Source organism: Ranitomeya variabilis, chromosome 8 (genome assembly GCF_051348905.1).
Source record: "Ranitomeya variabilis isolate aRanVar5 chromosome 8, aRanVar5.hap1, whole genome shotgun sequence".
NCBI classification, from domain to species: domain Eukaryota; kingdom Metazoa; phylum Chordata; class Amphibia; order Anura; family Dendrobatidae; genus Ranitomeya; species Ranitomeya variabilis.
Genome location: NC_135239.1, coordinates 177785223 through 177846170, shown reverse-complemented (window position 1 = coordinate 177846170; position 60948 = coordinate 177785223). Strand labels below are relative to the sequence as shown.

General features: G+C 44.8%; 1 protein-coding gene across 2 annotated transcripts; it reads right to left on the bottom strand.

Moving 5' to 3' along the window:
- Window positions 1-242: 242 nt before the first annotated feature.
- TAMM41 (TAM41 mitochondrial translocator assembly and maintenance homolog) lies at window positions 243-35066 on the bottom strand. 2 transcript variants are annotated; one of them, XM_077276591.1, is made up of 9 exons: window positions 34981-35066; window positions 33388-33638; window positions 28906-29085; window positions 23503-23595; window positions 20834-20984; window positions 18849-18994; window positions 15090-15255; window positions 7059-7121; window positions 243-377 (listed from the first exon to the last, which is right to left on the bottom strand). In XM_077276591.1, exons 2-9 carry the CDS (start codon window positions 33523-33525, stop codon window positions 310-312), a joined length of 1005 nt encoding a protein of 334 aa, XP_077132706.1. In that variant the 5' UTR covers window positions 33526-33638; window positions 34981-35066; the 3' UTR covers window positions 243-309. The 2 variants fall into 2 exon arrangements, with proteins under 2 accessions (XP_077132706.1, XP_077132707.1); XM_077276592.1 differs by lacking the exon at window positions 34981-35066 and adding an exon at window positions 34451-34566.
- Between the last annotated feature and the right edge of the window lie 25882 nt (window positions 35067-60948).

Sequence of the window (60948 nt, the reverse complement as noted above, 5' to 3'; positions counted from 1 at the left end):
ATTTTCTTGCCAACACTTTTTTTTTCTTCCAGGAAAATCAGCTGCAAATCCTCAACGTGTGCACATAACCTTACAAGAATTACCACTAGAACAGAATCACATACATAGAAAATAAAAAAATATTTTGGCGGTGAGTGTTTAAAGGGTCTAATCTGGTAACTGGACACAAAGCGCCATAATAGAAAACTGAATTATCTGAATGTGATAAATAAAATCGGCATCAGGTTCCAATGTTTTGGGTTTTTTTTCTTATTATTTAATAGATATAAAGCCAAATATATAAATAATGAAATACAACAAATAATAATATTACTGGCGCAGACTCCGTATCATTTTGTAGAGCTTCTTTGCACTATAGGAAACGGTTTTCTTTACTCCTAAAAATAGTAAAAAAAAAAAAAAAAAAAAAAAAACAGAATTAACGGCAACTGTTCACAATGACTGTAATCTATTCAGAAAAATAACATGGGATGACAATATTAGCAGGGTTATGGTGAAGCAGAGCAAAAACATTCATTGGACCCTTGACCGGAGATCATGTTGGAACAGAACCACATCTTCTAGGCCCGAGGTGACGTCACCGTTGCGGCACAAGATGTAGTCAGAAGAGGCGCTGGGGACGCCAGCGGGCAGGAAAAGGTTCACAGGGCTCTGGTCTAGCAGCCACGGACTAATAGAAGGTCTTGAATTGTGGACTTTGCTCATTCAAGTCTATGGGTCCGTGAAACAAACTGGACCGTACTCAAATGACATCTGAGTGGAGTTCGATTTTCACAGAATGGACAAACTATTTTTTTTTTCATTCTCCACATCTGAGAAAAATGGATCCCACTCTGATCAGTGTCGAATTGGCATAATCGGACAGTTTTGTCAAATGGGAAGACAATGGTCGTGTGACCATAGCCTAAAAAATAATAAATTCTGCCATTAAGTGTACGTGCTCAAGACAATTTTTTTTTCAAGCGGGTCCGCTTCAAATCCTGGAAGAAAAAGTGCTAAACACCCGAAAGAATGAACATATGCATTTCTGCGTACATGTGACTTGTTCGGGCTTTTGAGAGACTTAACCGCTTCAGGTTTGACCTGACCATTCTTCAGGCATTTTCCGCTCTATAAACACTCTGTATTTTATAATGCAAGTCAATGGGATGACGTTTTTTTCTCGAAAAACAGCCAGCGGTTTCTGCATTGTTTTGAAGTAATGAAAAAAGTCCAGAAAATGCTGGTAAAAAATATGCTAAAGACACTCAAAGAAAAAAAAAACTAAAGAAACACTAGCAGACAAAAACATTGAAAAAGGACTTAGGAAATGGCTGAAAATACAAAAATAAATAAATAAATAAAACAAAAACCACCAAGGTTCCTGAAGCGGTTTCCACTTGAAAACCTTGTCGGATTCACTGGTCAGGAAGAGACATTCTTCGGCCACGTTGAGTATTTGGTCAGTATTTTCCAAGAGTATTTGTAAGCCAAAATCAGGAATGGGTGATAAATACAGAAGTGGTGATCTGTTTCTATTATACTTTTCCTGTTTTTGCTCCACTCCTTATTTTGGCTTACAAATACTGAGCAAATACTGAACGTGTGCACGTTGCCTTATGGTCCCCATACACATTTGATAAAAAGGTAGAGAAACCCACTTTTTTGGTGGGATGAGCAAACTTTGTAGTGACCTCCTGACTCCCCCACCCCGGCAGATAATGTTGGGGAACAGAAGGATCGGACAGTTGGAATTTCAACAGCCGTCGATTCTTTTGTATGGAGTTGATGTAAGTCGCTGCCGTAGGAGTTTGTTGGCGGTTCTCTTCTACAGAACACTGGAGCTTCTGCCAGACCGGAGAGTTCCTGTGTATGGGGGGTGATAAGTGGGGAGGAATCGGCCGAATGATGGTTTAGCCATCTAAACTGTACGGCCAGCCGTAGGGTGTGATCACACATTGCAAACGGAGTCCAGACAACATTTATTATCCTTATTATGCAACTACTAAATAAAGATATTCTGATTAACACGACCGTAACAAAACAAAGATTTGTCCCAATCGTCGTAAAAGTATCTCTTTGTCCACTGCCAATCGGCACAGATCAGTCACAGTCTGGAGATGTCCTGGGGCATGTTTAATGACTATTCGCAGCAGACAGAAGACTCGCACCATTGTCTTCACTTCTCAACTAAATTGTGTCTGAGAACTCAACTGGCATCTACCCAAAGTCCCCACAGAGCAAAACATCGCACTCCTCTGTAAACACTAATGATGCAACTTTTTTCTTTTGCCATTTTGTATTTGTTCTCCACCCATTACACCTCAACAATAAAAATGTGTGTAATTGGCAAAAATAAAAATTATTTGCATAATTTATGAATTTTTCTTCAGCCAAATGATTTATGGGGCAGACTAAGGGTACTGTCACACAGTGGCACTTTGATCGCTCCGACGGCAATATCCGTGACGTTGCAGCGTCGCTTGATTATCGCTCCAGCGTCGTAGACTGCGGTCACACTTTGCAATGCACGGCGCTGGAGCGATAATTTCATGACGTAGTTGCGATGTAGAAGTCATACGGGACATTGGGAATATCGTGCACACCTTTGTTACACGCTGCGATCATGCCCCCACAGCGGGACACTTGACGACGAAATAAAGTTTCAAACGATCTGCTACGACGTACGATTCTCAGCGGGGTCCCTGATCGCAGTAGCGTGTCAGACACAGCGATATCGTAACTATATCGCTGGAACGTCACAGATCGTGCCGTTGTAGCGACCAAAGTGCCACTGTGAGACGGTACCCTAAATGGAAATGGGGCCTACACATTACAGATTAGCTACAATGGAAATCTGCAAGAAAAATACTAGGCTGAAGGGGAATCAGTCAGAATGACTTCCCCAAACGGTTTACAGTGGCATGTAAAAGTATGTGCACCCCCGGCCAAAATTACTGTGATTGTGAACAGTTAATCAAGTTTAAGATGAAATGATCTCGAAAACGCTTAAAGTTACAGATGACACATGTCCTTTGTATTTTAGGCAAAAAAAGATAGATGATAAATAGATAGATAGATAGATAGGATAGATATGATAGATAAATATAGATACTGTATAGATAGATAATAGATAGATAAATAATAGATGGATAGATCTCTATCTATATGTACTTATTTTGTGTGCCTATAATATAAAAGAAATATGTGATCTTTCACTTTAGCCCGTTTAGAGATTTCATCTTCAACTGGCTTAACTATTCACAATAACAGTAATTTTGACCAGGGGTGCACAAACTTTTACATGCTACTGTATAAGGTCATGTTGATCTCTGAATGATGTTGCCATCCATACATTTACTGATCTAATCTGTTGCTCCCTTACATATACTGTACATTATAACTGCAATAGTTTCAGTAAGTGTGGCTTAAGTGCTCCAGGCGTGGTCGAAGCACTTCCCAAGTGTCTGCCTCCCGGGCTCTGTGACGCGGCCCCACCTTCTGCTGCTGACCTGACAGCTGTGTATTGAGGTCATTGAGCTGTCAGTCAGGCAGAGAGGAATGTGGGGCGTATGAGGCGGTTGTGCAGTTTCTAAATAAGAACCACGCGTCTCACCGTGGCACGTGATCGCCCTGCAAACTGCACATGAAAAATGAGCCAGCCAATGTTCCTACAGGGAGGAAGGGTGACTTTAGTTCTTGTAAGATATGACCATAAAATAAGCAGCACATTGTCCTTCATTTACTATTCCCCGCAGTGGATGATTTTATGACTCATTACTTTCAGTAGACAGAGACCTTTGTCTGCAGTAAAATGCACAAAGAAAAAATCCATGTAATTAGTAAAGCCCATCACTGCTGACATTTCCAGATTTTAGGGGAAGGGTAAAACTTTTCCAAATGTAATAATACTTTTCATGTTCTTAAAGGGGATGGCCGCATTCAGGAAAGTGATCCAGACACTCTGCAAAATAGCAGGTACTCGCCTTCCCTGGGTCCAGTGCCGTCATCTGCTGCTGCGGTCTCAGGGTTTTGGCTGCAGCGATTACATCACGTCAGCAGCTTATATCACCGCTGCAGCCAATCAATGATCCCAATGGCTGTGCCGAGATAGACGGCCACTGAGCTCAGTGATTGGCTGCAGCGGTGTCACACGTTGATAAGGCCCTTGTCCCTGGAGGATATTCCTAGACACCAAGCACTATACGACGTATGCAACTTAGGGCCAACTAGAGTGGAGTTGATTTGCTTTATCCTGGTCCACAGCCACCGGACCAGAACCCTACAAACCTTCACCTACCAGCCAGCATTCCCAGTGCTTCTTCTGACTGGTAGATCTGGTGCAAAGAGCAATACTGGCGATCACGCTCAGGAAGCCACAGGTAGTAGGAGATTCACAGGACTCTGCTCAACTGGCCATGGGCAGCCAACTAGACAGCTGGACCAGGGTCCTGGGAACATTTTTACTCAACTTAGAGACCTTTACTACAAAAAAAAAATTGTAGTGTAAAGCTGAAATAGTTTCCCCAAAGCCTCCTCGAGGGTTAAGTAAAGAGACAGTCTAAACCCTTCAGGAAGCTTTGGGGAAACTGTCTCTTCACTGTCTCCTAAGACTTCAGGCATTTTGTTATATAATAAGAGCCAGTCCCCTCCAAGGCTATGACACAGACATGTTAAAATAGGTTTTTGAAACTTTTCTATACATTTCCAGTAGGAATAACAGGAGCGGCACAATGCAATGTTCTAAGCAAAGATGCTTTCAGATTGTTATAGGAAATATGAGTGTTTTCTAAAAGAAATGTGGCAGGGCTCTTTTATGAAAAGGGTTTTCGTATTCAGAAAACCTTTCTTGACTGCCTGCAGTTTGTTTTAAAAATGAACAAAACTGTGCTTTAATCCTTCTCCACAGGTCCACTGCTGAATTTTCACCGCTGCTCTCGGTGTCCATTTTTGTCTGCAGCTCTTACATCACATCGAGAGCGCTGCAGCCAAAAACGGAGCTTAGTGGCTTGTGTCATCAACTCGGGCATAGACGTTGAGCTCAGTTGTCAGTAGCTCTGTCGATGTAATGTCAGCCCTGCAGACAATAAGAGACACAGGGTGCAGAAGTGATGACTGAGCTGGACCTGGAGAGGGTTAGTAAAGCACACTTTTATTTATTTTTTTTAAAACAAACTGCAGCTGGTGAAGAGGGATTTTCTGAATCTCAAAAACCCCCTCAAAGATGCGCCCAATCCACAGGCAGTCAGGTGTTGTCACATTGCTTAGGCTGCTTTCACACATCAGTTTTTTGCCATCAGTCACAATCCGTCGAATTGTGAAAAAAACGGATCCGTCGCAGATTATGAAAAACCTGATGCGAAGGTTCAGTTTTCTAGAAGAATCGGACTAGCTGATACAGCTAATTGGATCCTAAAAAAATTAGAGCACGTTCAGTTAAAAAAAACAGAATCCGAGCGCCGGATTCCGTGATTTAACGGATCCGACACCATAGGCTTCCATTCTAGCAAACGACGGACGGCGACGGATCTGTCCGTTTTTTCGACGGACACAAAAAAAATGTTACTATGTCAGTTTTCTCCGGCCGCCGGATAAACAATTCGACAGATCCGGAGAAAAACTGATGAAACGTGAGACCATCCGTCGCTAATACAAGTATGAGGAAAAAACGGATCTGGCGGCAACTTTTGCAGGATCCGTTATTTTTTTTTTTCACAATTCGACGCATTATGACTGATGGCAAAAAACTGATGCGTGAGAGCAGCCTTAGTGTATGAGTTGATTTAGTCAATTATAAATTTCATAGTGCTATTAACCTGCGTATTAACCAGGGAGAGGCCTCTTACCAGCCTTACCCGCCCGCTCCCTTCAGAAGCCACAGCTACAGGGAAACAGAAGCGGGACAACTTTTGTTTCATGCCCCCAAGTTAGGGGTTTGGGGGATTCCTTGAAATTTAGGTTATCAATATAAGATCATTGGGGGTCCGGCTACTCCAGGGCAAATTGAAGGAGCCACAGAGCTGTGGAAGAGGCTCCGCTCCGTTGCTTGTGATATAGTGGCCATGGATGGTACTGAAAGCTCTCTATCATGTAAATGGATGGGAGAGCTTGTAGTACCATTTGTGACCTCTAAACAATGTGTGGCGCTGTGTCACTTCCGTTGAGCTAAGGCTCCTTCGATCAGCTGATCGGTGTCACTGCAGAGAGTCAGACCCTCACTGATTTGATACCTAACCAATCCTGAGCATAGGTTATCAATATCAACTCCTTAAAACATTGCTGTTCTTGTACATCCTGATAATGCATCGTGACGTACATGTATAGCACGGGCACATGAGCTGTGCCTGCCCCATCTGCTGACTGTAAAATACTGGAGCTAGCTCTGATCCCGGCCGCTTAACCCCCCCGATGCCTTGGTCAACAGCAAACACAGCACTGAAGGAGAACGGCAGAGGGAAACCGCTCTTCAGTCAGCTTATCGCTCCCAAAACCACCTGGCTGGGTTATTTTGACAACAATAGAAATTTGGTACACTGTAATAGTGCTAACCCGCAAAATAAAGTTAAAGGGGTATTCCATTCTCCTATCCCAATATGTAGTGGGTGTAATAATAATAAAATTAGCAAATACCTCCAATGTAGTATAGTTCTGCTGATAACCTATGTTGCTTACCCCATGTGCAGGGCGTTGCAGTAGCTTAGGTATCCATGGTTACAACCACTGGCAACTAACCGTCTCTCTATGAGTGGTCGTAACCATAGATACTTAAGATACTGCCATGCCCTGCACATGAGGTAAGCAACAGTGAATCTGAAGAACTATACTACATTTTTATTTGCAGGTATTTGCTAATATTCTTGTTATTAAACCTACTACATATTGGGATAGGATCTTGGAGACAGGAATAGCCCTTTAATGTAATTTGTGCAGCATCTGGATAGTATAAAATGTAGACCGGTAAAATCAGAATTGCATTTTTTCCCTTCATCTCCATAATGAGTTACTAAACTTCCTATATGATCCTGCTTCAGGTATAGAATAGTTTGTGACGTGCGGAGGACTCGTTACGGAGCTCTTACCAGCCGTGACTATTCCTTTAGCGCTTTGACTCAAACTGGAAGATTTCACTATGCCAGATATAGCTGTGGAGAGATGGAAAGCAGACGTTACTGCGTCATCCCCGGAGCAATGGGTGACAGTAAAGGGAAGGCACGGTCACAATACTAGTTACTAAAATTCCCTAGAAATAACATTCTGAAAGGGGCACTCCCATCTTTAGCATTTACAGCCCAGAATAAGTGGGACCTGGACCGACGAGGAGCAGACAAGGAGGACTAAGTGCCGGAATGGGCAATTATGGTTCACTGGACCTCCATTCTCTACACCTGGCTTATGCAAATGCCATAAATGTGTGAATACCACTTTAAAAAGGAGTCTGCTGGAGATAAGTTATCACCTATTCAAAGGATAAGCGATAACTTATTGATCGGTGGGGCTCCGTCTGCTGGGACCACCACCAATCGGCAGAACGGGGAACTTTCATCCCTGTTAAAATGGAGCGCCAGTGCCCATGCCCGACCGCCACTTCTTCCATTCATTCATCCCTATAGTGACGCCCTTGGCTTGTTCTGGCAGCCCCATAGGAATGAATGGAGAGGCGGTCAGGTGTATGATCGATCGTGGTGATGGAAAATACAGTTTTGCCAATGGGTGCAGGTCCTAGTGATCGAACCCCCAATTGATCAGTAAGCTATCACAGATCCAGAAGAAAGGGGATGACTTCTTGACATCGGAGAAGCCCTTTAAACTCTCAGCGCTCATTCCGAAGACTTACCGTTTGGGTATTACTTATGGACTGTACTGTCGGCTTCACTAACGTGGAAGAGCATATAGTCGAGGGCTAGTTTAGCTTCACACTGTGACCTGTGGGATCATTCAGCACGCTGGGCCCCTCTTCTGTCAATATTTCAGGTTGGGAAAGTATGGGCCCCCGGGGCGAACAAAAGACAGCTCTGAAAGTCTTGTCAAGAGGAAGGGGCTTTATAGAATGGACTGATGAAATGAATGCCCCTAGGACAGAGAAGGAGGCTGGCCTATTCTTCTGTCGTAGACATGATGGAAGAGCAGATTTACAACCAGCAGCAGCAGATATAAAAATGTAAGGGATCTCATACAATGGGGGACTCTAAAAATTTTAGGGGAGGCTAGCTAACAATCAGATGAGGGTTATATTAGTTAGACATGAGGGGAAGTGTTCTTTAAAAAGCTTTTCTGAGAAAGGCCAACTTGTAAAAACAAAAAAAAAAAAAATAAAAAAGGCGCATTGCTCAAAAATTTATATGCAAACCGAGTATTCACTTAGAGCAAAAAGATGGCGCTACACTGGTCTATCGTCCACTTTGGTAATCCGTGAGAGCCGGATCTCGACAGTGCGAACTGTTGTGAATTTACCTTTTGGCTCCCTCTAGTGGCTACTAGTGATTTGACTCTGGGTATGTCATTCATCCCTTGTATGCTCACCTGGGTCGTTAGGTCAGGGGTGTTGCTATATAAGCTCCCTAGACCTTCAGTTCAATGCCTGGCAACGTTGATATCAGAGCTAATCTGTAGTGCTCTTGTCTACTGATCCTGGTTCCTGCTTGATTAAGCTAAGTCTGCTTCCTTGCTTTTTGCTATTTGTTTTGGTTTGCATTTTAGTCCAGCTTGTATATAATCTGTTTCCTGACCTTGCTGGAAGCTCTAGGGTGGCTGGTGTTCTCCCCCCGGGCCGTTAGACGGTTCGGGGGTTCTTGAATCTCCAGCGTGGATTTTGATAGGGTTTTTGTTGACCATATAAGTTATCTTACTACATTCTGCTATTAGTAAGTGGGCCTCTCTTTGCTAAAACCTAGTTCATCTCTGTGTTTGTCATTTCCTCTTACCTCACCGTTATTATTTGTGGGGGGCTACTATCCTACTTTTGGGGTCTATTCTCTGGAGGCAAGAGAGGTCTTTGTTTTCCTCTTCTAGGGGTAGTTAGTCCTCCGGCTGGCGCGAGACATCTAGCGACCAACGTAGGCATGTTCCCCGGCTACTGCTAGTGTTGGCGTTAGGAGTAGATATATGGTCAACCCAGTTACCACTGCCCTATGAGCTGGGTTTTTGTACGTCGCAGACTTACTTGTTTCTCTGAGACCCTCGCCATTGGGGTCATAAGTTTGCCAGGCCAGTATTAAATGTTAAATGCATTGCAGAAGCGGAATTATAAGAAAGAAAGTTCTGAGTTTTTTTTTTCTCTCTCTCTTTTTTTTCTTTTCCCCTTTACCTTTGAGTGGCTTGTGTTTGCTGCAGACATGAATGTCCAGACCTTGATTACAAGTGTGGACCAGCTTGCTGCTCGTGTGCACGGCATACAAGATTATGTTATCAGAAGTCCTATGTCAGAACCTAAGATACCGATTCCTGAACCGTTTTCCGGAGACCGATTTAAATTTAGAAATTTCAGGAATAATTGTAAATTGTTTTTGTCCCTGAAACCCTGTTCATCTGGAGACTCCGCTCAGCAAGTAAAAATTGTTATTTCTTTTTTACGGGGCGACCCTCAGGATTGGGCCTTCTCGCTGGCGCCAGGAGATCCGGCATTGGCTGACATTGATGCGTTTTTTCTGGCGCTCGGTTTGCTTTATGAGGAACCCAATCTTGAGATTCAGGCAGAAAAGGCCTTGCTGGCTATGTCTCAGGGCCAGGACGAGGCTGAAGTGTATTGCCAAAAATTTCGGAAATGGTCCGTGCTGACCCAGTGGAACGAGTGTGCATTGGCTGCTAATTTTAGAAATGGCCTTTCTGAAGCCATTAAGAATGTGATGGTGGGTTTTCCCATTCCCACAGGTCTGAATGATTCTATGGCCCTGGCTATTCAAATCGACCGGCGGTTGCGGGAGCGCAAAACCGCTAATTCCCTCATGGTGTTATCTGAACAGGCACCTGACTTAATGCAATGTGATAGAATCCTGACTAGAAATGAGCGGAAAATTCATAGACGCCAGAATGGCTTGTGTTACTACTGTGGTGATTCTACACATGTTATCTCAGCATGCTCTAAACGTCTTACTAAGGTTGTTAGTCCGGTCGCCATTGGTAATTTGCAACCTAAATTTATTCTATCTGTAACTTTGATTTGCTCAGTCATCGTATCCTGTCATGGCGTTTGTGGACTCAGGTGCTGCCCTGAGCCTTATGGATCTGTCATTTGCCAAGCGCTGCGGATTTGTTCTTGAGCCATTGGAAAATCCTATCCCTCTTAGGGGTATTGATTCTACGCCATTGGCAAAAAATAAACCGCAGTTTTGGACACAGGTTACCATGTGCATGACTCCCGAACATCGGGAGGTAATACGTTTTCTTGTTCTGCATAAAATGCATGATTTGGTTGTTTTGGGTTTGCCATGGTTACAGACCCATAATCCAGTCTTGGACTGGAAGGCTATGTCAGTGTCAAGTTGGGGCTGCCATGGAATTCATGGAGATTCCCTGCCCTTGTCTATTGCTACTTCTACGCCTTCGGAAGTTCCGGCGTATTTGTCTGATTATCAGGATGTCTTCAGCGAGTCTAAGTCCAGTGCACTGCCTCCTCATAGGGAATGTGACTGTGCAATAGATTTGATTCCTGGCAGTAAGTTTCCTAAGGGGAGACTGTTTAATCTGTCGGTACCTGAACATACCGCGATGCGTTCATATATCAAGGAGTCTCTTGAGAAGGGGCATATCCGTCCTTCTTCTTCCCCTCTTGGTGCGGGATTCTTTTTTGTGGCCAAAAAGGACGGATCTTTGAGGCCTTGTATTGACTATCGGCTTTTAAATAAGATCACTGTCAAATTTCAGTATCCTTTGCCGTTGTTGTCAGATTTGTTTGCCCGGATTAAAGGTGCCAAGTGGTTCACCAAGATAGACCTTCGTGGTGCGTACAACCTTGTGCGCATTAGGCAGGGCGATGAATGGAAAACCGCATTCAATACGCCCGAAGGTCATTTTGAGTACTTGGTGATGCCATTCGGTCTCTCTAATGCACCTTCAGTTTTTCAGTCCTTTATGCATGACATTTTCCGGAAGTATCTGGATAAATTTTTGATCATTTATCTGGATGATATTCTGGTTTTTTCTGATGATTGGGACTCGCATGTGGAGCAGGTCAGGATGGTTTTTGAGATTCTGCGTGAAAATTCTTTGTTTGTAAAAGGCTCAAAGTGTCTCTTTGGTGTACAGAAGGTTCCCTTTTTGGGGTTCATTTTTTCCCCTTCTGCTGTGGAGATGGATCCAGTCAAGGTCCGAGCTATTCATGATTGGACTCAACCCTCGTCAGTTAAGAGTCTTCAGAAGTTCTTGGGCTTCGCTAACTTCTACCGTCGTTTTATCGCAAATTTCTCTAGCGTTGTTAAACCGCTGACGGATATGACCAAGAAAGGTTCTGATGTAGCTAACTGGGCTCCTGCTGCCGTGGAGGCTTTCCAGGAGTTAAAACGCCGGTTTACTTCGACGCCAGTTTTGTGTCAGCCTGACATCTCACTTCCCTTTCAGGTTGAGGTGGATGCTTCGGAGATTGGGGCAGGGGCCGTTTTGTCGCAGAGAGGCCCTGGTTGCTCTACTATGAGACCTTGTGCCTTTTTCTCTAGGAAGTTTTCACCGGCAGAGCGAAATTATGATGTGGGCAATCGGGAGTTGTTGGCCATGAAGTGGGCATTTGAGGAGTGGCGTCATTGGCTCGAGGGTGCTAAGCATCGTGTTGGTGGTCTTGACTGATCACAAAAATCTGATGTATCTCGAGTCTGCTAAACGCCTGAATCCTAGACAGGCCCGCTGGTCATTGTTTTTCTCCCGTTTTGACTTTGTGGTCTCGTATTTACCAGGTTCTAAGAATGTGAAGGCCGATGCTCTGTCTAGGAGCTTTGTGCCTGATGCTCCTGGAGTCGCTGAACCTGTGGGTATTCTTAAGGAAGGAGTTATCGTGTCTGCTATTTCTCCAGATCTGCGACGTGTGTTGCAGAGATTTCAGGCTGGTAGGCCTGACTCTTGTCCACCTGACAGATTGTTTGTGCCTGCTAGATGGACCAGCAGAGTCATTTCCGAGGTTCATTCCTCGGTGTTGGCAGGGCACCCGGGAATTTTTGGCACCAGAGATCTGGTGGCTAGGTCCTTTTGGTGGCCTTCCTTGTCAAGGGATGTGCGGTCATTTGTACAGTCCTGTGGTACTTGTGCTCGAGCTAAGCCTTGCTGCTCTCGTGCCAGCGGGTTGCTCTTGCCCTTGCCTGTCCCGAAGAGACCTTGGACACACATCTCTATGGATTTCATTTCTGATCTTCCGGTGTCTCAGGGCATGTCTGTCATCTGGGTGATATGTGATCGCTTCTCCAAGATGGTCCATTTGGTTCCTTTGCCTAAACTGCCCTCCTCTTCTGATCTGGTTCCTGTGTTCTTCCAGAACGTGGTTCGTTTGCACGGCATTCCTGAGAATATTGTGTCGGACAGAGGATCCCAGTTTGTTTCCAGGTTCTGGCGATCCTTTTGTGGTAGGATGGGCATTGAGTTGTCGTTTTCATCCGCTTTCCATCCCCAGACTAACGGACAAACGGAGCGAACTAATCAGACTCTGGAGGCTTATTTGAGGTGTTTTGTCTCTTCTGATCAGGATGATTGGGTGACCTTCTTGCCGTTGGCTGAATTTGCCCTTAATAATCGGGCTAGTTCCGCCACCTTGGTTTCGCCATTTTTCTGCAACTCTGGTTTCCATCCTCGTTTTTCCTCGGGACATGTGGAGCCTTCTGACTGTCCTGGGGTGGATTCCGTGGTGGATAGGTTGCAGCGGATCTGGGGGCATGTGGTGGACAACTTGAAGTTGTCACAGGAGAAGGCTCAGCGTTTTGCCAACCGCCGCCGCGGTGTGGGTCCCCGACTTCGCGTTGGGGATTTGGTATGGCTGTCTTCTCGATTTGTTCCTATGAAGGTCTCCTCTCCCAAATTTAAGCCTCGCTTCATTGGTCCTTACAAGATATTGGAAATCATTAATCCTGTATCCTTTCGCCTGGATCTTCCGGTGTCGTTTGCCATCCACAACATATTTCATAGGTCCTTGTTGCGGCGGTACGTTGTGCCTGTGGTTCCTTCTGCTGAGCCTCCTGCTCCGGTGTTGGTTGAGGGCGAGTTGGAGTACGTGGTGGAGAAGATCTTGGATTCTCGTCTCTCCAGGCGGAGGCTTCAGTACCTGGTCAAGTGGAAGGGCTATGGTCAGGAGGATAATTCCTGGGTGGTCGCCTCTGATGTGCATGCAGCCGATTTAGTTCGTGCCTTTCACGCCGCTCATCCTGATCGCCCTGGTGGTCTTGATGAGGGTTCGGTGACCCCTCACTAAGGGGGGGGGTACTGTTGTGAATTTACCTTTTGGCTCCCTCTAGTGGCTACTAGTGATTTGACTCTGGGTATGTCATTCATCCCTTGTATGCTCACCTGGGTCGTTAGGTCTGGGGTGTTGCTATATAAGCTCCCTGGACCTTCAGTTCAATGCCTGGCAACGTTGATATCAGAGCTAATCTGTAGTGCTCTTGTCTACTGATCCTGGTTCCTGCTTGATTAAGCTAAGTCTGCTTCCTTGCTTTTTGCTATTTGTTTTGGTTTGCATTTTAGTCCAGCTTGTATATAATCTGTTTCCTGACCTTGCTGGAAGCTCTAGGGTGGCTGGTGTTCTCCCCCCGGGCCGTTAGACGGTTCGGGGGTTCTTGAATCTCCAGCGTGGATTTTGATAGGGTTTTTGTTGACCATATAAGTTATCTTACTACATTCTGCTATTAGTAAGTGGGCCTCTCTTTGCTAAAACCTAGTTCATCTCTGTGTTTGTCATTTCCTCTTACCTCACCGTTATTATTTGTGGGGGGCTACTATCCTACTTTTGGGGTCTATTCTCTGGAGGCAAGAGAGGTCTTTGTTTTCCTCTTCTAGGGGTAGTTAGTCCTCCGGCTGGCGCGAGACATCTAGCGACCAACGTAGGCATGTTCCCCGGCTACTGCTAGTGTTGGCGTTAGGAGTAGATATATGGTCAACCCAGTTACCACTGCCCTATGAGCTGGATTTTTGTACGTCGCAGACTTACTTGTTTCTCTGAGACCCTCGCCATTGGGGTCATAACAGCGAACCTCCTCTGCCAGTACTCGAATGCCGGCGTCCTAGACGTCACCACCCAGGGTGCCAGCACCTGAGACCAGGTCAGGGTGGTGTGAATATTTTTGATTATCTCCAAATTTAGCTTTTAGCATTGGGTGAAAACCTCAGCAAGTCTGTGGCATTATCAGCATTTAACATATGTGCTTCCCCAAATAAAGCATAATATTATATGGTTATCCTTAATAATAAGATATCGGGTAATCTGATAGATCAAGTAAAATCGCTCCTGTATTGTAGAAAGCATTACATAATAGTGATCAGCGAGCGTGCTGGGATAAGGTGTTATCTGAGCATGCTCGGGTGCTAATCGAGCATCTTCGGAGTGCTTGAATAATAATATGTTCACGTCCTCGCGGCTGCATGTCTCATGGCTGTTTGACAGCTGCAACACACCATAGTAATATGATACAGGAGACAAGCCCTTAGTAAATACTATATTCTCACATGTAAAATGAAACAAAAAATATATATAAAATTCCAGATCTTTCCTGCACGGACCCTGTTCCAGCGGCGTCAAGTCTCCTGGTGCTCGCTTCATACTGTTGTGCCACTGGAGCACTGCTGCCAGTCAGTGACCATCAATGGCCTGCAGCTCACACTTGGACGTCAGAGTTTGGTCTACAGGAAGTGTAAGTGAAGCAGCCCATTAGTGGATGCTGATTGGCTGCAGCGCTCACTTGGCGCTACAATGTCACGCGAGCACACGCGCCAACATAGCGGAAATGGCACCAATGCTATAGGTGTGTACCGGTTTGCCTTCATTTAAAACTAGGGAATAAAGCATTTAAAAAGGAGCTGTCCGAGTAGTGGACGACCCCTTTAAGAAGTCAATCAGTACAGAAGCAGGGTACTGTTGAGCAAAGTGTGTATACAGCCCATTAGTGGCAGAGCAGCAGGATCGCCAGTCACCAGGAAGCCCTCACCTTGCTGGACCACATGCCCACAGTCCGGGTCCTGGGCTACTTGCAGTAACACCTCTTCCACATCTCTATTCCTTCCCGGCTGGTCCATAAGAACCGTTATATTCTGCTGTAAATGCTTTGGCAAACTCATCAGCTGCAGAAACTGACCCTCTGGGCTCTTATCCACCTACAGAGAAAAGGACGAGAGGATTTCACCATGCACTGAACACTGGATTGTCACTGGCGATTCTAACAAAGTGAGAAGTGTGTAATCAAATGTAATGTATTATGTATCCGATCACATGATGTCTGTCACCTATGCTCCATGTATGAACCACGAGAACTCCTAGAGTATGAGCTACACACATCTGCGGGCCCCTAGTCCCAATATCACATCCGTGGGCCCCTAGTCCCAATATCACATCCGTGGGCCCCTAGTCCCAATATCACATCCAAGGGACCCTTGTCCCCATACATGTCCACGGGCCCCTAGTCTCAATATCACATCCGTGGGCCCCTAGTCCCAATATCACATCCAAGGGACCCTTGTCCCCATACATGTCCACGGGCCCCTAGTCTCAATATCACATCCGTGGGCCCCTAGTCCCAATATCACATCCAAGGGACCCTTGTCCCCATACATGTCCACGGGCCCCTAGTCCCAATATCACATCCAAGGGCCCCTTGTCCCAATACCCGTACGCGAGCCCCTAGTCCCAATATCACATCCAAGGGCCCCTAATCACAATATCACATCCGTGGGCCCCTAGTCCAAATATCACATCCGCGGATGTCAAACATTCAGGACACTGAGTCAACTAATGTCCCAATTATATGAGTAACTGTTCATCTTCTTATAAGGAAAAAAACTCAACTGTCTCCCTTAAAGGGGTTGTCGTTAGGATAGGTAATCAAGTTCTGATCGGTGGGGATGCGACACCCGGCACTCCCGCCAATCAGCTGTTTCCGGTGTCTAATCAATAGGGGGTGTACGCGCGCAGTACATGACTATCATTCCGTCAACAGAGCTGTGCCGCTCCCACCACTGTCGAAACCAGAAACAGCTGATCGGCGGAGGTGCATGGTGTCGCACCTCCACCAGACACTGATGACCTAGCCTAAACAGAGGCCATCAGTGTTAAAGTCCCAACAACTCCTTTAAAGGGACACTGTCACCTGAATTTGGAGGGAACAATCTTTAGCCATAGGGGCGGGGTTTTCAGGTGTTTGATTCACCCTTTCCTTACCCGCTGGCTGCATGCTGGCTGCAATATTGGACTGAAGTTCATTCTCTGTCCTCCGTAGTACATGCCTGCACAAGGCAATCTTGCCTTGCGCAGGCGTGTACTATGGAGGACAGAGAGTGAACTTCAATCCCATATTGCAGCCAGCATGCAGCCAGCGGGTAAGGAAAGGGTGAATCAAACACCCGAAAACCCCGCCCCTATAGCTAAAGATTGTTCCCTCCAAATTCAGGTGACAGTGTCCCTTTAAAGAAAACTGGTCATCACATTCATGCTGACAGAGTCATGGGCCAATTAATCAGTCTGGCTGTGTGATTGCTGCTAGGTATGGTTTTCTCTGCAAAGATGCTGTGTTTCAGAGTAAACATACTTCGAAAAGCTGGTTGGCGACTATGTCTTGGATGACTACTCTGATCTGATGCTGGTGCCCCGGCAGGTTTTTCCCTCTCCAGTTGACAGACAGGTCTCTGCCTGTGTGCGTACATTCAGAGGGATTGGGGCAGGGAGAGACTGCCGGAGATCTGGTTACTGAAGTTACGCAGTCCTAGGCTGGCAAGTTTACTCTAAGGCTATGTGCACACGTTGCAGAATGGGGTGCAGAATTTTCTGCACAAAATCCACATCTCCTGGCAGAAACCGCAGGTGCAGATTTGCAGCGGATTTTGTGCGTTTTTTATGTGGATTTTGTGCGGATTTTCTGCGCGGTTTTTACCACTGCGGATTTCTATAATGGAAGGGTGCAGAAACGCTGCAGATCCGCACAAAAGAAGTGACATGCACGTCTTTTAAATCCGCAGCGTTTCCACACAGCTTTTTTTTTCCCATTGATTTACATTAAACTGTAAATCACAGTGCGGATCTGCAGCCTTTCTGGCAGAAAAATCTGCTGCGGATCCGCACTAAATCCGCATCGTGTGCACATAGCCTAAAAAGACGCGGCATTTGTTTCAGAGTAAAAAAAAAACACACGTCTGCAACCAGGTGGCCAGAGGTTCGGGCAGCATGAATCCAATGACAGGTTCCCTTTAATGTGATAGGGGGCACATTTCCTCCATTTGGTAAGCGGTGATAACTAGGGGTGTGGGTGTACGGTCTACATCTGGTGTGGGTGTACGGAATGGACACAGGACCTTGCTCCGATCTAGGCTCTTTCTAAAGTTAATCTCAGACAGCGGTATAAAAATAGGGAACGGCATCCAAGCAGAAGCCACCTGGAGAATGGTCAGGTCATTTATTAGAGCCGCTTGGTGGCTTTGGAAACCTGAAGCGCTTAAAAGAAGTTTAAAAAGAAGTCGTTTTTACATTTCTATGCATTATGTTAAAACAATTTAATGGCGTTTCTTTACCCCTTCTGAAAAATAATATTAGCTCACGCAGGAGCTGTTTGATGTGTACAGTATTTTCTGGATATTTACCGTATTTTTCTCACTATAAGACACACTTGTTCCCCCAAAAAATTGCAAGGAAAATGGGAAGTGCGCCTTATAGTCCGAACGCAGGCTTACCAGGGGGGTTGCAGCAGTGGTGTAGCAGCATGCCATCCTCGGGGTACTGGCGGTGGCAGAGGTGTAACAATGCTGATGCTCGGTGTTGGCGGTACAGAGTGCATTGTTGTAGTTTCCCTGCGGCCATCTTCCTGAAGCCGTGGGTCGCCGGAGACGGTGCATGCGCGGATTGAGACCTTGGCGTTTCATTTTCCTGAGGCTGTGGGCTTGAGTTCTCGACGGCCCTCTGCTTCAGAAAAATGGCCGCCGAAGGCCGCACGTACGCAGATTGAGATCTCGGCTGCCATTTTCCTAAAGCCAAGGGCCGCCGAGATCTCAATCTGCTCACACGCGGCCTCAGGAAGATAGCCACCGAGAAACCAGTGATGCACTCTGCTTTGCTCGCCGTGGACACCGGGCTGCGGCATCGCCACATTTCTGCCGCCGACATCCTGAGCAAGTAATAATGTGAAGATGCTGCAGTGTCTGGTAAATGACTCCAGGGCCTGCTACTTGCTACCTGCTCTGCCTCACTGCCGAAACCAGACCCGCAGCATTGCACCGCTGGGATACCCTGGGACTGCAGCATTGCACAACTTCTGCCACCACAGGCTTCCTGAGGAAGGGACCATGCCTCCTGTGACCCCGCTCTACCAAAGCCAGCCTTCAGGCAAAATACCTTAAATTCGGACAATAAGACGGACCCCTCATCTTATAAAAATCTTTTTTTCTGCTATTTTCCACCTCAAAATTTGGGGTGCGTCTTATGGTCCGGTGCATCTTATAGTCCGAAAAATGCGGTAAATGGCGCCGTCAGTAATTGACAGCGGCATTTAAACTGTCAGCTGGTCGCTGTTGTTACAAACAGGAGGCATGTGACCGGTGTAAAGCGGGCTCACCCACGGTTGTGATGCACAGTTACACCAAGGTGTATGAAGGAAGTTAAAATAAGAATATATTAGAGAACCGTAGATATTGAACATTCACCAATATCAATAATAATGAAGCAGATGTTACTTTCACAATGTGGCAAACACCCTGGTCCCTTTTACCTCTATTTTGCCCTGTGATTGCTTATACACGGCCTGAGGACACTCCAGTAAGATGTTACTGTACAGCTTCTGGAAATGGCCGAGGTTTGGCCTGACAATATTTGTCACTTTTGCTTTATCTTCACCGATTACCATCCTGAAGTCGCCTAAAGATAAGGAAGAAGAGGAATAAGAAAAAAGAGGGTTAAAGTCAATCTACTTTTTTTTTTACCTTCGTAATAAATGTATGTGCAAAACGTGGGACCATCGCTAGGAACAATCAGTGCTGCTCTCATTCCAAATGGAAATAAGAAAACAAAATTAATTGCGGCAAACGTAAATCAGTAATTAAAAAATAAAATCATGACAGCATTTTTTTTTATTTAAGTTTATTAAAGTTTATTTTTCTTCCTTAATTGAATCTTTTTTTTATGTTCTCGTGAAAGAAAGGCAAATCCCACAGTCTGCCCATCACTGAATTAGGAGGTGTTCACACAGTCTTTTTTCAGAGCATTTCTCCAACTCTAAGTAAAAAAAACAAAACAAAAAAAAACAAAACTCATGGATACCCCTCCTCACATGTAAAGCGCCATGGAATAAATGGCGCTATAACAATAAATAATAATAATTCTGAACTCTTCATGCTTTTTGAAAAAAAAAAAAAAAAAAACAGCAAAGCAAAAAGCCCAGTATGAAATGAACAAACAAATCTCTTTTTGCACCTATTTTTGGGGTAAAAAATTAAATCAGAACTTAAAAAAAATAAGTTTGTGCTGCCATTTTCTGAGACCTGTAACTTTTGTTTAATTTTTGGAGCGGTGTGAGTTCTTTTTGTGTGTGTTGCTGTTTTTTAGTTTTTAACAGTGCCAATGTTGGGTTTGGGTGGAAATTTTTGATCACTTTTTTTTTTTTTTTTTTTTACTATACTTTTTTTGGGTGAGGTGCAACAACTTTAACACAGCAATTCTGGCCTTTCAATATGGGAGATCACCTATAAAGGATATGGATACCTTTGGGAAGGGTATAAAGGGAGTGGGTTAATGATCAATAAAAATTTAGCAATTTTGTTGCTGGATGAGTCAACTAAGAATCCATCAGTAAGCTCGTTATGACAGAGAGTTTGTAACTAGTGATGAGCGAACGTGCTTGAATAAGGTGTTATCTGAGCATGCTCACATGCAAATAAAGTATCTTCAGCAAGCTTAAAAAATATGTTTGAGTTCTCACGGCTGTTAGGAAAATCCTGCATGTGTTGCGGCTGTTGAGCAAACTGGCAATCCCTGCATGTGTTGCGGCTGTCGAACAGCCATGAGACATGCAGCCGCGGGAAATCAAACATATTATTGGAGCACACTGAAGAGAGTTAGTTAGCACCCGAGCATGCTCAGATAACACCTTATTCGAGCACGTTCGCTCATCACTACTTGTAACGCTTATCCATCTCATCTCAGCTGATTTATTATCACAGACCACCTAAAAAGGAGAGATATACTTTCTTGTGGTCATATATCTGTAAAGAGGAGCTCCTCAAAAAAATCACTGATGAATTCTTAGTTGACTCATTCAAATCCTTTAAAATGTCACTGCACATTCACAAATTATTATTTCCCTTCCTCAAGTGTTTTTTTTCTTCTTTTTTTTTGCACAGGTTTTGAAGCTTTTTTTTCCCCATGAAGCTTTTTTTTGTACAGTTTTTCAAAATCTAAAAAAAGGAGAAAAAAAAGTTCCAAAATCTGAACACTTGAACAGCAAAGTTAATGAAAAATTCAAAATTAACAGGAGAAGTATTTTTTAGCAGATCTGATCAATAAAAAATGAAAACATACATATAAAAAATAACAACCACAAAAGGTTTATGACAGCCCCAAAGAAAATGAATGGAGCAGTGATGAAACGTGCGCACTATGTTTCATCCAAACGGGGACAAGTGTGACCCATTGTGGCAAGCGGCGGCTTTCTCACGGGTCGGATCCCCACCTGTATCCCACCATATAAGAAGGGCTCACCAGAATATGAGAGTCCAGCGATCTGCAGGTAGAGATCTTCTTCAGAAAAGCTTTCGGGTAACATGAGGAATGAAGCAATGACAGCGCTCTTCACGTTGGCGGTCAGCGCCGTCTGGAGCCTCCCGTTCTCTTTTTGCACCAGAATTTTCACCTGTAAAACTTTTTTTTTATTTTATTTTGCACTGGATGAATGCCCCGACAACCAATCACCACTGTGTATAACACATAAAATAAATGCAGGGGTAATTCGTATATATATATATATATATATATATATATATATATATATATATATATATATATATATATATATATATATATATATATATATATATATATATATATATATATACACATATATAAATATATATATACACATATATAAATAAATGACATGTATAAAGGCTTATATAACCTCTGATTTAATATTAAGATTTTACACCAGGGAGACACATTTATATCCGATTCCATGCTGGAGCCGTCAGTTGACACGTTCATCCCTGAGGCGACCGCTGCTATGTAGATAGAATAATTGAGCTAATAAGAATGAAGATGTAAAGCCGATCACTAACCGTAATAAATGTGCTAAAGCAACCAACAATGGAAAAGTAACGTGCTGCCATCTAGTGGAGAACGCAAGAACTGTCAGTTCACGGTAATAAAAGACATTATAGAAAAACACAGCGCAGAATCTTTAGCAGAATGGAGGGCATGGGTAGGGTGGTAGACAGACGATTGAGGAGATGTAGGGTGGTGCTGAACCGTGGAGAGCTTTATGGGTGAGAATGATGAGTTTATATTGAACTATATATCGGATGGGTAACCAGTGCAATGACTGGATCAGGGTAGAGGCATCGGTGTAGGGGTTGGAAAGGAATATGATCCTGGCTTCTGCCTTCAGGACGGAGTGTAGAGTGGAAAGTTTAGTAAGAGGAGACCGATTAGTAGAGAATTACAATAGTCCATACTAGAATGAATAAGGGAAACAGTAAGATTTTTTTCAAGTCAAAGGTAAGGAAAGGTTGAATTTTAGAGATGTTTTTGAGGTGTAGATAACATGAGCGAGAGATCGGATGTGGGGGGTGAAGGGAATCAAATATGACACCAAGACTGCGAGCATTTTGCTGGTTAGTAATGGTGGAACCACCCATGGAAATGGCAAAATGGGGCATAGGTAGCTTAGTGGATGGAGGAAAACCGAGTTCAGTTCTGGACAGATTCAGTTTTATATCGAGGGAGGACATGATGTTAGAGACAGCGGAAAGACAATGACTGGTATTTTGTAGTAATGCAGGCGTGATGTCAGGAGTAGAGGTAGATGGTTTGTCCATTAAGGGTGGTATATAAGGAGAAGAGGAGGGGGCCTAGGACTGATCCTTAAGGAACCCTGACAGTAAGGGGAAGAGGAGACGAGCCAGGAAAAGATACAGTGAAGGAGCACAGGCAGAGAGGTAGGAGGAGAACCAGGAGAGAACGGTGTCCTTGAGGCCTATATAGCGGAGCATAGTGAGGAGGAGCTGGATCCACAGTGTCAAATGCGGCAGAGAGTTCCAGGAGAATCAGCAGGGAACAGGGACCATTAGATTTAGCTGTTAGTAGATCATTAGAGACTTTAGAGAGGGCGGTTCCAGTAGAGTGTAATGGGCAGAAAACAGATTGTAAAGGACCAAGAAAAGAGTGATCTGAGAGATAGCGGATTAGACGTGAATGGACCAAGCGTTCCAGGAGTTTAGAGATGAAAGGGAGATTAAAGAAAAAAAAAAAAAAAATAGCAAAATCTTTGCCCACCCACTATAATGTCAAAAACATGGTCAAGAACATCCTGAGAAAAAAAAAAAAAAAAAAAGAGTGGGGTGGTTCCTGAAATGTGACAAGTCCTGAGGCACGATCGCTCCCCAGCTATGAAGGCTCCCTTCTGATTCCTTGATCATGCAGTTAATATACCAGATTGTTACACCTTTGCCTTTTTTTTTTGGCACGTCCTCCATTAAATTTTGTATTCCCTATAGACCTAGTGTGTGATTTTCTATTTTGCCATCGCCCGTGTATTGTGCTTGTCCTATAATCTGACATGGATTTCTAATGCTGAATTGGCATCACATCTGATATGTGCTCATCAGGTTGCAGAAAATGGTGCAAATTCTTGCTCTTTTATAGTACAGGGGTGAAATCTGCCGAAAAACAACATACAAGACACATACGGATTTCTTTCTGCTACGTTTGCACAAACAGCAGTTTAAAGGGGTTTTCCTCCAGACAGTAGTCATCCTCCCCGAATCCAGTGTTGACTCCCCACCGCTGCTCAGTTTTCTGCAGCACTGGCGCCACGACTATAGCTGCAGCCAATCACTGAGCTCAGCCGATGTGGATGACATGAGCCGGTAAGCTCAGCGACTGCCAGCAGCGGTGATATGCGCTGTAGTTGTGATGTCACTGCTGAACCCAAAACACAGACCGAAGCAGCAGTGAGGAGCAGGTGCTGGACTCGAGAAGGGTGACTACTATCTCTTTTCTTATTTTACATTACAGGGAACGTTTGAGGGGCAACTTTTCCAAAAGAAGAAACCCCCTTAAATACTAGAGGTGTTAAACAGCCATATTTTACTCCAATGAACTCTATATAAAACTGCTGCTTTTATTTCATGGTGTAGCGGTCAGTGGTAACTTACGGGCTTGTGTAAGCGGCCGGCAATGTACAGCGTTCTCCAATGCAGCAAATCTTCAACCAGAGTATCGGTGCTGACAATCCCGTACTTTATTACCTGGCAGAGAGAGGTGTCAGAACAATTATATTATATAATGGCAGAGTGGATGGATCACGTCTTCACAAATGGGAAATAAAATTCGGAAAATCCGTACTGTGCTGGACAATTAGTCCCATCCCACTGATAACAAGTAAGGGCCATAATCCACAGTAATCCATTAGTGCGGCAAATTTGTTTAATAATTCTGCTTCACATTCTAGAGGAACAAAAAAATGACTCAGTCAATGTTATGGGGTGCACTTATTTTCTTTCTCATCTTTACAGACAGCGCCAACTAGCGCAGATGTGGTCCTTTTCGGACACCATAACATCATCCACTTACCCAGAAATGTTTTACCTTGGATATGAAGGAGGGGAGCTACTCATACCTGAATAATTACCATTTTTTTAAATTTTTCCATTGGTTTAATCCAATAAATAGGTCGGCTCTGTGTGCCGTCATGATGTTGCACATATACACATCCAGACAATGATTGACGCTGTTACCCAAAGTTGGGTGTAAATACTTTACTGGGTCAGGACTGTTTTTATATATAAATACCGTATATACTCGAGTATAAGCCGAGATTTTCAGCCCAAATTTTTGAGGTGAAAGTGCCCCTCTCGGCTTATACTCGAGTCACGGTCGGCGGGTGAGGGGGAGAGAGCGTGTCGCTTACTTACCTAGTCCCGGCGCTCCTGGCGCTCCCCCTGCCTGTCACACTGTCTTCGGGTGCCGCAGCTCTTCCCCTGTTCAGCGGTCACGTGGGACCGCTCATTAGAGAAATGAATATGGACTCCACTCCCATTGGGGTGGAGCCGCAAATTCATTTCAATAATCAGCGGTGCCAGTGACCGCTGACAGAGGAAGAGCTGCGGCACCCGAAGACAGTGTGACAGGCAGGGGGAGCGCCAGGAGCGCCGGGACTAGGCGAGTATTTTATATTCACCTGTCCACGTTCCAACCGCCGGGCGCCGCTCCGTCTTCCCGTCCTCTGGCTCTGACTGTTCAGGTCAGAGGGCGCGATGACGCATATAGTGTGCGCGCCGCCCTCTGCCTGATCAGTCAGTGCAGAGGGACGGGACGCTGAGGAGCTGCAAGCAAGTGAGGTGAGTATGTGTTTTTTTTTTTTATTGCAGCAGCAGCTTTATATATGGCACAGATTTATATGGCACATCTATGGGGCAACGGTGCAGAGCATTATATATGGGGCATCTATGGGACCATAATGAATGGTGCAGAGCATTGGCACAGCTTTATAAGGAGCATCTATGGGGCCATAATGAACGGTGCAGAGCATTCTATAAGGCACAGCTATATATGGAGCATCTATGGGGCAATAATCAACGGTATGGAGCATTATATATGGCACAGTGTTATGATCCTTAGTGGTTGAGGATCACAAATTACTCCAGCAAGGTGACTAAACATAGGACAAGCTCTAGGGAGGTGGAAAACTGGACTGACCGCAAAACTGAACCTATCCAACCACACTAGAGGCAGCCGGTGAACGTGTCTAAAATCCTAGACGTCTCGAGCCAGCCTGAGGAACTAACAACCCCTAGAGAGAAAGAAAGACCTCTTGCCTCCAGAGAAATAATCCCCAAAAGATATAGAAGCCCCCAACAGATAACGGTGAGGTAAGAGGAAGGCACATACACAGGGGTGAAAACAGATTCAGCAAAAGAGGCCCACTGATACTAGATAGCAGAAAATAGAAAAGGGGTCTGTGCGGTAAGTAAAAAACCCTTACAAAATATCCACACTGAGATTTCAAGAACCCCCACACCAACTAACGGTGTGAGGGGAGAAACTCAGTCCCCTAGAGCAACCAGCAAGTAAGAAATCACATTTTAACAAGCTGGACAAAAAACATGATGAACGCTGATAATCAGAAACTGAACAAACAAAAACTTAGCTTGTCTTGGAGAGACTGGGAGCAAGGTAGTCACCAGGAATCTGAAGAGCACTGAATACATTGATAGCAGGCAAGGAACTGAGTATCCAGGTGAGCTAAATAGGGAACCAACCAAGGATAACGAACCAGGTGATGAAGCCAACCTGCAGAAAGACAACACTACACAGTACCGCTTGTAACCACTAGAGGGAGCCCAAAACTAGAGTTCACAACAGTACCCCCCCCTTGAGGAGGGGTCACCGAACCCTCATCAAGACCCCCAGGGCGATCAGGACGAGCTGCGTGGAAGGCACGAACCAAATCGGCCGCATGAACATCAGAGGCGACAACCCAGGAATTATCCTCCTGACCATAGCCCTTCCACTTAACCAGATACTGAAGTCTCCGTCTAGAGATACGAGAATCCCAAATCTTCTCCACCACGTACTCCAATTCGCCCTCGACCAGCACCGGAGCAGGAGGCTCAACAGAAGGAACCACAGGTACCACATACCTCCGCAACAAAGACCTATGGAACACATTATGGATGGCAAACGATGCCGGGAGATCCAAACGAAAAGACACCGGGTTAAGGATTTCCAAGATCTTATAAGGACCGATGAAGCGAGGCTTAAACTTAGGAGATGAAACCTTCATAGGAACATACCGAGAAGACAGCCACACCAAATCCCCAACACGAAGTCGGGGACCCACACCGCGGCGGCGGTTGGCAAAGCGCTGAGCCTTCTCCTGTGACAATTTCAGATTGTCCACCACATGGTTCCAAATCTGCTGCAACCTATCCACCACAGAATCCACCCCAGGACAGTCAGAAGACTCAACCTGACCCGAGGAAAAACGAGGATGGAAACCAGAATTGCAGAAAAAAGGTGAAACCAAGGTAGCAGAACTAGCCCGATTATTAAGGGCGAACTCAGCCAATGGCAAAAAAGTCACCCAATCATCCTGATCAGCGGAAACAAAACATCTCAAATAAGTCTCCAACGTCTGATTAGTTCGCTCGGTTTGGCCATTAGTCTGAGGATGGAAGGCCGACGAAAAAGACAAATCAATGCCCATCTTAGCACAAAAAGTTCGCCAAAACCTGGACACAAACTGGGATCCTCTGTCAGGCACAATATTTTCAGGAATGCCGTGCAAGCGAACCACATTCTGAAAAAATAGAGGAACCAAATCGGAGGAAGAAGGCAACTTAGGCAAGGGCACCAAATGGACCATCTTGGAAAAACGATCACACACCACCCAGATGACAGGCATTTTCTGAGATACTGGCAGATCCGAAATAAAATCCATGGAAATGTGCGTCCAAGGCCTTTTCGGGACAGGCAAAGGCAAAAGCAAACCGCTGGCACGAGAACAGCAAGGCTTAGCCCGAGCACAAATCCCACAAGACTGCACAAAGGAACGCACATCCCGCGACAAGGAAGGCCACCAGAAGGACCTAGCCACCAAATCTCTGGTACCAAAAATCCCACTTCTGTGATGCATAAAACACTTTTTTGGCCTGCTATACTGTTATGATCCTTAGTGGTTGAGGATCACAAATTACTCCAGCAAGGTGACTAAACATAGGACAAGCTCTAGGGAGGTGGAAAACTGGACTGACCGCAAAACTGAACCTATCCAACCACACTAGAGGCAGCCGGTGAACGTGTCTAAAATCCTAGACGTCTCGAGCCAGCCTGAGGAACTAACTACCCCTAGAGAGAAAGAAAGACCTCTCTTGCCTCCAGAGAAATAATCCCCAAAAGATATAGAAGCCCCCAACAGATAATAACGGTGAGGTAAGAGGAAGGCACATACACAGGGGTGAAAGCAGATTCAGCAAAAGAGGCCCACTAATTCTAGATAGCAGAAAATAGAAAAGGGGTCTATGCGGTCAGTAAAAAACCCTTACAAAATATCCACACTGAGATTTCAAGAACCCCCACACCAACTAACGGTGTGAGGGGAGAAACTCAGTCCCCTAGAGCAACCAGCAAGTAAGAAATCACATTTTAACAAGCTGGACAAAAACATGATGAACGCTGATAATCAGAAACTGAACAAACAAAAACTTAGCTTGTCTTGGAGAGACTGGGAGCAAGGTAGTCACCAGGAATCTGAAGAGCACTGAATACATTGATAGCAGGCAAGGAACTGAGTATCCAGGTGAGCTAAATAGGAAACCAACCAAGGATAACGAACCAGGTGATGAAGCCAACCTGCAGAAAGACAACACTACACAGTACCGCTTGTGACCACTAGAGGGAGCCCAAAAATAGAGTTCACAACAGCACAGCTTTATATGGAACCTCCTTTGGGGCAATAATGAACGGTATGGAGCATCTATTTTTATTTTTGAAATTCACCGGTAGCTGCTGTATTTTCCACCCTAGGCTTATACTCGAGTCAATAAGTTTTCCCAGTTTTTTGTGGCAAAATTAGGGGGGTCGGCTTATACTCGGGTCGGCTTATACTCGAGTATATACGGTAATATAATTTGGTCTCGGTCTGCAATTAATTAGAGGTCTGGTATTTAATATAGGAGGTCTAAATATATTTCGAGGCTCTGGTGTCTGATATTAAAACACCTTTCCTTTAGCTGACATAAAAAAATACCAAACACATAGGGCTTTACTCACCCTCCCCAGGTTCAGTGCAGAGTGTCTCACACTGCTCCCGGCTTCTTATTGTCTGCAGCGCTGATGTCAAGCCAACAGCCAAATCACTGAGCTCAACAGCTCAAGCAATCAACCAATGAGCTCGCTGATTGTCGGTAGCGTTGACAGCGCTGCAGCCAATAAGACATTGGGAGCAATGATGGAGACTTGGCACTGAATCAGGGGAGGGTGAGTACAGCTCAATTTAAAAAAAAACAAAAAAAAAAAAAAACCTTCAGCCGGGGAAGCGATATTATCTTGCCGATTCGTCACCGGTTTCTGCACACTGGCTTCCAGTAATAATGTTTTAGCCGTCACCACGTCTGGGTGCAAACATCATCGCTGGAGACGAGGATGCTGAAAGCAGTGAAAAAACAGTATGGATTGAATTAGCCTTAGTAACGTTACAATGACTTCTTCCCTCTAGATAGTCTCATCCACTTTGCTTGGATTTGGTCCTTCTCAGCCACCATAGTGTCATCGCAGACACCCTTAGTGTCTTTTACAAATCGCACATCAATATCCAATTCTTTATCTCACCTCTAATGTGATTAGAGGCCACATTCACACGTTGAGTATATTACCTCAGTATTTGTAAGGCAAAATCAGGAGTGGAACAATCAGAGGAAAAATATAATAGAAACACGTCACCATTTCTGCATTTATCACCCACTCCTGGCTTTGGCTTACAAATACTAATGGAAAATACTGACCAAATGCTGAACGTATGAATGTGGCCTAAGAGCAGTATCACACAGTACACGCACCTTCCCATCACACGGCACCAGCGTGTTATAATAGACCCCAGCGCCATACTTGTCCTGTATGTTACTAATTTTCTTTGGTCCCAGATATTTCAGCGCGGAGTAGTGACTTCGGTTCTGCATCAGGTTCATCGTATGCCACGTGACGGGGTCATCAACGGCAAACACGAAGTCCACCATATTCTAGGGAGAAACAAATCACCAGAGTCATTATTATAAGTATGGAGAAGTATAAAATGTCATATTCTTCATACCATGGGATATTCCGTTTATGTTTCTTTTACGGCAGGGGCGGACATATCATTGGTGCAACCTGCGTGGCCGCACAGGGGCCCAAGAGGTAAGGGGGCCCATTTTTAAGCATTTTTAGGAGCTCTTGGGTTGCTAAGGGCCCATATAGTGTTCTTCAACAGGGGCCCTTTTCAGTCTGTGTCCGGCAGTGTTTTACAGAATATTGCAGGAAAAAAAGTGGACTGTTAGGGTATGTTCACATGTGGAACAAAAAAGATATACAAGTGATTCTCACTAAATTAGAAGAAGATCATCAAAAAGTTTATTCCAGTTCTTCAGTACAAAAAGTGAAACTCATTCTATAGTCATTACAGAGTGATCTATTTCACGTGTTTATTTCTGATCCTGTTGATGATTATGGCTTACAGCCACTGAAAACCCAAGTAATTATCTCAGTAAATTAGAATAATTAACAAAAAACACCTACAAAGGCTTCCTAAGCATTTAAAAGGGTCCCTTAGTCTGTTTCAGTAGGTCCACAATCACTGGGAGGACTGCTGACTTGACAGATGTCCAGAAGGCAGTCACTGACACTCCACAAGGAGGGGAAGCCACAAAAGGTCATTGCTAAAGAAGCTGTCTGTTCACAGACTGCTGTATCCAAGCTCATTAATGGACAGTTGAGTGGACGGAAAACATGTGGTAGAAAAAGGTGCACAATCAACCAGGAAAACTGCAGCCTTGAAAGAATTGTTAAGAAAAGGCCATTAAAAAATGTGGGGATGACTTACAAGGAGTGGACTGCTGCTGGAGTCATTGCTTCAAGAGCCACCACACACAGACGTATCCAGGACATGGGCTACAAGTGTCACATTCCTTGTGTCAGCCACTCATGACCAATAGACAACGCCAGAAGCTTTATACCTGGGCCAAGGAGGAAAAGAACTGGATTGTTGCTCACTGGTCCAAGGTGTTGTTTCAGATGAAAGTACATTTTGCATTTCATTTGGAAATCAAGGTCCCAGAGTCTGGAGGAAGAGTGGAGAGGCCACAATCCAAGCTGCTGGAGGTCTAGTGTGAAGTTTCCACAATCAGTGATGGTTTGGGGAGCCATGTCATCTGCTGGTGTAGGTCCACTGTGTTTTATCAAGACCAAAGCCAGCGCAGCCGTCTACCAGGAAATTTTAGAGCACTTCATGCTTCCCTCTGCCAACAAGCTTTTTGGAGATGGAAATTTCATTCTCCAGCAGGACTTGGCACCTGTCCACACGGCCAAAAGTACCAATACCTGGTTTAGGCTACTTTCACACTTCCGTCTTTCAGCTCCCGTCACAATCCGTCGATTCTTGAGAATGCAGGAATCCAGGAAATTTGCAGGATCCTGCATTTTCCCATAGACTTGTATTAGCGACGGATCACGACGGATGGCCACACATCACATCCGTCATGCGACAGATCTGTCGTGTTTTGGCGGACCGTCTGGAAAAAACGTTCAATGTAACGTTTTTTGTCTGCGTCGGGAAAACGTGTAGCGACGGATCCTGCGTCATACGTCGTTCACTAGAATGGAAGCCTATGGACGCAGGATCCGTCGCTGACCGTCACACACTGGAATCCAGCAATGGATCCAGTTTTTCCCCTCTGAGCATGCCCGGAAGGATTTTCAAGTCCGGGAAAAAGATCGATCTCTCTCTCTCATCCTCGGACATTTATTTTCCTGGAATTTGTGGACGACGCATCCGTCATTACACTGGATGCATCGCACACTTTTTTCACTGTTTTCATGACGTCCGTCTATCCGTCATTTTGCTGCACTACGACGGACACAAAATAACGGAAGTGTGAAAGTAGCCTTACAAACAACAGTATCACTGTGCTTGATTGGCAGCAAACTTGCCTGACCTTAACCCCATAGAGAATCTATGGAGTATTGTCAAGAGGAAGATGAGAGACACCAGACCCAACAATGCAATGAGCTGAAGGCTGCTATCAAAGCAACCTGGGCTTCCATAACATCTCAGCAGTGCCACAGGCTGATCGCCTCCATGCCACGCCGCATTGATGCAGTAATCGATGCAAAAGGAGCCCTGACCAGGTACTGAGTGCATTTACTGATCATACATTTCAGTAGGCCAACATTTTGGATTTTAAAATCATTTTCAAGCTGGTGTTATAAAGTATTCTAATTTACTGAGATACAGCCAATGAAAACCCAAAAGTCTTTAAGCCATAATCATCAACATTAACAGAAATAAACACTTGGAATAGATCACTCTATAATGACTATATAATATATGAGTTTCAATTTTTGTATTGAAGAACTGAAATAAATTAACTTTCTGATGATATTCTAATTTTGTGAGAAGCACCTGTATATTTGCACTGGAATCTAAGGCAGAAATCCAAGGATTCGCTTCATGGATCCGCAGACTGAACTGTGGCAGCTCCAGTCTCCTGGGCTAATCCGAATGTGGCCATCACTGCAATACCCAAGAAGCTGTTCTGATCTTCGTGAACAACAGCGCACCACTCCCCACCCTCCCGGATTCCTGAATGATTGACAGTCCGGAGCAGTGACATGGCTGCACCACTGACCCGAATTGTGCGCTCTGCAATGGCACTATAGGAGGCAGGTTTTCCTCTGCAGCATCGGAGAAGCAGGCAGGGATCAAGAGCTAACCTGCCCGCTCTAGCCATCCGGCCTACTTTGGATGAGAGCTTACAAGCTCTACAGGAAAGAGCTTCAAAGCACTGAACATGTTCAGCCAGTAACGTAGGTAATGGGCAGTAAAGAGTGATGAGTGAACGTGCTCAGATAAGGTGTTATCCAAGCATGCTCGGGTGCAAATAAAGATTAAACCACAACCATAAGATGGATTTCATCAACCAAGGTATTATTTTAATCAGTATAACGGCGCCGACCTGACACTGTGTAGGTTACTGAGCAAAATCCTGATAACAGGTTCCCTTTAACCCCTTTTTCACCTCGGATGGGATAGTACGTTCGAGGACAGAACCCTCGCTATGATGCGGGCTCCGGCGGTGAGCTCGCATCAAAGCCGGGACATGCCAGCTGTTTTGTACAGCTGACATGTGCCTGCAATAGCGGCGGGTGGAATCGTGATCCACCCGCTGCTATTAACTAGTTAAATGCCACTGTCAAACACTGACAGCGGCATTAACTACCGCTTCCGGCAATTGGGACGGAAATGCGCGCATCGCTGACCCCCGTCACGTGATCGGCAGTCAGCGATGCGCCGGCATGACAACCAGAGGTCTATTGAAGACCTCTATGGTTGTTGATTCCGGATAGCTCTGAGCGCCACCCTGTGGTCTGCGCTCATAGCAATGCAGCAATTCTACTACATAGGAGCGATCTGAGCATCGCTCCTATGTAGCAGAGCCGATCAGGATATGCCGGTTTCTAGCCTCCAATGGAGGCTATTGAAGAATGGCAAAAGTAAAAAAAAAAAAAAAATTGTTTTAAAAAAATATGAAAAAAAAAAAAAAATATAAAAGTTTAAATCACCCCCCTTTCGCCCTATTCAAAATAAAACAATTAAAAAAAAAAATCAAACCTACGCATATTTGGTATCTCCACGCTCAGAATCGCCTGATCAATAAAAAAAACAAACAAACAAAAGATTAACCTGGTAGCTAAACGGAGTAGCGAGAAAAAAAATTTGAAAAGCCAGAATTAAGTTTTTTGATCGCTACGACACTGCATTAAAATGCAATAACGGGCTATCAAAAGAACGTATCTGCATCAAAATGGTATCATTAAAAACGTCAGCTCGGCACGCAAAAAATAAGCCCTCACCCAACCCAAGATCACGAAAATGGAAACGCTACGGGTATCGGAAAATGGCGCAATTGTTTTATTTATTTTTTTAGCAAAGTTTTTTTTTACCACTTAGATAAAAAATAACCTAGACATATTTGATGTCTATGAACTCGTAATGACCTGGAGAATCACAATAGCAGGTCAGTTTAAGTATTTAGTGAACTTTTTTGCAAGTTCACTGCACTTGGAATTTTTTTCCCGTTTTCTAGCACATGACATGATAAAACCAATGATGTAGTTCAAAATTACAACTCGTCCCGCGAAAAATAAGCCCTCACATGGCCATATTGACGGAAAAATAAAAAAAGTTATGGCTCTGGGAAGGAGGAGAGCCAAAAATATATCCGCATAATGTGAGAATATCCCAGACTGTACAATAATCTGCATTATTAGCTATTTCACCCTCTTACCGTCGCATTGGTCTGTGATGCCCCAATCTGCTTGAAGACTGCAGATCCATAGGCGAAGGCGAGGCTGATATCCTGGGGGAAATTACTCAGGATCCTACGGAACTGGTACCCGGTGCCCTGGAGAGCTGGCAGAGCCATGACCTGTGAGCGGCAGCCTCATACAGTGCACTACTGACGCCAACACATCGTAAGGCTGCAAACACTGCACCGACACTGCAGGGAATGCGAGTACAGCCAGACAGCACACAGTCCTGTGAATAGAGCAATGTCAGTGCGGCCCAGCACGCCCCACGCAGTCCTATATATACACACCGCCCCACACGCCCCACGCAGTCCTATATATACACACCGCCCCACGCAGTCCTATATATACACCGCCCCACACGCCCCACGCAGTCCTATATATACACACACCGCCCCACGCAGTCCTATATATACACACCGCCCCGCACGCAGTCCTATATATACACTGACCTCCAGCACACCACACGCAGTCCTATACACTGACCTCCTGCACACCACACACAGTCCTATACACTGACCTCCTGCACACCACACACAGTCCTATACACTGACCTCCTGCACACCACGCAGTCCTATACACTGACCTCCTGCACACCACGCAGTCCTATACACTGACCTCCTGCACACCACACACAGTCCTATACACTGACGTCCTATACACTGACCTCCTGCACGCCACACGCAGTCCTATACACTGACCTCCTGCACGCCACACGCAGTCCTATACACTGACCTCCTGCACGCCACACGCAGTCCTATACACTGACCTCCTGCACGCCACACGCAGTCCTATACACTGACCTCCTGCACGCCACACGCAGTCCTATACACTGACCTCCTGCACGCCACACGCAGTCCTATACACTGACCTCCTGCACGCCACACGCAGTCCTATACACTGACCTCCTGCACGCCACACGCAGTCCTATACACTGACCTCCTGCACGCCACACGCAGTCCTATACACTGACCTCCTGCACGCCACACGCAGTCCTATACACTGACCTCCTGCACGCCACACGCAGTCCTATACACTGACCTCCTGCACGCCACACACAGTCCTATACACTGACCTCCTGCACACCACACGCAGTCCTATACACTGACCTCCTGCACACCACACGCAGTCCTATACACTGACCTCCTGCACACCAGACACAGTCCTATACACGGACCTCCTACACACCACACGCAGTCCTATACACGGACCTCCTACACACCACACGCAGTCCTATACACTGACCTCCTGCACGCCACACGCAGTCCTATACACTGACCTCCTGCACACCACACGCAGTCCTATACACTGACCTCCTGCACACCACACACAGTCCTATACACTGACCTCCTGCATACCACACAGTCCTATACACGGACCTCCTGCACACCACGCAGTCCTATACACTGACCTCCTGCACACCACACACAGTCCTATACACTGACGTCCTATACACTGACCTCCTGCACGCCACACGCAGTCCTATACACTGACCTCCTGCACGCCACACGCAGTCCTATACACTGACGTGCACAGAGTTCTGCAGCCATTCTGCACTCAGGTACACTTACTTCCGGGTTCTGTGAAACGCACTCGTTGATTGGTTAGGTCTTACGTCTCTTGCTATTGGCTCATGCGCGCTCTGGTGTGATTAGTCAGGCCTGAGCTTGTATTTTACCCTGGAGACTGTATACTACATAATATACTGTAGCTACACACATATGGTATGTATGGCACACACATTACCAGGTTACCAGGTTACCAGGTTACCAGGTTACCAGGTTATGGATCTGTTCTGTTCACACATATGGAAGAGTGAAAATAATATGTAATACACTATCTCTGCAGTCAGTGACTAGGAGCAATGTGTACCATAAGGCTATAACAAACCTACCACAGCTGTATGTGACTGACAGGATGTAATGCGGCACCGGCGTGTGTGTGTTACTATGCTTGGCTCATATCTCCCTCAAATTCATTGTTCATAAGTTCATGGTGTATTAATTGGATTTTATTTCCGCTCTGAAAGTCAAATCCTATTTATTAGGAGCTATAAAAATATATTACAGAGTATTGAAAAAGTATTCATACCCCCTGAACTTTTCCGCTTTTTTTCACGTTACATCCAGAAACGTAAATGTATTTTATGTTATATACAGGGCCGCCACTAGGAATGTCGGGGCTCCATACCGGCCACGTTTTCGGAGCCCCCTTGAAACTCCACCTCCACCCCTCGAACCGTCCACAGTCCCACCGCTCTCTTGGAAAAACTCCACTTCTCCCCAGTCACACATTAAGGCTATGTGCACACGTTGTGGATTTGGCAGCGCGGATCCGCAGCAGTTTTCCATGCGGTTTGCAGTAGCATGTAAACATATGGAAAACCAAATCCAAAAAAACAAACAAAAAAATCCACTCTGCACATGCTGCAGAAAATTCCACGCGGAAAGGCATTGGTTTCTTTTCCGCAGCATGTCAACTCTTTGTGCGGATTCCGCAGCGTTTTACACCTATTCCATAATCGGAATCCGCAGGTGTAAAAACACAGGTGAAATCCGCAGAAAATCCAAAATGGAATCCGCAGCGTATGCACATACCCTTACAATCCCCATCACCAGATCACACATATAGCCAGCAGCTTTTATTTTGGCCAAAAGATTTTGTAATCCACCACCACGACAAGGTAGACTCTTTTCGCCGGGTTCTACTGCACTGTAACTTATTAAACATTTGTTAAGATACTAGATGGTGGCCTGTTTCTAACGTATCAGGTATTCTAGAATATGTAGGTAGTATATAGCACAGGCTACGTACTATATTGCACAGTGACGTAGTATATAACACAACCGACATAGTATATAACATAGCCACGTAGTGTATTGCACAGGCACGTAGTATATTGGTCAGCCACGTAGTATATAGCAGAGCCACATAGTATATTGTAGAGCCACGTAGTATATTGCACAGGCACGAAGTATATTGCACAGCCACGTAGTATATAACACAGTCACGTAGTGTATTGCACAGCTACGTAGTGTATTGCACAGCTTCATGACTAAGGGTGCTGTGTCACCTGAAACGCGTAGATAGTGTTTTTACTACTATTGTGCTAATGTTTTATCCTCTGCTTCTCATATGAAGTGAATAAAGTATCAAAGTTTTTTACTTTTCACTACCTCGTTGAGCTGGAATTCTTTTCTCATTCCATTGCACAGCTATGCAGTATATTGGTCAGCGACGTAGTATATAGCAGAGCCACGTAGTATATAACATAGCCACATAGTATATTGTAGAGGCACGTAGTATATTGCATAGCTAAGTAGTATATTGCACAGCCACGTAGTATATAACAGAGCCACGTAGTATATTGCACAGTCGACGTAGTATATAACAAAACCGACACAGCCACATAGTATATTGCACAGCTACGTAGTATATAACACAGCCACGAAGTATATTGGACAGTCACATTGTATATTGCACAGTCACGTTGTATATTGCCTAGCTACATAGTATATAGCACAGAGATGTAGTATATAACAGAGCCCACGCAGTATGTAACACAGCCCACGTAGTATATAGCAATGTGGGCACTATATGCGTGGTTAAAACAGACTTAAAATAAAAAATAAACATATACTCACCTTCCGAAGGCCCTTTGAAGTCCTGGCGCCTGTGTGCGGTGCACGCGGCAGCTTCCGGTCCCAGGGTTGGTATGAGGACCTGTGATGATGTTGCGGTCACATGACCGTGACGTCATGGCAGGTCCTTCTCGCGTAGCATCCTTGGCACCGAAACCTGCCGCTTGCACTGCCAAGGACAGAACGCGACGTCGGAAGGTGAGAATAACGTGGTTTTTTTTTAATTATTATTATTTGTAACATTAGATCTTTTTACTATTGATGCTGCATATGCAGCATCAATAGGAAAAAGTTGGTCACACAGGGTTAATAGCTGCGTTAACGGAGTGCGTTGCACCGCGGTCCGTTAACGCTGGCATTAACCCTGTGTGAGCGCTCAGCGCTGACTGCAGGGCGGTAAAGCAGCGGCCATTTCGCTGCCAGACTATGGCCGTCGCTGATTGGTCGTGGCAATGGTCATGGGCATTTTGCCACGACCAATCAGCGACTTGGATTTCCATGACAGACAGAGGCCACAACCAAAGAATATTCATGACAGACAGAAGGACAGACAGAAAGACGGATGTGACCCTTAGACAATTATATAGTAGATACAATACAATTTTAGGTGTATTTTGATTTATTTTTCAATGTTTAAAATGACCAATAATATCACATACAAGGGACAAATACCACGGCATCATGACCAGATCACATATTACCACCACAGTGACCGATTAATACCACATACAAGGAACAAATATCGCCACACCATGGCCAGACCACATATTACCAGTATAATGCACCCCCATAGTGTGTAATGCAGCCCTATAGTAGTGTTATGCACCGCATAGTATAATGCACCCACATAGTGTATAATGCGGCCCCATAGTATAATGTACCCCCATAGTATAATGCACCCCCATAGTGTATAATGCAGCCCCATAGGGGTATAATGCACCCCCATAGTGTATAATGCAGCCCCATACCGTGGCTTTACAAAAAAATAAAAACATTTCTCCTTACCTGGCCGAGATCATGCTCTATATCGGGAGCTATGTGGGGGCCCATACTGTATATAGAGAGGCTATGTTTGGGGTCCCATTGTATATTAGGAGCCTATGTGGGGGCTCATACTGTATATAGAGGGCTATGTGGGACTCATACTGTATACAATATTGGCTCATACTGTATATAGGGGGCTATGTGGGGCTCATACTGTATATATAAGGCTATGTGGGTCCTCATACGTATACAGGGGCTATATTTTGGCTCATACTGTATATAGGGGCTATGTGGGGGCTCATACTGTATATAGGGGCTATGTGGGGGCTCACACTGTATATAGGTGGCTGTGTGAGGGCTCATATTGTGTACGGGGAGGCTATGTGGGAGCTCATACTGTATAGGTCGATTATGTGGGGTTCACTGTATATAGAGGCTATGTAGGGAGCTTATACTGTGTCTTGGGGTACTGTGTAAGGCTCATACTGTATATAGGGGGCTATGTGGGGACTCATACTGTTTACATAGGTATAAATAACAAAAGACTAACTGTCATTACCAAATAGAAAACTGATGTGTACAGATGAGTAGCCATCTCTATACATGGCAGTTTTAATTACATCAGGAACCTGCCTACCCAAATAAAGGTAGTCTTCTGCCTAGGAGAGGATTCACGTTAGGTTAGGTTCCCAGCAACAGGAGATCACCTTGTCGTCGGCTGCTGGGTCTGCATGAATTGGCCAAATTATATGCTAAGTATCTCCACTTTTCCTGTTTTCTAGAGCAGTAATGCTATTCACATGTAATATATTTCTTGTTTACATGCTAAAGCACTACAGAGTGCTACTCTATTTATTGGTACTGTATATATGTGGACTGTGTAGGAGGTCATACTGTACATAGGGGCTATATGGGGGCTGATACTATACATAGGGGGCTATTTGAAGGAGTCATACTGTATATAGGGGGACTTTGTGGGGGCTCATCTAATATATAAAGCTGAATGTGTGTATGTATGTGTGTTGTGATACAGTGACCCCTGTAACAGGTAGGGGGCACTGCATGGTTTCCCCAGTATGCGCACGGACTCGTATTGAGGCCGTGAGAATCCATGGCAGTTGTATGCGTGGATGTAATTATGAGACAGTGTCCGGCATGGTGGTTAATGGGAGGTATGTGTCGCAGAGGAGGAGGTCCTCTGTACTATAAGTAGTCTCCCTTGATGTGGGGTCTGGCGACCCATATTCCTCACCACTGTGTGAGGGCACTCACTGTACCTTGTTCCTTGCAGGATTATGAGGACCTGCAGTGATGTCAGGATCACATGACCAGCCCATGTGATCCATTACTGTGGGCGTGGTTACAGGTACATAGTGTGGCCAGGGTGTGGGTCACATGGTCTCCCTGAGGGCCCGGTGTACGGGCTGTGTATGTTCCTGTGTTGGAAGCCTGGGAGGAGGCTTCCTGGAAAGCGCGTGCTGGCATGGGAGGTCCTGGGATGAGGACCGGATCCCTGAGCCGCGCACAGTGGAACTTGGGGAAGCTACAGTCCTCCGGAGGGTCTGGACTAACGAAGTTATGCCATAAAGGCAAGTTGGGGATTCCCGTGAGGCAGCTTCCCCAGAGGACTGACAAGGAGTCAGCAGTTGGAGCAGGAGCTCCCATAAGGTACCTCCATGAATGGTTGGTCCTTGTAACGTACTGTGTGATGTTAGCTGGGAGGGAGCAGCCCCCCCAGTTGTTAGTTTAGTAACGCATTGGTTGAGTTAGTGCCGGACAGGCTAGGGTTTATTTTTATGTTTTGTTTTGTTGCTTTCACATCAATAAACCTGACCTGAGGTCAGCTTACTCGAAACCTGCTGTACGCCTCGGAGTTCAATGCGCAAACCACGTGACCTTTGACCCCAGCAAAGGCGATCCCGGAGTGTGTTGTCACATTGTGTGTATGTATGTCCGAGATTGGCATCTGAACCGTCGCAGCTACAGCCACAAAATTTTGCACAGTCACACGTCTGGACCCCGAGAGCGTCATAGGCTATGTTGTGAGGTGAAATTTTAACCCCGCGCTTTCCAATTCACCAAACAATTTTGCCCCTATCTACATAATGGGGAAAAAATGAAAGGAAAAGTGTTGGAGGCAAATTAACAGCTGCCAGATGTGAACAAGGGGGACTTAAAGAATGAGAGCGATGGCGCCAAAGAGTATATACTGTACAGTTGCTAAGGTGGGGCCCCGACATGGGATAATCACCACACCACCACGGGGATATGAACACACACACAAAATGCGCCACACACTACCACGTGCTCGAACACATATACCACCCTCAGCGCACATTTCACCACACATACACCAACCTCGCCACATAAAAGTTGAAACACAAAAGTCGCCACTCAAAACTCGCCACGCGCAAAACTCTCCACATGCAAAACTCGCCACACGTGCAAAACTCACCTCATGGAAAACTCGCCACACGCAAAACTTGCACACGCGGAAAAATTGCCACATGCACAAAAGTTGCAACACATGCAAAAGTTGCCTCACACAAAACTTGCACATACTCAAAAGGCACCACACATAAAACTCGCCACGCGCAAAACTCGCCATGCGCAAAACTTGCTGCACACAACTTGCTACACTAACCTGTCACATGCAACTCGACACACAAAAAGTTGCTACACGCATGTCGCCACACAAAACTCATCTCACAAAAGTCGCTACATGCATGTCGCCACACGCAACTCAACACACACAACTTGACACACGAAACTCGCCCTAAAACACACACAAGTCTGGTATTATCCTTCAAAAATAAAAATCTGATTAATAAGCTGACAAACTACAAGAGCAACAAATGTACCATATAGGAATCCGGCAGCTGTCAGTCACATGACCAGTCTATTATGTGTATGTGTGAGCTAATATATACTGCCAGGGCTTGGGCTTACTGTTGGCTGGGGATTTATCAGGCTGCCAATTTAGCTTACAAATACTGAGGTAAAAATACTGACCAAATAACGTGTGAACGAGGTCTAATACAGGAGGAGATGACATACAGATATATACTATATACAGGAGGAGATGACACACAGGTATATACTATTTACAGGGGAGATGACACACAGGTATATACTATATGCAGGAGGAGATGACACACAGGTATATACTATATAGAGGAGGAGATGACATACAGGTACATACTACATACAGCAGGAGATGACATACAGGTATATACTATATACAGAAGGAGATGACACACAGATATATACTATATACAGGAGCAGATTACCTACAGGTATATAGTATATACAGGAGGAGATGACATACAGGTATATGCTATGTATAGGAGGAGATGACATACAGGTATATACTATATACAGGAGGAGATGACACACAGATATATACTATATATAGGTGAGATGACACACAGGTATATACTATATACAGGAGGAGATTACATACAGGTATATACTATATATATAGGAGGAGATGACATACAGGTATATACTATATACAGGGGAGATGACACACAGCAGGTATATACTATATACAGGGGAGATGACACAGGTATATACTATATACAGGAGATGACATACAGGTGTATACTATATATAAGGGAGATGACAAACATGTATATACTGAGGTGAAAATGAGAGGTGTGAGGTGAAAATGAAAAGATGTGAGTGCAAAATGAGAGGAGGGAAAATAGTGGAGTGATCGGAAAATGACAGATGTGAGGTCGAAATGACAAGTGTTAGGGGGGAATGAGAGGAGTGAGGGGGAAAATGAGTGAGGGGGAAAATGAGAGGTGTGAGGGAGAAAATGAGAGATGTGAGGGGGAAAATGAAAGATGTGATGGGGAAAATGAGAGGCGTGATGGGAAAATAAGAGAAGTGAGGTGCTATAACTAACCACAGATATTTACTATGCCCAGGCAACGCCGGGCTCTTCAGCTAGCTTAGATTTACAATCTCCATGCTTTTCTCATGGTCAACTTTATGTGGCCTGTTCAAGAGTTGGAACAGCCAAAAATCTGTTTGTCTTTGCACCTGAAGGAAAAACTAAGAATGCCGTTTATCAAAAGGCTCTCGAATAAGTAGTAGAAGATTACTTCACATTACTTGGCCAATGTAGTTAAATCTGTGTGGAATATCTCTGGTGTTGAAATATATGTTGTAAAATGCTTCTATTAGCTTAGTTTTTGCCTTTTAATAATTACATTTCTATCTATTTGTTTTGTGGGTTTTTTGTGCAGAATAAATTTTTGTTAACACATTCTATTTTGCTAACAGCAGTTATTACCCCGGGCGAAGCCGGGTAGTACAGCTAGTACTATATATAGGGGGCTATATGAAGGATAATACTGTACATAGGGGGCTCATACTCGATATAGGGGGCTATGTGAGGGCTCATACTGTAGATAGGGGGCTGTGCGTCGGCTCATATGGTATATTGGGGGTGTCAGCATACTTAGTTCTGCTCAATATGAAGTGATACAATTAATATAAAATAATTATAAGTAATATGTTAATATTAATATTGAGCATAATTAATTTCAGCCTATTGGTTCGGCCTCCACAACAGTCACGGTCTCTCATGTGGCCCCTTGGGGAAATGAATTGCCCACCCCTGGTTTAGATCAAAGCATACTCCTGTGTGTGAACGGCCCAGTCACTGTCCAGACCTAAATCCCATTGAGAATCTGTGGAAAGACTTGACATTTGCTTTTCACAGCGGTCCTACAAAGTATTGACTCGGGGGGGCTGAATACAAATACCGTATATACTCGAGTATAAGCTGAGATTTTCAGCCCAAATTTTTGGGCTGAAATTGCCCCTCTCGGCTTATACTCGAGTCATGATCGGTGGTGGGGTCGGCGGGTGAGGGTGAGAGAGGTCTGTCGCATACTCACCTAGTCCCGGCGCTCCTGGCGCTCCCCCTGCCCGTCCCACGGTCTTCGGTGCCGCAGCTCTTCCTCTGTCAGCGGTCACGTGGGACCGCTCATTAAAGTTATGAATATGGACTCCACTCCCATAGGGGTGGAGCCGCATATTCATTCCTCTAATGACGGTAACGGTGACCGCTGACAGAGGAAGAGGCTGCGGCACCCGGAGACCAGCTGTCCGGGATAAGGAGCCAGGGACGCCGGGAGCAGGTAAGTATGTCATAGTTACCTGTCCACATTCCACACGCCGGGCGCCGCTCCGTCCTCCCATCCTCTTGCTCTGACTGTTCAGGTCAGAGGGAACGATGACGTACTAGTGTGCGCGCCGCCCTCTGCCTGAACAGTCAGTGCGGAGAGACGCCGAGACGGGACGCTGAGGAGCTGCAGGCAGCAAGAGAGGTGAGTATGTCATTTTTTTTTTTTTTGCAGCAGCAGCATTATATATTGCACAGATTTATATGGAGCATCTATGGGGCAATAATGAACGGTGCAGAGCATTATATATGGCACAGCTTTATATGGAGCATCTATGGGACCATAGTGAACGGTGCAGAGCATTATATATGGCACAGCTTTATATGGAGCATCTATGGGGCCATACTGAACGGTGCAGAGCATTATATATGGCACAGCTTTCTGTGGAGCATCTATGGGGCCATACTGAATGGTGCAGAGCATTATATATGGCACAGCTTTCTGTGGAGCATCTATGGGGCCATAATGACCGGTGCAGAGCATTATATATGGCACAGCTTTATGTGGAGCATGTATGGGGCCATACTGAACGGTGCAAAGCATTATATATGGCACAGCTTTCTATGGAGCATCTATGGGGCCATACTGAACGGTGCAGAGCATTATATATGGCACAGCTTTATGTGGAGCATCTATGGGACCATAATGAATGGTGCAGAGCATTATGTATGGCACAGATTTATAAGGAGCATCTATGGGACCATAATGACCGGTGCAGAGCATTATTATATATGTGGCACAGCTTTATATGGAGCATCTATGGAACCATAATGAACGGTGCAGAGCATTATATATGGCACAGCTTTATATGGAGCATCTATGGGGCCATAATGAACGGTGCAGAGCATTATATATGGCACAGCTTTCTATGGAGCATCTATGGGGCCATACTGAACGGTGCAGAGCATTATATATGGCACAGCTTTATGTGGAGCATCTATGGGGCCATAATGACTGGTGCAGAGCATTATATATGGCACAGCTTTATGTGGAGCATCTATGGGACCATAATGAACGGTGCAGAGCATTATATATTGCACAGATTTATGTGGAGCATCTATGGGGCCATAATGAACAGTATGGAGCATCTATTTTTAATTTTGAAATTCACCGGTACCTGCTGCATTTTCCACCCTAGGCTTATACTCGAGTCAATAAGTTTTCCCAGTTTTTTGTGGCAAAATTAGGGGGGTCGGCTTATACTCGGGTCGGCTTATACTCGAGTATATACGGTATATGTTGCCATTTTCAAATTTATGTTTATAAAATAATTGAAAAACCCCGTATGTTTTCCTTTTACACTTCACAAATACTTGCTACTTTGTGTTGATAAATCACATAAAATCCAAATAAAACACATTTAAGTTTGTGGGGGGTAACGTGAAAAAATGTGGAAAAGTTCACATGGTATGAATACTGCGCCGTATATTTCATTTTTTTGGTCTGTTTTTCAAGGAATTGCGCTGACATGTCATGCTCTCACATTGCCAGTAGATGGTGCTGTGAACTGTGAATTTAGCCAATCAGTGCAGTGCAGCGATGTATTATTATGCAGCTCATTTCTTACAAACATATACTTCATGCGTAGGCGAATATTTAGTTTGGCAAATCGTTAGAGAATATGTTTCCCAGAGGTGTATCTGTCTGTATACTGTAGCGTGTTTGGAAAGATTTACCTTTCATGAGTTCAGTTTACCCAATCAATAAATTGGAGGTGGGGGGGGCTTTTGCTTCCCTCAATATCAGTCAGATGACCACTGGTTTCTGAGCATTAATAAGATAGCCTTGAGTGCATAATGATTCACTTTTTTCACCTGATACTCTGCATTAAGGCCATGTTTTCAACATCCCATTGCAGGGCTGACCGCTGTATTCCCGAGTTCCTGGCATCCATCTTGCCCTATACAAATAACAACCACCTAGCCCAATAACAATGCCTTCAACTCCATAAAACTGCATTATCAAACAGTAATACACAAGTGCCAGCCATTACTCCGAAAAATACTTGACCACATGAAAAATACTTGACCACATGAATGCCAATCATTGCTCCTTAAGTAAATGCCATATTGTCCTCAAGGGTGCCACCTCCATAATGCCCGTCACATTACCATCCAAAGTGCCAGCAACACTGGTCTTCCTCTTTATCGGGGTCTGCTGAAGTTCCGGTATTTTTTATGGCAAGATTTGTGCTAGAGCCATTATTGTCTAAATACTGGAGAACCTGTTATCTGTCCAGGACTTTAACAGCCTATCCTTAGTATAGGTCATCAATGTCTGATCGGTGGGGGTGCGTCACCAGCCACTCCCGCAGATCAGCTGTTCCCGTTGTCATCATGCTCAGTTGTAGAGCTGCACAGCTCCACCAGCGTAATAGCGGCCATGGCTAGGTATTGCACATCTGTAAAGTGTCTGGCAGAGGTAGTCGCAACTGAGCAGCTGCCGGGTTTCGCTCTGGTGCTTTACAGACAAGGAGTGCCCCTGTCCCAGTGTGCAGTAGGATGTGGGGTGCATTACACTCACTTGTAGACTGTAGTCCTTCGCTTCCTCCAGGCCTCTGTCCTCAGCAGCCACTACACACAATGCCTGGGACGCCAACAGTCCCACTTTTACTAAAAACAGTCCAAGTTCATTAGGTGGGCACAGGTGGGAGAGGACACAGCAATTCGCACTTCCTTCCTCCTTAGTACAGCTCCTCTTCTGTTCCACCACCTGTTCACTCTGGACTACCCCCAAGCCCACTGACTCCATCAACCCCAGGGATTTGTTGGCAACTCCAGCATTGCACCAGGGACTGACTACTTGCCCCCACGTAATTCCACGTCCACCGACCATGTGATGTCAGAAGAGCAGGCCCACTCCTTGGCACCTGGCCCGAGCCCTAGGCTCCAGACATTGCAGGAATGTCCATCAGGGATCTCCCATGCTGCCCCTAACAGCCCACCATATCGATATTTGCAGACGATACAACACTATGCAAAGCAGTCAATACAAGAGAAGATAGTGTTCTGCTACAGATGGATCTGGATAAGTTGGAAACTTGGGCTGAGAGGTGGCAGATGAGGTTTAACAATGATAAATGTAAGGTTATACACATGGGAAGAAGGAATCAATATCACCATTACACACTGAATGGGAAACCTGTCATGATCTCCATGGCCAGAGAACTAGCATAAGCCTCAATAGGAACAAGCTCTTGGAAGATGTAACTATACTGACCATGAACTAAACCTACCGCATCATCTAGAAGTAGCCAGGTAGCATGTCCTACTTTTTATCCCTATATGCCCAGCGCCGGCCGGAGAACTAAATAATGCTAGCAGAGGGAAATATAAGACCTGACTCACCTCTAGAGAAATGCCCAAAAAGGAGACAGAGGCCCCCCACATATATTGGCGGTGATATGAGATGAAACAACAAACGCAGCAGGAAAATAGTTTTAGCAAATTTGAGGTCCGCTTTCTAGATAGCAGAAGACAGAAAGCATACTTTCATGGTCAGTAGAAAACCCTAACAAAACACATCCAGAAATTACTTTAGGACTCTGGCATTAACTCATAATACCAGAGTGGCAATTCCTGATCAACAAGAGCTTTCCAGACACAGTAACGAAACTGCAGCTGTGAACTGGAACCAAAATACAAAAACAAAACATGGACGAATGTCCAACTTATCTAGTAGATGTCTGGGAGCAGGAACAAGCACAGAGAGGCTTCTGATAACATTGTTGACCGGCAAGCATCTAACAGAGAAGCCAGGTTATATAGCGACACCCAGATCTAATCAGAACAGGTGAACAGGGAAGATGATGTCACAAGTTCAATTCCACCAGTAGCCACCGGGGGAGCCCAGAATCCAAATTCACAACAGTACCCCCCCCTCAAGGAGGGGGCACCGAACCCTCACCAGAACCACCAGGGCGATCAGGATGGGCCCTATGAAAGGCACGAACCAGATCAGAGGCATGAACATCAGATGCAGTGACCCAAGAATTATCCTCCTGGCCGTATCCCTTCCACTTGACCAGATACTGGAGTCTCCGTCTGGAAACACGGGAGTCTAGGATTTTTTCCACAACGTACTCCAACTCACCCTCAACCAACACCGGAGCAGGAGGCTCAACGGAAGGCACAACCGGTGCCTCATACCTGCGCAATAACGACCGATGAAAAACGTTATGAATAGAAAAGGATGCAGGGAGGTCCAAACGGAAGGAAACAGGGTTAAGAATCTCCAATATTTTATACGGACCGATGAACCGAGGCTTAAACTTAGGAGATGAGACCCTCATAGGGACAAAACGAGAAGACAACCACACCAAATCTCCAACACAAAGCCGAGGACCAACACGACGGTGACGGTTGGCAAAAAGCTGAGTCTTCTCCTGGGACAACTTTAAATTGTCCATCACCTGCCCCCAGATATGATGCAATCTCTCCACCACCGCATCCACTCCAGGACAATCCGAGGATTCCATCTGACCGGAGGAAAATCGAGGGTGGAACCCCGAATTACAGAAAAACGGGGACACCAAAGTGGCAGAGCTGGCCCGATTATTGAGGGCGAACTCCGCCAATGGCAAAAAAGCAACCCAATCATCCTGGTCAGCAGACACAAAACACCTCAGATATGTCTCCAGGGTCTGATTAGTCCGCTCGGTCTGGCCATTAGTCTGAGGGTGAAAAGCAGACGAAAAAGACAAATCTATGCCCATCCTAGCACAGAATGCCCGCCAAAATCTAGACACAAATTGGGTTCCTCTGTCAGAAACGATATTCTCAGGAATACCATGCAAACGAACAACATTTTGAAAAAACAGGGGCACCAACTCGGAAGAAGAAGGCAATTTGGGCAGGGGAACCAAATGGACCATCTTAGAAAAACGGTCACACACCACCCAGATGACAGACATCTTCTGAGAAACAGGCAGATCTGAAATAAAATCCATCGAGATGTGTGTCCAAGGCCTCTTAGGAATAGGCAAGGGCAACAATAATCCACTAGCCCGAGAACAACAAGGCTTGGCCCGAGCACAAACGTCACAAGACTGCACAAAGCCTCGCACATCTCGTGACAGGGAAGGCCACCAGAAGGATCTTGCCACCAAATCCCTGGTACCAAAAATTCCAGGATGACCTGCCAATGCAGAAGAATGTACCTCAGAGATGACTCTACTAGTCCAATCATCAGGAACAAACAACCTATCAGGCGGACAACGATCCGGTCTATCCGCCTGAAACTCCTGCAAGGCCCGCCGCAGGTCTGGAGAAACGGCTGACAAGATAACTCCCTCCTTAAGAATACCTGTGGGGTCAGAGTTGCCGGGTGAATCAGGCTCAAAACTCCTAGAAAGGGCATCCGCCTTAACATTCTTAGAACCCGGTAGGTACGATACCACAAAATTAAACCGAGAGAAAAATAATGACCAGCGCGCCTGTCTAGGATTCAGGCGCCTGGCGGTCTCAAGATAGATCAAATTTTTGTGGTCAGTCAATACCACCACCTGATGTCTGGCCCCCTCGAGCCAATGGCGCCACTCCTCAAACGCCCACTTCATGGCCAAAAGCTCCCGATTCCCAACATCATAATTCCGCTCAGCGGGCGAAAATTTACGGGAAAAGAAGGCACAAGGCCTCATCACGGCGCAGTCAGAACTTTTCTGCGACAACACTGCCCCAGCCCCGATCTCAGAAGCGTCGACCTCAACCTGAAAAGGAAGAGTCACATCAGGCTGACGCAACACAGGGGCAGAAGAAAAACGGCGCTTAAGCTCCTGAAAGGCCTCCACAGCATCAGGGGACCAATTAGCAACATCAGCACCCTGTCTAGTCAAATCGGTCAATGGCTTAACGACATCCGAAAAACCAGAAATAAATCGACGATAAAAGTTGGCAAAGCCCAAAAATTTCTGAAGACTTTTAAGAGAAGAGGGCTGCGTCCAATCACAAATAGCTTGAACCTTGACAGGATCCATCTCAATGGAAGAGGGAGAAAAAATATATCCCAAAAAGGAAATTCTCTGAACCCCAAAAACGCACTTAGAACCCTTGACACACAGAGAATTAGACCGCAAAACCTGAAAAACCCTCTTAACTTGCCAGACATGAGAGTTCCAATCATCCGAAAAAATCAGAATATCATCCAGATACACTATCATAAATTTATCCAAAAAATCGCGGAAAATATCATGCATAAAGGACTGGAAGACTGAAGGGGCATTAGAAAGACCAAAAGGCATCACCAAATACTCAAAGTGGCCCTCGGGCGTATTAAATGCGGTTTTCCACTCATCCCCCTGCCTGATCCGCACCAAATTATACGCCCCACGGAGATCAATCTTAGAGAACCACTTGGCCCCCTTTATGCGAGCAAACAAATCAGTCAGCAACGGCAATGGGTATTGATATTTAACCGTGATTTTATTCAAAAGCCGATAATCAATACATGGTCTCAAAGAGCCGTCTTTTTTTGACACAAAGAAAAAACCGGCTCCTAAGGGAGATGACGATGGACGAATATGTCCCTTTTCCAAGGACTCCTTTATATATTCTCGCATAGCAGTATGTTCAGGCACAGACAGATTAAATAAACGACCCTTTGGGTATTTACTACCCGGAATTAAATCTATAGCACAATCGCACTCACGGTGCGGAGGTAGTGAACCCAGCTTGGGTTCTTCAAAGACGTCACGATAATTAGACAGGAACTCAGGGATTTCAGAGGGAATAGATGATGAAATGGACACCAAAGGTACGTCCCCATGAGTCCCCTTACATCCCCAGCTCAACACAGACATAGCTCTCCAGTCAAGGACTGGGTTGTGAGACTGCAGCCATGGCAATCCCAGCACCAAATCATCATGTAGATTATACAGCACCAGAAAACGAATAGTCTCCTGGTGATCCGGATTAATACACATAGTCACTTGTGTCCAGTATTGTGGTTTATTATTAGCCAATGGGGTGGAGTCAATCCCCTTCAGAGGAATAAGAGTCTCCAAAGGCTCTAAATCATACCCACAACGATTGGCAAAGGACCAATCCATAAGACTCAAAGCGGCGCCAGAGTCGATATAGGCGTCCGTAGTAATAGATGACAAAGAGCAAATCAGGGTCACAGACAAAATAAATTTAGACTGTAAAGTGCCAATGGGAACGGATTTATCAAGCTTTTTAGTACGCTTAAAGCATGCTGATATAACATGAGTAGAATCCCCACAATAGAAACACAACCCATTTTTCCGTCTAAAATTCTGCCGCTCGCTTCTGGACAGAATTCTATCACACTGCATGTTTTCTGGCGTCTTCTCAGTGGACACCGCCAGATGGTGCACTGGTTTGCGCTCCCGCAGACGCCTATCGATCTGAATGGCCATTGTCATGGACTCATTCAGACCCGCAGGCACAGGGAACCCCACCATAACATCCTTAATGGCATCAGAGAGACCCTCTCTGAAAGTAGCCGCCAAGGCACACTCATTCCACTGAGTAAGCACAGACCATTTACGGAATTTTTGGCAGTAAATTTCAGCTTCATCTTGCCCCTGCGATAGGGACATCAAAGTTTTTTCTGCCTGAAGTTCCAAATGAGGTTCCTCATACAGCAAGCCCAAGGCCAGAAAAAACGCATCCACATTGCGCAACGCAGGATCCCCTGGTGCCAATGCAAAAGCCCAATCTTGAGGGTCGCCGCGGAGCAAGGAAATCACAATCCCAACCTGCTGTGCAGGGTCTCCAGCAGAACGAGATTTCAGGGACAAAAATAACTTACAATTATTTCTAAAATTCTGAAAGCTAGATCTATTCCCTGAGAAGAATTCCGGCAAAGGAATTCTCGGCTCTGATACCGGAGCATGAACAACAAAATCCTGCAAACTTTGCACTTTCGTGGCGAGATTATTCAAACCTGCAGTTACACTCTGAAGATCCATTATTAACAGGTGAACACAAAGCCATTCAAAGATTAGAAGGAGAGAGAAAAAAAAGAAAGACTGCAGCATAGACAGACTGGCAAGTGATCCAATTAAGAGCACACTAACTACTAGAGGAAAAAAAAAAAAAAAAAAATTTTCAGCAGACTTCTTATTTCTCTCCTTTCTCAGCCAAGGATTTTAACCCTTTAGTGGGCCGGTCAAACTGTCATGATCTCCATGGCCAGAGAACTAGCATAAGCCTCAATAGGAACAAGCTCTTGGAAGATGTAACTATACTGACCATGAACTAAACCTACCGCATCATCTAGAAGTAGCCAGGTAGCATGTCCTACTTTTTATCCCTATATGCCCAGCGCCGGCCGGAGAACTAAATAATGCTAGCAGAGGGAAATATAAGACCTGACTCACCTCTAGAGAAATGCCCAAAAAGGAGACAGAGGCCCCCCACATATATTGGCGGTGATATGAGATGAAACAACAAACGCAGCAGGAAAATAGTTTTAGCAAATTTGAGGTCCGCTTTCTAGATAGCAGAAGACAGAAAGCATACTTTCATGGTCAGTAGAAAACCCTAACAAAACACATCCAGAAATTACTTTAGGACTCTGGCATTAACTCATAATACCAGAGTGGCAATTCCTGATCAACAAGAGCTTTCCAGACACAGTAACGAAACTGCAGCTGTGAACTGGAACCAAAATACAAAAACAAAACATGGACGAATGTCCAACTTATCTAGTAGATGTCTGGGAGCAGGAACAAGCACAGAGAGGCTTCTGATAACATTGCTGACCGGCAAGCATCTAACAGAGAAGCCAGGTTATATAGCGACACCCAGATCTGATGAGAACAGGTGAACAGGGAAGATGATGTCACAAGTTCAATTCCACCAGTAGCCACCGGGGGAGCCCAGAATCCAAATTCACAACAGAAACCACTGGGTAAATCTGACATTGAGGAGGACTTGGGGATCCTAGTTAATGATAAACTTACCTGGAGCAGCCAGTGCCAGGCAGCGGCTGCCAAGGCAAACAGGATCATGGGGTGCATTAAAAGAGGTCTGGATACACATGATGAGAGCATTATACTGCCTCTGTACAAATCCCTGGTTAGACCGCACATGGAGTACTGTGTACAGTTTTGGGCACCTGTGCTCAGGAAGGATATAATGGAACTAGAGAGAGTACAAAGGAGGGCAGCAAAATTAATAAAGGGGATTGGGGAACTACAATACCCAGATAGATAAGTATATAAGGGGACAATACAAATATCTCTCCAAGGATCAGTTTATACCAAGGAAGGTGATGGTCACAAGGGGGCATTCTCTGCGGAGGAGAGAAGTTTTTTTCCACCAACATAGAAGAGGATAGGGCAGTGAGAATCTGGAATTCCTTCCCTGAGGAGGTGGTGATGGCGAACTCAGTCGAGGGGTTCAAGAGAGGCCTGGATGTCTTCCTGGAGCGCAACAATATTGTATCTCACAGTGATTAGGATCTTTAGAAGGATGTAGATCTGGGGATTTATTCTGATGGAACATAGGCTGAACTGGATGGACAAATGTTTTTTTTTTTCGGCCTTGCTAACTATGTTACTATGTTACTATATCCTGTACATCACCACAATATATTACATTAGACACATGTTACTTTTACATATAAAACCACATAACAGTATTCACAAAGCGTATCTGTTGTCTACAGGGGCCGGAACAGGGGCCGCCACCGATACCGAGAACAGCTGATCGGCGCGGGTTGTTGGGTGCCGAACTCCCACCAATCAGACACTGATAGGCCATCAATGTTAAAGTCCCGGACAACCCCTTTAATGGATTGCTATTGTGGTGTGTTATCATCGCTGGATGTTTGAAGCATACCTGTTTCCTGGGTCTCTGTGACAGTTACTCTTTTTTGCTTGTGACTTATAGGACGTCGTCTAGATTCAAAATCATCATCCACATCCCCACTGACTTTAAAGAGGACCTCTTAACAGGCCAAAAGTAACCACTTTTTAGTCTTATGTCATTCCAGCTGCACTCCTGATTATTCAGGTTTTTCTTAATCCACAATATGGTTCCAAAGATTTCAGACTTTTTATTTAGTGCTAAATTTTATGGTCTTTTCCAACTGGGCGTGGCTCACAGGGAAATAATGCAGAAGAGCGTAAAGACACGCCCCAGAGGATCTTTGGGAGGCACGCCCCCTTAGTAAAGACCGTAAAATTAGGATTAAATAAAGAGTCCCATATCTCTGAAACCGTATGGTGAAAAATGGAATACGAGCAATGAAATATCAGCAAAAACTGGTTGCTTTTGCCCTGGTGACAGCTCATCTTTAACAGTTTTAGCTACATGTGCGGCGATGGAAATTAATTGGGAACTTTTTATGGGAAAGTAAACTGGCCAAACATTATATACAGATCAGCCGAACTCTCTGATTTAGGGTTCTGTCGAATAGCTAATGTGTATGGGGACATCCAGATTTTCCTCTAATGAAAGATTTTGGGGAGATAAGATTTGAGAAGTTGGAATTTACCCTAACTTTTCGGGATAAGGCAGATAATCTGCCGCCAGAGGCTACATGCTGACTATAATCCACCACTGCTCAGAGTATGGGATTTTTTTGCTGTGTCTGGTCCCGTCAGTATATTGCTGCCCTGCAAATCAATATAGAAAGTATAGTTGGCAAATTATTGAGCAGATTTGGGCTAAGGGACCCTGTAGCAAATAATATAAATCAGGACATTTGGTAAATGGAACAAACAAAAGCTCTAAAGTTTTTCCTAAAGTATAAACTTGTGTCTTTGAAGCGGCAAACCCTGTACTGGGGATTGAGCTATTAATGTTAACACATTTTATGAAGTCACTTAAAAGCCCTAAGGTGTCAATGAAAAAACCTCTTCCAGCCAATATGAGAGATAATGTGTGATTTTATTGGAATGGTCTTCCCAGAGGTGCAGTAATTATGCTCTTGATGACAGAGACCAAAGAAAATAATGTAATGTAAGAAATATATAGCTCTCCAGCTTAATCATAGGCTGTTTAGCGGCTTTTACCCATCCATTTTAGTTAACAAGATTTGCTGTGGTCTCGGTACAAATAATTTCTATGAACTATCACAACTCATTCTGATCACCGCAAATTATTATTCTGTGTTAAAAGTACATAAATAAATATGTTTAACACAGAGGGCAAACTAAGCAGCTGCTATGGGGCACTAGGACGGGAAGCACAGTGCTTGCTGGTTGCATACTCTTTGATACTAAGTACTGAGTGTCATTGCAGGATTTCCTTGTCCTTTAAAACTGTCGAATTGAGGCTTTAATTGGATCCGACCATAGATGTGAAAATCTGACCGTAGATGTGAATCTCCAACCACAGATGTGTATATCCGACAGTAGATGTGTATATCCGACCGTAGACGTGGATCTGACCATGGATCTGACCATAGATGTGTACATTCGACCGCGGATGTGTATATCCGACCGTAGATGTGTATATCCGACCGTAGATGTGTATATCCGACCGTAGATGTGTATATCCGACCGTAGATGTGTATATCCGACCGTAGATGTGTATATCCGACCGTAGATGTGTATATCCCACCGTAGATGTGTATAGCCGACCACAGATGTGTATATCCGGCCGTAGATGTGTATATCCCACAGTAGATGTGTATATCCGACCGTAGATGTGTATATCCGACCATAGATGTGTATATCCGACCGTAGATGTGTATATCCGACCATAGATGTGTATATCCGACCATAGATGTGTATATCCGACCGTAGATGTGTATATCCCACCATAGATATGTATATCCGACCGTAGATGTGTATATCCGACCACAGAAGTGTATATCCGACCGTAGATGTGTATATCCGACCACAGATGTGTATATCCGACCGTAGATGTGTATATCCCACCGTAGATGTGTATATCTCACCGTAGATGTGTATATCCGGCCGTAGATGTGTATATCTCACCACAGAAGTGTATATCCGACTGTAGATGTGTATATCCGACCATAGATGTGTATATCCGACCGTAGATGTGTATATCCCACCATAGATATGTATATCCGACCGTAGATGTGTATATCCCACCATAGATATGTATATCCGACCGTAGATGTGTATATCTCACCGTAGATATGTATATCCGACCGTAGATGTGTATATCTCACCGTAGATGTGTATATCCGGCCGTAGATGTGTATATCCGACCGTAGATGTGTATATCCGACCATAGATGTGTATATCCGACCGTAGATGTGTATATCTAACCATAGATGTGTATATCCCACCATAGATATGTATATCCGACCGTAGATCTGTATATCCGACCGTAGATGTGTATATCCGACCGTAGATGTGTATATCCAACCATAGATGTGTATATCCGACCGTAGATGTGTATATCCGACCGTAGATGTGTATATCCAACCGTAGATGTATATATCCGACCGTAAATGTTGTAGGAATTTCACTCACTCAGGTGCGACGGCTGACACTCAGGAGGCACGTTCCTTTAAGAGTTCACAGGGTTTATTACTTCATAAACCACATGGCAAAATAACAGCAAGCAAATAGCCTTTAGTTCAGGAAAAGAAAAACAAAGTGTCCAATCCACCAGGCTCAGTCCTGGAGCCTTAACACACTCAGGAGGGTTTCACCTCCACACATATCTACTGTGTTAAGCATTAGCCTGTCTTATATAGAGCTAACCACACCCAGTAACCCATCACATGATTAGCCATGTGGTCTGACATCACCACAGGTCCTGAAACACATATATATATATCATTATGTGCAACAAAGAAACACTCCGGGCTACATTACAGCAACAAGCCACCTATGAGACACATATCTCCCGTCAACTACACACCCTTTAGCCATGCTACAATGTGTATATCCGACCATAGATGTGTATATCCGACCATAGATGTGTATATTCGACCGTAGATGTGTATATCCGACCATAGATGTGTATATCCGACCGTAGATGTGTATATCCGACCATAGATGTGTATATCCGACCGTAGATGTGTATATCCGACCGTAGATGTGTATATCCGACCGTAGATGTGTATATCCGACCGTAGATGTGTATATCCGACCGTAGATGTGTATATCCGACCGTAGATGTGTATATCCGACCATAGATGTGTATATTCGACCGTAGATGTGTATATCCGACCATAGATGTGTATATCCGACCGTAGATGTGAATATCTGACCGTAGATGTGTATATCCGACCGTAGATGTGTATATCCGACCGTAGATGTGTATATCCCACCGTAGATGTGTATATCCCACCGTAGATGTGTATAGCCGACCATAGATGTGTATAGCCGACCATAGATGTGTATATCCGACCGTAGATGTGTATATCCGACCATAGATGTGTATATCCGACCGTAGATGTGTATATCCCACCATAGATATGTATATCCGACCGTAGATGTGTATATCCGACCGTAGATGTGTATATCCGGCCGTAGATGTGTATATCCGACCGTAGATGTGTATATCCGACCGTAGATGTGTATATCCGACCGTAGATGTGTATATCCGACCATAGATGTGTATATCCGACCGTAGATGTGTATATCCGACCATAGATGTGTATATCCGACCATAGATGTGTATATCCGACCGTAGATGTGAATATCTGACTGTAGATGTGTATATCCCACCGTAGATGTGTATATCCAACCGTAGATGTGTATATCCCACCATAGATGTGTATATCCGACCGTAGATGTGTATATCCGACCGTAGATGTGTATATCCGACCGTAGATGTGTATATCCGACCATAGATGTGTATATCCGACCGTAGATGTGTATATCCGACCGTAGATGTGTATATCCGACCATAGATGTGTATATCCGACCGTAGATGTGTATATCCGACCATAGATGTGTATATCCGACCATAGATGTGTATATCCGACCGTAGATGTGAATATCTGACTGTAGATGTGTATATCCAACCGTAGATGTGTATATCCCAACGTAAATGTGTATATCCCACCGTAGATGTGTATATCCAACCGTAGATGTGTATATCCCACCGTAGATGTGTATATCCGACCATAAATGTGGATCCGACCGTATATGTGGATCCGACCGTAGATGTGTACATTCAACCGTAGATGTCTATATTCGACTCAAGATGTGGATCTGACCGTAGATGCGTATATCTGCCACTGACCATATGGCGGTAATATCCATGTTGATCTTTATATAGAGATTATCTTCAGCAACAGCGCGGTCATCTGCTGAGGTTCTCCTCCACTATTAGGTTGCGTCACCCAGTTGTAACCAAGTACATCAAAAAAAGGAAAGAAGCAAATGGCCATAAAAATACATAATTTTATTAGATTATTTTTCAAAAAAAAAATTTTTTACATAATAATATATGCAATAAGCAAATAAAAAAGTGGGGATAACACTTATGCAAAATACGCAAACCACCACGCAAGTTATTAATTGTACTATATAATTAACGTCAAAACATGACAAGGAAATATTAATAATCAAAAAGGTAATAGATGCATGAAGTAGTTCGACTGTTCACCAAAAAATGCTTATACCCTTATTTAAACTGCACCCATGATAAATGGCAAGAGTATGCACAATGAAAAGGCTTTTCTTCAAAATAAAATAGTGAAGTAGGAATGACCCTTTTTGTTAAATATGTAAGACCCAGTGGCAAGGATATGATGTCCTAGATAATTGGTTTAGCAGCCTAAACATGGGACAATGCATAAACAAAACTTTATGTGGGTAGCATTAGAAGGTTAATTACCTGCGGGCGGCAGCGGTGACCCGGACGCGCGTTTCGCGTGTAGCTTCGTCTGCGGGGAAGTGCGCACTGAATAGGGTGTTTTAGTTACTTAAATAGTGCTGTCCTAATTGCGAGCAGCAGCAGCTTGATGACGGCGCTTCCGTCGGCCACACCACAAGACGCCACTGCTGATCGACGTCACGTGACACCTGGCCACTCCCCCGCCCGACGCGTCAGAGCGGGGGGTGAGCCAAGCGCCAGCCAAGACGCGTCGGGCAGGGAAGTGGCCAAGTGTCACGTGATGCCGATCAGCAGTTTCGTCTTGTGGTGTGGCCGACGGGAGCGCCGTCATCAACCTGCTGCTGAGAAAGCCACCCAATCATCCTGATCAGCAGACAGAAAGCATCTCAAATAAGTTTCCAAAGTCTGATTAGTTCGCTCGGTTTGGCCATTTGTCTGAGGATGAAACGCGGAAGAAAAAGACAAATCAATGCCCAGCCTAGCACAAAAGGCCCGCCAAAACCTAGAAACAAACTGGGAACCTCTATCGGACACAATATTCTCCGGAATGCCATGCAAATGAACCACATGCTGAAAAAACAACGGAACCAAATCAGAAGAGGAAGGCAATTTAGGCAAAGGTACCAAATGAACCATCTTAGAAAACCGGTCACAAACCACCCAGATAACCGACATCCTCTGGGAAACCGGAAGATCCGAAATAAAATCCATAGAAATATGCGTCCAAGGCCTCTCAGGGACCGGGAAAGGCAAAAGCAACCCACGAGCGCGGGAACAGCAAGGCTTGGCCCGCGCACAAGTCCCACAGGACTGCACAAAAGAACACACATCCCGTGACAAAGAAGGCCACCAAAAGGACCTACCAACCAAATCTCTGGTACCAAAAATCCCAGGATGACCAGCCAACACAGAACAATGAACCTCCGAAATCACTTTACTAGTCCATCTGTCAGGAACAAACAGTTTCCCCACTGGACAGCGGTCAGGTTTATCAGCCTGAAATTCCTGAAGAACCCGTCGTAAATCAGGGGAGATGGCAGAAAGAATCACCCCTTCCTTCAGAATGCCGACCGGCTCAAGGACCCCAGGAGAATCAGGCAAAAAGCTCCTAGAGAGGGCATCAGCCTTAACATTCTTAGAACCCGGAAGATACGAGACCACAAAATCAAAACAGGAGAAAAACAGGGACCATCGGGCCTGTCTAGGATTCAGCCGTTTGGCAGACTCGAGGTAAATCAGATTCTTATGATCGGTCAAGACCACAATACGGTGCTTGGCCCCCTCAAGCCAATGTCGCCACTCCTCAAGTGCCCACTTCATAGCCAACAACTCACGATTGCCGACATCATAATTGCGTTCCGCAGGCGAAAACTTTCGAGAAAAGAAGGCACACGGTTTCATCAAGGAACCATCACAATTCCTCTGAGACAAAACGGCCCCTGCCCCAATCTCAGAAGCATCAACCTCAACCTGAAAAGGAAGAGAAACATCCGGCTGACGCAACACAGGGGCAGAAGTAAATCGGCGTTTAAGCTCCTGAAAGGCAGAAACAGCCGCAGAGGACCAATTCGTCACATCAGCGCCTTTCTTCGTCAAATCGGTCAGGGGTTTAACCACACTGGAGAAGTTGGCAATGAAACGGCGATAAAAATTAGCAAAGCCCAAAAATTTCTGAAGGCTCTTCACGGATGTGGGCTGGATCCAATCATGAATGGCCTGAACCTTAACCGGATCCTTTTCTATAGATGAGGGAGAAAAAATGAAGCCCAAAAAAGAAATCTTCTGTACTCCAAAGAGGCACTTAGACCCCTTCACAAACAAGGCATTATCACGAAGGATCTGAAATACCATCCTGACTTGTTTCACATGAGACTCCCAATCATCTGAAAAAATCAAAATATCATCCAAATATACAATCATGAATTTATCAAGATAATTCCGAAATATATCATGCATGAAGGACTGAAACACAGATGGAGCATTAGGGAGTCCGAATGGCATCACCAGGTATTCAAAATGGCCTTCGGGCGTATTAAACGCAGTTTTCCATTCGTCACCCTGCTTAACCCTTATCCGGCTGAATAGGTACAATTGTAACTATTCCGTTTTAAAATTGCAATAACTTTTTTTTGAAAAGACGTAGAGGGCTGAAATTTCGTGACATCTCTACATTTTTGGTCCAGAATATATTGGCCAAATTTCAATAAAATATCTCCACCCGCTTCCGAGATAAGGGGTCGAGATCTTTTTGCATCCATAACAAGCTGCATAGGTACAAATGTACCTCATATATTTTGAATGAAGATAATGCAAGGGAAAAAGCATAAATTTTTTTTTAATGATAATGCTATTTAACTATTATAAACAAGTAAAAAACTGTTCATTTACATTATAAAAGAAAATGTAAGAAACTTTTTTTTATTGATTTTCTTTGCAAGTAATGCATGTTGGCTTTGCTACAGAGTGTTCATCGCAAATGGGTTTCACACAAACCACACAAGACTTTCTAGTCTTGCGTTGTTTTCGCCTCAGGTCTCTGCAGACATAGCAACTACCAACAACAGGGGAGGGTCCACGACTACCATGAGGTATGTTGGGGCCAGCTGCTGGCTGCGATGCTACCACAATGCATCGTCCAAGCACCATTTCTACTGCACCTCGAAGAAAATGGTTTCTCATTATCATTTTGTTTGTACTACGATCTTCAATTGCAATCATACACAGCTGATTTGCGAGATCTTTCAGGAACTTTCTTCGTTGATCCTTTGCCCTGAAGCTTGGATTGTGTTCTCTGTAGATGATGTAGGATGCTAACCCACTGACATCAATCATATTGTAGAAAAATGCCAAAGTCCAACGTGATGTTCGTCGTTTCACAGTGTACTCTCCCAACATTTTATCCATAACATCAACGCCACCTTTTGTTATGTTGTAGTATTTTATTATCTCTGGCTTGGCTGCTAGTGTCT

What these genes read in the sequence shown, in the direction of transcription:
- TAMM41 (XM_077276591.1), bottom strand. Translation starts at nt 33,525, where the DNA reads ATGGCTCTGCCAGCTCTCCAGGGCACCGGGTACCAGTTCCGTAGGATC. An exon ending in CATCACAGACCAATGCGACG is followed by an intron (nt 29,086 to 33,387) that starts GTAAGAGGGTGA and finishes GTTTCTCCCTAG; the next exon opens with AATATGGTGGACTTCGTGTT. An exon ending in TGGGCATGTGGTCCAGCAAG is followed by an intron (nt 7,122 to 15,089) that starts GTGAGGGCTTCC and finishes ATCTCTCCACAG; the next exon opens with CTATATCTGGCATAGTGAAA.